The 72,089-nt window shown below is 37.3% G+C and overlaps 1 long non-coding RNA gene across 2 annotated transcripts; it reads left to right on the top strand.

The window, feature by feature from the left end:
• The first annotated feature begins 41,133 nt into the window (after window positions 1-41,133).
• On the top strand, window positions 41,134-62,320 carry LOC129499090 (uncharacterized). Of its 2 annotated transcripts, XR_008662299.1 has the most exons (5): window positions 41,142-41,221; window positions 45,089-45,140; window positions 49,631-49,704; window positions 52,821-53,028; window positions 62,066-62,320. It is a non-coding gene; the product is annotated as an uncharacterized LOC129499090 (long non-coding RNA). The 2 variants fall into 2 exon arrangements; XR_008662298.1 differs by lacking the exon at window positions 49,631-49,704 and having other exon boundaries at window positions 41,134-41,221.
• The last annotated feature ends 9,769 nt before the right edge of the window (window positions 62,321-72,089 follow it).

The raw sequence follows: 72,089 nt of genomic DNA, 5'->3' as shown, positions 1-72,089 counted from the left end.
AAATTACCTAGATAACCTTCAAATCATCCTGAAAATCTACGAATTCGGCCTGAGACGTAAAGAGAGACCAGCTGGAATGCTACAGTGAGAAGAGTTCGCGCTTCTATCCAGGTAGGAAGACGGGGGAAAAGAAATAAAGACACAAAAGGCCTCCGAGGGGGAGGGGCCCCGCGAGGAGCCAGGCTGAGGCCGGGGCGAGTGTCCCCAGGACAGGAGAGCCCCGTCCCGGAGGAGCAGGAGCTGCACCAACCTTCCCGGGCGGGCGGAAAGGGGCTCGCAGGGAGTTGGAGCAGGACCCAGGAGAGCGAGGATGCCCTCGGGCTCCCGGGGACACTAACAGACACCTGCGCCCCGGGGAGTGCTCCGAGCTCCCTAAGGGCTGCAGCGCGCACGGAGGGACCACCGGAGCAGCTCGGAGGGGCTCGGGAGCGGCTCCGCGGAGGGGGCTGCGGGGCGGGAGCGCGAATCCACCAGCGCAGGCCCCGGAGCACAGGGCGCCGGGACACAGCCCAGGATCCGGCCTCCCCCGGGACAGGCAGAGGCCGGGAGGGCCCAGGACAGCGAGGACGCTCCTGCCCCGAGCTGAGCAGATCAGCGGCCCCGCCCCGGAGCCTCCAGGCCCTGCGGACAGAGAACCGAGAGCCCCGAGCCCCGTAGTTCCTGCAGAGGCTGAATCCAGGCTTCCAGAGTTGCCATAGCAACTGCTGCTGTTCCTCCTGGGACCTCACGGGGTAAACAACCCCCACTGAGCCCGGCAGCAGGCAGGGGCAGAGCAGCTCCCCCAAGTGCTAACACCTGAAAATCAGCACAGCAGGCCCCTCCCCCAGAAGACCAGCTGGACGGACCAGTGATACTCCCCCGTGTTCCAATACAACTTGTTTTTGGCCACTCTGCACTGAGCAAAATGACTAGAAGGAAAACCTCACCTCAAAAGAAAGAATCAGAAACAGCCCTCTCTCCCACAGAGTTACAAAATCTGGATTACACTTCAATGTCAGAAAGCCAATTCAGAAGCACTATTCTACAGCTACTGGTGGCTCTAGAAAAAAGCATTAAGGCCTCACGAGACTTCATGACTGCAGAATTTAGATCCAATCAGGCAGAAATTAAAAATCAATTGAATGAGATGCAATCCAAACTAGAAGTCCTAACGACGAGGGTTAACGAGGTGGAAGAACGAGTGAGTGACATAGAAGACAAGTTAATGGCAAAGAGGGAAACTGAGGAAAAAAGAGACAGACAATTAAGGGACCATGAAGACAGATTAAGGCAAATAAATGACAGTCTGAGGAAGAAAAACCTACGTTTAATTGGGGTTCCCGAGGGCGCCGAAAGGGACAGAGGGCCAGAATATGTATTTGAACAAATCCTAGCTGAAAACTTTCCCAATCTGGGAAGGGAAACAGGCATTCAGATCCAGGAAATAGAGAGATCCCCCCCTAAAATCAATAAAAACCGTTCAACACCTCGACATCTAATAGTGAAGCTTGCAAATTCCAAAGATAAAGAGAAGATCCTTAAAGCAACAAGAGACAAGAAGTCCCTGACTTTCATGGGGAGGAATATTAGGGTAACAGCAGACCTCTCCACAGAGACCTGGCAGGCCAGAAAGGGCTGGCAGGATATATTCAGGGTCCTAAATGAGAAGAACATGCAACCAAGAATACTTTATCCAGCAAGGCTCTCATTCAAAATGGAAGGAGAGATAAAGAGCTTCCAAGACAGGCAGGAACTGAAAGAATATGTGACCTCCAAACCAGCTCTGCAAGAAATTTTAAGGGGGACTCTTAAAACTCCCCTTTAAGAAGAAGTTCAAGTAACTCTGAACGTGAATGGGCTTAATGACCCCATCAAAAGGCGCAGAGTTTCAGACTGGATAAAAAAACAGGACACATCTATTTGCTGTCTACAAGAGACTCATTTTAGACAGAAGGACACCTACAACCTGAAAATAAAAGGTTGGAGAACCATTTACCATTCAAATGGTTCTCAAAATATACCCTAAAAACTACAGAACACTTCTGAAAGAAATTGAGGAAGACACAAAGAGATGGAAAAATATTCCATGCTCATGGATTGGCAGAATTAATATTGTGAAAATGTCAATGTTACCCAGGGCAATTTACACGTATAATGCAATCCCTATCAAAATACCATGGACTTTCTTCAGAGACTTAGAACAAATTATTTTAAGATTTGTGTGGAATCAGAAAAGACCCCAAACAGCCAGGGGAATTTTAAAAAAAGAAAACCATATCTGGGGGCATCACAATGCCAGATTTCAGGTTGTACTACAAAGCTGTGTTCATCAAGACAGTGTGGTACTGGCACAAAAACAGACACATAGATCAATGGAACAGAACAGAGAACCCAGAAGTGGACCCTGAACTTTATGCTCAACTAATATACGATAAAGGAGGAAAGACGATCCACTGGAAGAAAGACAGTCTCTTCAATAAATGGTGCTGGGAAAATTGGACATCCACATGCAGAAGAATGAAACTGGACCACTCTCTTGCACCATACACAAAGATAAACTCAAAATAGATGAAATATCTAAATGTGAGACAAGATTCCATCAAAATCCCAGAGAAGAACCCAGGCAACACCCTTTTTGAACTTGGCCATAGTAACCGGAGAAGGACAAACAGTGTATGTTCTCATTCATTTGGGGAATATGAATAATAGCGAAAGGGAATATAAGGGAAGGGAGAAGAAATGTGTGAGAAATATCAGAAAGGGAGACAGAACATAAAGACTTCTAACTCTGGGAAATGAACTAGGGGTGGTGGAGGGGGAGGAGGGTGGGGGGTGGGGGTGAATGAGTGACGGGCACTGAGGGGTACACTTGACGGGATGAGCACTGGGTGTTATTCTGTATGTTGGTAAATTGAACACCAATAAAAATTAATTAATTAAAAAAAAATAAAAAGTCATCAACACACAAAAAAAAAAAAAAAAAAGAAGACCATATATATATATATATATATATATATATATATATATATATATATATAAAGAAGACCTTGTAAACTATTTGACCTTGAGACAGTTGTTCTACTTATATTTGATATTTTAAAGAACACTATATGAAGTGTGGCCTTAACTTCTTTGAGATATCTACATCTAGGTGTTTATTAGCAAAATAAAACAAATAAAAAATCACAAGCATTATGGAAAACCATGGAGCATTAATCTTAGAGACAGATAGAGGACTCACACATTTGTGAATGATCCTCAAGCTAATAACTGACTCCTGCATACCTTCTTTTTCTCGTTTTCCCACTTCCCGAATCCATCTGGACTGTATTCACAGGGGCATCTTTCCATGCACCTCAAATCTGACCTCTTCAACAGGGATAGAGTACCCATTGTCATTGCTTTGTTTTAGAACCTTCATTTCCATATTTCATCTTCCACACTTCATTTTTCCAATCAACTTCATTTTACATACTTCATCTAGAAATATTTCTGAAAAATTAATCCCCAGAAAACAAATCTCTATGTGGCAAATTTCATTTTAACACCGCTATTATCTCTCTGCTGCTTACTAGATAAAGTTCAAACATTTTAGTCGACACAAGAACTTCACACTGTTTCCAGGGTATATCTTGATACTTTCCAATCAAGCTGAGCTCAACACTGTTCCTAGCACATTCCAGGTTCTTCGTGATTCCTTAGTATATGATACCCTGTACCCAGAATGTTCTTTCTTCCCTTCTTTGAAAGGGAAACCCCATTCCCCCTTAACATCTACTTTAATTATATCATAGTCTTTTAAACACCTTTCTTCAGCATTCTGAGTCAAAGTTTGCTACTTTCTTTTTAATGCTCTTAAAGGTTTTTGTTCCTTTCTCTATAGGTTTACCAGGCAGCTTTTAAATTAATTTGTTTTTTTATGTTTTTCATCCTCACTAGACTGTAAACTTCTTGAAAGTAAGAACTCTTATTTATTTTACAGTCTTATTTTTAATAGGTGTTAATTAAATGTAGCAAAAATTAAGAGCATCCCAGATAAACACTTAGCTATAGCAGTTGCTCTGTTTTCTCTCTTATGTTCTCTCATTTTGAGGTGAGGCTTCATCATACTCTAAATCTCTTAGATTTTTGCATTTTTTCTTTCCAAGTTTAACAATTACTTCTTTGGGACTCCTGCCTCTAGTGTGACAGTCCATCATATCATTTCTCTGATCTTTCAGAGCCTCTTGAACCAGGCTTAAAATTTCTTACACAAGTGCTTATTATCTAAACCTTGTTTTTCATGTAAAGAATATTTTCCTTTTGAAAGGGATCCAAGCTATTTCCCAAAGAACTTGAAAGTCAGTGAATTGGGCACAGCTTCCCCACAGTAATGCATTTCTCCTTTGCTTATTTCAAAGATCCTTGTCAAGATAGCATAGCGTATGTTTAAGACCAGTGGTTCTCAAGGCTCTCGTCCCTGGAATAGCATCAGCAATGTCAGTTTGGAAATGAGATAAATGCAAATTTTCCAGCCCCATTTCTGAGCCACAGAATCAAAAGTTCTAGAAGTGGGGCTTTGTAAGCTATGTTTCAACAAGTTTCCAGATGAGTCTGATGCACAGCAACATTTGAGAACCTCTGCTGTAAGAGCTTGGGCTTTCAAGTCAGACTACCCAGATTCAAATCTTTATTCTGCCTCTGGACTTTGTGTTCCTTTTGTGTCTCATCTCACATCCTCTTGATTATTGTAACTCTTGTTGTTGCTATGATAACTATCTTAACCATACTTTTTCTATCATGCACTCATCTCTTGCTTTCTGCTGCCATTGTTACATGGGTCCTGTTCAACATTCTAATGCATGTGCAAACCTGAAAGTACAAGGGAGTTGACCACTCCACTTGTGGGCCAACATTTGATCAATGAGAGGATGGAAGTCATTATTAAATAGTTCCCTCTGTCCCTTGAGGACAGTTTTGTGGTTTCTTTTCTTCAGCAACTCAGAGTCCCAGATGGATTGAGGCCCAATTAGCCACTTAGTGACCATGTCAGCTATATAGCTTTGATTGGCTTTCTGTGTTTCCCTCTTTTACTTTTCCCAGTCTCATTCCTGTCCTTTGGGGTCACTTCCCAAAATAAACCACATGATAGACAAGCCCTTATTTCAGGCTCTACTTTTGGGGGATCCCTAACTATGACATCAGGCAAGTTTCTTCACTTCTCCAAACAAGCCTCACCTTCCTAACATGAATGAGCATAATTACGTTTACCCTCTAAGCTTTTTTCATAGTATGAAATGTGATAACACAGGGAAAGGGCTTAGAACAGCACCTAGAAACCAAAACCAAAGAAATACAAACAATTATAAGAACATATTATGAGCAGCTATATGCAACAAATTAGGCAATCTGGAAGAAATGGATGCATTCCTAGAGATGCATAAACTACCAAAACTGAAACAGGAAGAAATAGAAAACCTGAACAGACCCACAACCAGAAGGAAATTGAAGCAGTCATCAAAAATCTCCCAACAAACAAGAATACAGAAACAGATGGCTTCCCAGCCTCCCATTCTACCAAACATTTAAAGAAGAATTAACATCTAGTCCTCTGAAGCTGTTTCAAAAAATAGAAATGGAAAGAAAACTTCCCAGATCTTTCTATAAGGCCAGCATTACCTTGATCCCAAAGCCAAAGACTCCACCAAAAAGGAGAATTATAGACCAATATCCTTGATGAACATGGATGCCAAAATTGTCACCAAGATACTAGCAAATAGGATCCAACAGTACATTAAAAGGATTATTCACCACAACCATGTAGGATTTACTCTGGGCTTTAAGGGTGTTTCAACATCTGCAAATCAATCAGTGTTAGACATCACATTAATAAAAGAAAGGATAAGAACCATATGATCTTCTCAATAGATGCAGAAAATGCATTTGACAAAGTACAGCATCCTTTTGTGATTAAAACTGTTCACAGTGTAGGGATAGAGGGAACATACCACAATATCATAAAAACCATATATGAAAAGCCCATAGCAGATATAATTCTCAATGAGAAAAAACTGAAAGCTTTTCCCCGAAGGTCAGGAGTATGCTAGGGATATCTAGTCTCACCACTGTCCAACATAATACTAGAAGTCCTAGCCTCAGCAGACAACAACAAGAAATAAAAAGCATGCAAATCAGCAAAGAAGAGGTCAAACTCTCAGTCTTCACATATGATATGATACTGTATGTGGAAAACCCAAAAAACTTCACCCTAAAATTGTTAGAACTCACACAGGAATTCACTAAAGTGTCAAGATATAAAATCAATGCACAGAAATTAGTTGCATTTTTATACACTAACAATGAATGTCTCAGAAGAAAGAGAAATTAAGGAGTAGGTCTCATTTACAATTGCAAAAACCTAGATACCAAAGAGGCAAAGGTTAGATTTTCTATATTTTGTTTTCTGAAAAATATAGAACACTCATGAAAGAAATTGAGGAAGACACAAAGAAATAGAAAAATGCTCCATGCTCATGGAAGAAGAGAACAAACATTTTTAAATGTCTATGCTACCTAGAGCAATCTATAAATTCAGGGCAACACCTATCAAAATACCATCAACTTTTTTCACACCTGGGAAAAATAATCCTAAAACTTGTATGGAACCAGAAAAGATCCTGAATAGCCCAAGCAATGTTGAAAAAGAAAACCAAAGCTGGTGGCACCACAATTCTGGACTTCAAGCTCTCTTACAAAACTGTAATCATCAAGACAGTATGTTAATGGCACAAAAACAGACACATAGATCAGTGGAACAGAATAGAGAACCCAGAAATGGACCCTCAACTCTATGGTCAACTAATCTTCAACAAAGCAGAAAAGAATATCCAATGGAAAAAGACAGTCTCTTCAACAAATGGTGTTGGTAAAATTGGACAGCCACACGCAGAAGAATGCAACTGGACCAATTCCTCACAGCATACACAAAAATAGAACCAAATGGATGAAAGACCTAAATCTGAGACAGGAATCCAAAAAAAAATCCTTAAAAATCAATTAAAAAATCCATAAAGAAAAGGAGAACACAGGCAGCAGCCCTTCTGATCTCAGCTGCAGTAACTTCTTGCTAGAGACATCTCCAAATGCAAGGGAAACAAAGGCAAAAATGAACTATTGGGACTTCAGGGAGATAAAAAGCTTTTACAAAGCAAGGGAAGCAGTTAACAAAATGAAAGACAACTGACAGAATGAGAGAAGATATTTACAAATGTCTTGTCAGAAAAAAGGCTAGTATCCAAAATCTGTAAAGAACTCATCAAACTCAACACCCAAAAAACGAATAACCCAGTAAATAAATGGGCAGAAGATATGAACAGACATTTCTCCAAAGAAGACATACAAATGGCAAATATACACATGAAAAAATGCTCAACATCAGTTGTCATCAGGGAAATACAAACCAAAACCACAATGGGATACCACCTCACATTGGTCAAAATGGCTAAAATTAACAACTCAGGAAATGACAGATGTTGGTGAGGATGCAGAGAAAGGGGAACCTTCTTACATTGTTGATGGGAATGCAAGTTGGTGCAGCCACTCTGGAAAATAGTATGGAGGTACCACAAAAGTTGAAAATAGAGCTACTCCACAACCCAGCAATTGCACTACTAGGTGTCTACCCCAAAGATATAAATGTACTGATTCAAAGGGACCTTACACCCCAATGTTTATAGCAACAATGTCCACAATAGCCAAACTATGGAAAGAGCCTAGATGTCTATTGACAGATGAATGAATAAAGAAGATGTATTATATATATACAGTGGAATACTACTCAGCCATAAAAAAGAAGTCTTGCCATTTACAACAAAGTGAATGTAATTAGGAGGGAATTATGCTATGTGAAATAAGTTATTCAGAGAAGGGCAATTATCATATAATCTCACTCATATGTGGAATTTAAGAAAAAAAAACAAAGAGCATAGGGGAAGGGAAGGAAAAACAAAACAAGATGAAATAAAAGAGACAACTTATAAATTTTTTTTTATTTATGATAGTCACAGAGAGAGAGAGAGAGAGAGGCGCAGAGACACAGGCAGAGGGAGAAGCAGGCTCCATGCACCGGGAGCCGGATGTGGGATTCGATCCCCGGTCTCGAGGATCGCACCCTGGGCCAAGGGCAGGCGCCAAACCGCTGCGCCACCCAGGGATCCCAAAAGAGACAACTTATAAGAGACTTAATCATAAGACACAAACTGAGGGTTGCTGGAGGGGATGGGATGGGAGGATGGGGTAAGTGGGTGATGGACATTAACAGTGGCATGTGATGTAATGAGCATTGGTGTTATTATAAGACTGATGAATCACTGAACTCTACCTCTAAAACTAATAATACACTCTATGTTAATTAATTGAATTTAAATAAAAATAGTAAAAAATTAAAAAATAAAGCATATTTAAAAAACAGCACCTAGAATAAAATAAATATCAACAAAAGTTAGGGTTACTATTGTTCTCTTCTTCCTTTAATTTTTCATAACTATTTTGTCTCCATCTGTGACACCATTTTTATTACTTACAGATAAAAACCTAGTCTCCAGAAACCCCCTTTTTAAAAAATAGGACAAATATAACTTTGAGAATAAATCCCATCCTTTCTTTTTTATATTTCAGGTTATCTAAAGTTGAAATGAGAAGACTATATAGTTGCTTGAGTTGGAAAACATTGAATTCAAATCTTGGCTCTTCATATCAACTGAATGAATTTCTGAAAGGGTTACATCTTCTGCTTTATCTGTAGACCTGGGATAATCTTACCTACCTTTCAAGATTTTCATGAGCTGTAAATATGTTAGGTAATGCATGTAAAGGGTCAGGCACATGATAGGTGCTCAGTAAATGCCAGTTCCTTCCTCCACTTAACTATGTCTCTTTATAAGAAAAAAATGCCTCCTTGTTTCCAGGTTTATTGTCATCCTCCTCCTCCTCCAAGACCTTATCATCTTCTGCATCTCATCTCTTGCTAGACATTCACAACATCTTTTTGGTTTCTTATGTAATTTTTACAGCTTTAATCCATATTGTATACTCGTGTATTATTATGCATTATTGCGGTTTTTACAGACTTTGATAATTTAGTCCCAACCTACCTATGCAATCTTATTTTTATTATTTCAAATTCTATTTAACATACAGTGTCCATTTTTTATCACACTAGCTATCCCCATCTTGTATGTTCAGTCCTCCCCACCCATTCTCATAGTCCTTCCAGGCACTTTCATTTCAGATCATTCTTTCTTCAATCTTCCTCATCTGAATGTTCTTTCATTTTTCTCTCTTAAATTACAGTATTTTTATTTCCCAGTTGCCAGCATCCCCAAGTACTATTCTGGACTTTTCTTCCTCTGACTCTTCCTGCCTTAGTATTCAATGACATATAATTGGGGCCTAAAAGTCCATGCTTAACACCTGTTCTTTCAGAGCTCAGTGTAAGAGCATTGAGACAACACCATTTAGGTTACCTAAATGTGGAGAAGTTAGAATAACTTGTCTTCACTGTCATTTCAATTTTACACAGCCATTTAGTCTAACAGCAGGATTTGAAATAAGAAGTGATTTGTCACCAAACAAAAACATCCTAAAGAAAGCTGCCCAGGCTGAAGAACATTCCAGCTATTACTCTCATTTCACTCCTACTTGTCTCAGAAGCAGTTCTAAAAACTGCAAATGCCTGTATTTATTTAACTTGAGGAGAAACTAAAGCCACAGTTTCCTGCTTCCCTTTGCGGAGGGAAAAATGTTAAGATGCATGTTTTATGGCTTTCTCTCCAAGCTCATCCTAGGTCATTGGGTCTGAGTGCCACCCAAGGTACAAATGATTTGTTCACAGAGTAAAAGCTGCAGAAACTTGGTGTTTCTTGGACCTCCTTCACAGACACTTTGTTTTGGTGGTGAGTTGAACTCGTCTCAGGGACATAACTTATGATTGCTGAAATCTTAATGCCAAATATTTATAATTCATGACCATTTATTTATAATTTATAACCTTCCTTCTTCTGAAAGTAATTTCAAGTATCTTGCAATGAAAATGAATATATATTCCAACTTGGAGTTTAAATAAGAAAAGGATAGAAAACATTACATAGAAGAAGATTCTAAGTCTCCAAGGACTTCACTGAGAGAATAAAATGTTCTCTCATATGGAAGTCTGGATGATCATCCTAAAAAATGATTGTAACTTTTTGATCTTTGTGAACTTCCAGCCTCAACCAGATGATTGCCTCATAGATAACCCTCTTTTCACACAGGCCATCTGAAAAACTAGTGGGAATAAGATAAAGAAGTAGGGAATTAAACCAAGGATGAGCTATTGATGTTAATTAACTATTGTGTTAACTCCAAGCTCCTGACAGCCAAACCAAGAAAGAAAAAGAGTGCAGGAAATAAAATTAGATATAACTCATTCCAAAAAAAGGAAAGAAAATTACCTGATCTTCAGAAGAGATGATCTTATTTCTGATGTTAAGGTTTAGAGAAATTAATTATAAGAATAAATGTCATGAAGCCAAATCATGGGAAATGTCTTCAAATGCAGTTCTACAGAAGACCTTTTATGACGGCCATTTTTCATAAGAATGTACAACTTCCTAAAATGTAATATTAAATGGTAGTTCAGTAAAGGCATTTCTATGAAAAGATATCTAGTACAGATTCATTTTGTTTGCATATTCTAAGTTGTCCATTAGCATATAGAACATCAGGACTATAGGCTTTGAATAGTTTGTGAAGGAAGGACAGATTGGTAGGAACAGGATACATGACATTTATAATCTTATGGTCAGTGATAGAGGAAAGTATCTAAGTGTAGATGGAATTTATCTTTATGGATAAGAAAAAAAATTACACACAAACAAGCTCTAAAATTACTCAGGCTCAACACCAACACAAATCTACTTCCCAATAGAATTTTCTTCTTGAAATCTGCAAGATGCTTTTTTGAGTCAATTTTGCCTCTGGTTTCAATTTTATCTATATAAGAATGGAGGTGGAGGTTGAAGGTTGGTCATGTAGTGAACTTTTTACCCTGGATCCACAGCCTTGTGGAGATGATTCTGAGCTCTTAAAAGCTTAACTCACTGGATTCCCAAGGATCCATTGTGAACTTAAGAGTTTGGGTTTTACAGGCAAATCACCGTGCTAGAATTTTTTTTTTTGCAGGTTCCTACCCACTTTTAGAGGGTAAACAGTTTAGTTGAGACACTCTCACCCTGAGAATTGTCCAACATAGAGTACTAATTAATACTAGATACAACAGAGTACTAATACTAGTGTTAAGGAAAGCAGTATTGTGTAATGGAAAAAAAATAAGGTATTTGAGGTCAAAAGACATGTAGCAACTCTTTCTGTTATCCTAGTTAGTCATGTTACCTTTTTGTACTCTGTTTCCTCAACATTAATATAAAAGACTCGAATTATATAATTTGTAAGCCCTAGCTGTACTATGATTGTAAATTATGGATATGAGTGTGTTGTGTGCAAAGCTGTGGCTGAGGGTATGTTAGTGTATGATCATGTTGCTCCACTACTTAATATTCTTCAATGGCTTTTGGGATAAAATACAAACTATTTAAGCTCAGCTTATAAAACTCTTTGGATCATGGATTATGTTTCCATCTCATCTCTTGCCACTTACCTGTTACATACATTATATATATACATGCATATATATGTGTATATATAATTTATAATTATATATAGGCATATACATGTACACATATAGTAAATACTATAAATGCATGTGTATACTATGCATATATACTATATACATACTAAATGTCCAGTTCCCCCAAGATATGATGTTTCTTGCCTATAGTTCTTTACACCTGCTGTTCCTTTGTCTGACATGATCTCCATCCTTTTCCTGGCTCTCATCCACCCATCCTTCAAGTCCAAAATAATTATAAAAGCAAAAATAACAGTAGTAATAGTGTACTAGTAATAATAGTTTAAATAATAAAAATAATATTAACTATATATTTGCAGAGCTTACTATGTCCACAAACAAAACTTTACATGCATCATCTTATTCAATCTTCACCTCAAACTTATGAAAGTTTTATTATTCCCATTTTAAAATGAAGAAAAAAGAGGCCCCTGAAAGTGACTTATCCAAAGTTATTTCTTCCTAAAAGGCCTTCTGATCTGATCTCTCAAATTTAAATTGGCTGCCCATCCTATGGACTCCCATAGCACCAATAATAGCAAGTAACAGGGCAGCCTGGGTGGCTCAGTGGTTTAGCACCGCCTTCAGCCTAGGGCATGATCCTGGAGACTCAGGATCGAGTCCCACATTGGGATCCCTGCATGGAGCCTGCTTCTCCCTCTGCCTGTGTCTCTGCCTCTCTCTCTCTCTCTCTCTCTCTCTGTGTCTTTCATGAGTGAATAAATAAAATCTTAGAAGAACATATAGCAAGTAACATACTAGATTATGACACCCATAAACGCTCCATGAAGAAGTCTTGCTTACTATTATATTCTCAATCCTGGCATAGTACTTAGTTCATAGCATGTGCTTAATAAATATTTATTTAATGGATGAAAAAACTAATAAACTCAGAGAGATCCTTATCCTTACAGAAAAGTGACAATTAGGCCTAATTATACATCAGTGTGTCTCATTCCCTATTCTTTTGCCCCCCCCTTTGTTCTTCTGTTCCTCATAACTCAGTAGATATTTACCAGTTTTTGCTGCTCAACAAAACCCTCTTCAAGAATCAGTGGAAGGTAAGGTACTACCTCTCATGACAGAAGACAAAGACTTATAAAAATGTTTCTTTAACCGTGGCTGGACACTGGTTGTCATTGTAGATACAATATATGGAACTACTCCTGGCTCTACTGCTTTTTGAATAATAATAACCTATAAAATATTACCTCTGAGCTGTGGGTTGCAGTCACAGAGACTCATGTGGGAGACTTTCACATATTCCAGATTATTTAATTGTCTGCCCGACAATGAGTAGGACAACATGAAAACTTGAAGATTCTACTTGCCTCACCTCTGCAGTAATCTTGGGTGCTGGCCCACCAATCCTACTTGGCAGAAATGTCACATAAATGAATGTAAGTTATAAGATGGATATAATGAATTCCTCAGTAAAGGGAAAAAAAAAAACATGCCAAGGTTTGTCCTCATTTGAGGTACTCTTTCTGGCTAATTTCCTTTTTCTTGTATTTGGACTGCAGCCAGATCCTTATTTTTTCAAAACCCAGTGATCCCATGTCTTGATGGAATGATCTTCCTCATTAGTCATCAAAAGCTCCAATTAACTGTGGAGTCTGCCACAATCAAAAGAAAAGTTGGCAATCTCTGATGAAAGCTCAAACTTCACTTAAATATTTTCTCTTTTAGAGTGACAGGTGCAATAGAAAAGGGTATTCAAATCATACCTTCAGAATCCTTGGTTTATAAAGCATTGTTTTCTTGCATCCTTGGTTTATAAAGCATTTGTTTTCTTGCATATGTAGACTCATGCACTTAGGATTCCACCATAGCAGCTGGTTCATGTTATGGAATTTAAGTCAAAAAGGAATTTCATAAAAAGGTATAGTAAATAGGAACTTCTTGGTGGGATCTGAGGTTCTAGATATTGATCTTTATCATGTTGTGGATCTGTTTGTTCCTTAGGAATGTCCTGGCCCTCACTATTAGCATCTATTTCTAGATGAAATCAGGATAAGGGTCTAAGGCAATCCCTGAAAGACAAATTTTTTTTTCCCAATGTAGTCTGAAAAGGGTGGAAGGAGAAAAGTTGTTTGCATACTGTATTTTGGTGGTCATGGATGATAGGGCCTTCTAAGCAGTATCTGAAGTTCCTTACGGTCTGCATCTGTGGTCTGTAAGGAGAGACCTAATTTTCCATCCCTTGGGGTGGCTCTGAGTACAAGTTGACCTGAGATAGCGCTCTGGCAAGTTGTCTAAAGTATGAAAAACATTGCCTCTATGATATTAAACTTTCTAACTCAAATAGGATTAAAGAGCCCTGAATCCAGATGTATGGCCCACAGTGTGAAACAGTGAGATATTGGGAAACAGCTGTCTCTTGGATTGATGTGGCTCCTCTAATTTTTATCCAGATGTGTGCCAATACCAACATCCAGCTGGGAAGTCTTGTTGCAATTCCCCTTCTTCTTATAACTACTCTGCAAATGTTGGCAGCAAAGTGATGGGACTGGCAAGCCATAGCACTAATATGCTTTAAAACAGACAGAACACTGATCACCTCTGTTCTGCCACATGCTGCCTTGTAGGAGAGAAAAGGCCTGGAATGCCTAACTGCATTGAGCTTCCCCACCACAGGCTATTTGGGATGCATAATCTCAACCTCAAGGTTTCTGAGTTCTTGTTAAAAACACATATTTCTGGTTCCTGTCCTTAATGTATGGATCCAGAAATTCTGGGGAAGGAAGGTGTATTTTAAACAAGTTCTTGGTATGATTCTTATGTACTCCAAAGCTCAAGGAGTTCTTAATATTTAAGAATCCAGGCACTATGCTCCAAGCAATGTGAAGATACACTCATAAAGAAATATTTTTAAGTCAGAAAATAGCCCTCAAGTCATTATCCTAGTAGGCTCTCCATTCTGCTGACTCTTATTCCTAAATTCCACTTTGCTACTGCTAACTCTCACTTACATGTTATCCTTGGGTCTTGTCCAGCCTCTTTACCGTGTTTCCTAGATCTGCTTAGTTTGAACATAAAATCTTAGATGTCAGGGCTAGAAAGGACTTTAGAGATCATCTCTTTTGACATTCCCATTCCATGAAGATTTGGGCCTTGGCAGGGGAGTCCCACTATATTATTATATCTTCTCTCTCTTTTTAAAAATTTTATTTAGGGGCAGCCCTGGTGGCTCAGTGGTTTAGGGCTGCCTTCAGCCCAGGGCCTGATCCTGGAGTCCTGGGGTCAGGCTCCCTGCATGGAGCCTGCTTCTCCCTCTGCCTGTGTCACTGCCTCTCTCTGTATGTCTCTCATGAATAAATAAAATATTTTTAAAATTTATTTATTCATGAGAGACACGGGGAAAGAGTCAAGAGTCCTGCAGGGAGCCTGATGTGGGACTTGACCCCAGGACACTAGGATAATAACCTAAGCTGAAGGCAGATGCTCAACTACTGATCCACCCAGGTGCCCCTACTATACTTCTCTTAAGAGAAAATCCTACTTGGGGAAAATCAATATATCCTCAATCAAGCCCATGTTTCTCTAATTTGTCAAATAGATACTGAGAGTCCAGTGTTATTTCAAAGGTCACAGCTCTGAGAAGCCAGAGCCATATCAGTTTAAAGGCAATACCATCTAGGGGTTCCTTGGTGGCACAGTTCAATTGAGCATTTGACTTTTGCTTTTGGGTCAGGTTGTGATTCAGGGTCATGAGATTGAGCCTCCTGTTGGGCTCCATGCTCAGCTCAAAGTCTGCTTGGGACTCTCTCCCTCTGTCCTCCTGCCCCCAAAAATAAAATAAAATAATAAAATAAAATAATAGAATAAAATAAAAAAATAAAATAAACTAAATAAAATAAAATAAATCTTTAAAGGCAATACCATCTAGAGCAAGTCATTCATGTATTGTCCTCTTTTTACTGTTCTGTTCGTGACAATTTCTCCCTGAGTGCAGGTCTTATGTATTATCAACATTATATTCCTGTGTAATTCCTGCACATTATAGGCTCCTGGCAAATATGTGTTTAATGACGGAAAGAATAAAGAGGAAGAAAGGGAGGAATTGTTTTCTAAAACAAAATTTGGACGTGCTTTTGATTATGTGGACCTCGACTACCACCAATAGGCTTCATGTGGTTAAGATTGCTGGTGTTCATCAATATTCAGGTTCTTTTCTGCATGAGCATAGAATCACATTATTCAGTCTCCTTTCTGACTCATATAGCTGAGTTCTGGCCAAAGGAATATGAGTAGAAATGATACGTACCACTTCCACTGTTGACTTACGAAGATCTCCCACAGAAGATTCTTACTCTTTCCCTATCCACCAACTAAATTGAATTAAATATAAGTCCCAAGGAGAAGATGGATCAATAAGACTGAACGTCTTTGGTCTCTGACTATGTGGAACAAAAGCTCCACTGTCTTTTATTAGATTGTGATGTAGGCAAGAAAGAAACTTCTATTGTTTCTGTACCCACCAAAATTGTGCTACATTGTTTAGCACATTGAACTTGACAACAGTCATGTTTATTCTCAGTTTTTGCCACTTGTTAGGATATATTTCATTAGCTGGGTATCATTTAAATCTTTTGTTTCTCAGAGCCTTAAATCTCCTGGTTCCAGGGAGCCTGAGCTTAATATACCTACAGTCATTAGCCTAAGAGCCAATACCTTCCTGCGTTCTAAATTTCACTTAAGGATGAATAACGCAAGAGAGAATCTGGACTAAACAGAGGAAGATAATAACTTAGGTCAAGTTTTACCATTACCAAAGTGATCTATCATCAGAGCTAACTTCATGGGACTATGCGTGGTTTAATATTTGGCTATGCCACCTTGAAATTCTTTATACTTTTTAAACAAGAGGCCTTACCACTTCATTTAGCACTGGGCCCTGCAAATCATTTAGGCAGTCCTGCTTATCAGACTTAAGGGAAACAAGAGATTGCTCTTTCGTCCATTTTGGACCTTTATGTCCTGGATGACTGGCCCCAACTACATGAGTATGGGCCACAGAAGTATGGGCCCAAAGACAAGACCTGGCCAGTAGTTGCCCATGTACACAACTTCATTTCATATCTTCCCTGCAATATGACAGCTTTCTGAACTCTGATCTGCTTTACTCTTTGGAAGATGCCTCCATGATAGAGACGATGACATATTCCAATGCAATTACATAGCAAGAAAATGGAAGGCCTCCTTTATAAAAACTGACAAGATGGTATGCCACCATTTTATTTTATTTTATTTTTTTATTTTTTTATAAATTAATTTTTATTGGTGTTCAATTTACCAACATACAGAATAACACCCAGTGCTCATCCCGTCAAGTGTACCCCTCAGTGCCCGCCACCCATTCACCCCCACCCCCCACCCTCCTCCCCCTCCACCACCCCTAGTTCATTTCCCAGAGTTAGAAGTCTTTATGTTTTGTCTCCCTTTCTGATATTTCTCACACATTTCTTCTCCCTTCCCTTATATTCCCTTTCGCTATTATTCATATTCCCCAAATGAATGAGAACATACACTGTTTGTCCTTCTCCGGTTACTGTGGCCAAGTTCAAAAAGGGTGTTGCCTGAGTTCTCCTCTGGGATTTTGATGGAATCTTGTCTCACATTTAGATCTTTCATCTATTTTGAGTTTATCTTTGTGTATGGTGCAAGAGAGTGGTCCAGTTTCATTCTTCTGCATGTGGATGTCCAATTTTCCCAGCACCATTTATTGAAGAGACTGTCTTTCTTCTAGTGGATCGTCTTTCCTCCTTTATCGTATATTAGTTGAGCATAAAGTTCAGGGTCCACTTCTGGGTTCTCTGTTCTGTTCCATTGATCTATATGTCTGTTTTTGTGCCAGTACCACACTGTCTTGATGAACACAGCTTTGTAGTACAACCTGAAATCTGGCATTGTGATGCCCCCAGATATGGTTTTCTTTTTTTAAAATTCCCCTGGCTGTTTGGGGTCTTTTCTGATTCCACACAAATCTTAAAATAATTTGTTCTAAGTAAGTCTCTGAAGAAAGTCCATGGTATTTTGATAGGGATTGCATTATACGTGTAAATTGCCCTGGGTAACATTGACATTTTCACAATATTAATTCTGCCAATCCATGAGCATGGAATATTTTTCCATCTCTTTGTGTCTTCCTCAATTTCTTTCAGAAGTGTTCTGTAGTTTTTAGGGTATATTTTGAGAACCATTTGAATGGTAAATGGTTCTCCAACCTTTTATTTTCAGGTTGTAGGTGTCCTTCTGTCTAAAATGAGTCTCTTGTAGACAGCAAATAGATGGGTCCTGTTTTTTTTATCCAGTCTGAAACTCTGCGCCTTTTGATGGGGTCATTAAGCCCATTCACATTCAGAGTTACTTGAACTTCTTCTTAAAGGGGAGTTTTAAGAGTCCCCCTTAAAATTTCTTGCAGAGCTGGTTTGGAGGTCACATATTCTTTCAGTTCCTGCCTGTCTTGGAAGCTCTTTATCTCTCCTTCCATTTTGAATGAGAGCCTTGCTGGATAAAGTATTCTTGGTTGCATGTTCTTCTCATTTAGGACCCTGAATATATCCTGCCAGCCCTTTCTGGCCTGCCAGGTCTCTGTGGAGAGGTCTGCTGTTACCCTAATATTCCTCCCCATGAAAGTCAGGGACTTCTTGTCTCTTGCTGCTTTAAGGATCTTCTCTTTATCTTTGGAATTTGCAAGCTTCACTATTAGATGTCGAGGTGTTGAACGGTTTTTATTGATTTTAGGGGGGGATCTCTCTATTTCCTGGATCTGAATGCCTGTTTCCCTTCCCAGATTGGGAAAGTTTTCAGCTAGGATTTGTTCAAATACATATTCTGGCCCTCTGTCCCTTTCCGCGCCCTCGGGAACCCCAATTAAACGTAGGTTTTTCTTCCTTAGAGTGTCATTTATTTGCCTTAATCTGTCTTCATGGTTCTTTAATTGTTTATCTCTTTTTTCCTCAGTTTCCCTCTTTGCCATTAACTTGTCTTCTATGTCACTCACTCGTTCTTCCACCTCGTTAACCCTCGTCGTTAGGACTTCTAGTTTGGATTGCATCTCATTCAATTGATTTTTAATTTCTGCCTGATTGGATCTAAATTCTGCAGTCATGAAGTCTCGTGAGGCCTTAATGCTTTTTTCTAGAGCCACCAGTAGCTGTAGAATAGTGCTTCTGAATTGGCTTTCTGACATTGAAGTGTAATCCAGATTTTGTAACTCTGTGGGAGAGAGGGCTGTTTCTGATTCTTTCTTTTGAAGTGAGGTTTTCCTTCTAGTCATTTTGCTCAGTGCAGAGTGGCCAGAAACAAGTTGTATTGGAACACGGGGGAGTATCACTGGTCCGTCCAGCTGGTCTTCTGGGGGAGGGGCCTGTTGTGCTGATTTTCAGGTGTTAGCACTTGGGGGAGCTGCTCTGCCCCTGCCTGCTGCAGGGCTCAGCGGGGGTTGTTTACCCGGTGGGGCCCCAGGAGGAACAGTCGCAGTTGCTATGGCAACTCTGGAAGCCTGGATTCAGCCTCCGCAGGAACTACGGGGCTCGGGGCTCTCGGCTCTCCGTCTGCAGGGCCTGGAGGCTCCGGGGCGGGGCCGCTGATCTGCTCAGCTCCGGGCAGGAGCGTCCTTGCTGTCCTGGGCCCTCCCGGCCTCTGCCTGTCCTGGGGGAGGCCTGGTCCTGGGCTGTGTCCCGGCGCCCTGTGCTCCGGGGCCTGCGCTGTGGGATTCGCGCTCCCGCCCCGCAGCTCCCTCCCTGGAGCCGCTCCCGAGCCCCTCCGAGCTGCTCCGGTCGGTCCCCGGTCCCCGCCGTGCGCGCTGCAGCCCTTAGGGAGCTCGGAGCACTCTCCTGCGCTCGCAGGTGTCTGTTAGTGTCCCAGGGAGCCTGAGGGCATCCCCGCTCTCCTGGGTCCTGCTCCAACTCCCTGCGAGCCCCTTTCCGCCCGCCCGGGAAGGTTGGTGCAGCTCCTGCTCCTCCGGGACGGGGCTCTCCTGTCCTGGGGACACTCGCCCCGGCCTCAGCCCGGCTCCTCGCAGGGCCCCTCCCCCTTGGAGGCCTTTTGTTTCTTTATTTCTCTTTCCCCGTCTTCCTACCTTGATAGAAGCGCGAACTCTTCTCACTGTAGCATTCCAGCTGGTCTCTCTTTACATCTCAGGCCGAATTCGTAAATTTTCAGGATGGTTTGAAGGTTATCTAGGTAATTTGGTGGGGACAGGTGATTTGGGGACCCTGCTCTTCCGCCATCTTGCCCCTCCCCCCGTATGCCACCATTTTAGAAGGTTTGTTTCTTGATTTGCCTTGATAAAGCTTTCTCCCCATACTTGCTTGAATTATCTCCTATTCTTGTGTTGCTCTTGGTTTCTGATTCCTGGCCATCATGAATTCTCATCACTCATCAACCTCAACTACCTGCCACCTCAGATGTTTCAGATTCCCCTCTAAATGCCAATGTACTTATCCATCTGTAGCTAGCCCCTCATGGATGTCCCACTGAACCTTCCAATCTGCTTTCATCCAGGTCATAGAATTTTCCTTCTGGTTCTGGTTTGACTATCAGTTGTTGGTACAGGTTTTTTGGCTCAAGTCTCAATTCTACCATCACAATCAGAGTTATCCCCCCACCTTTTTTAAATGGCCTTATTCAGTAGTGGCAAGTAAATATTTTAGCAACCAGATATTTTCAGAGAAGGGGTATAAAAGCCTGACTGGTAGTATTTGATAATTTCTGTGGTGTAAATACTCCCACCACGACCAATTTCAATCTATCAAAGTGATGTTACTGAAGTCAGAACTAGGAAGAGATGTTTGTAATTGACTATCACAAGCCTGTGTGAAGCAGTTCTATCATACTTCTAGTTTAAAGTTTAGCTTGCTTCTTTCTGAAGAGCAATTGCACCACAAGTCACACTGTTGCCCAAATCAAAACGCTCCTGTTTTCCAAAGTTCTCTTGAGGATGAACAAGTCACTTTATATAAGAAAAAGTCAGGACTATCCAAAGAAATTAAACTTGATGGTGGGGGCTGTGTTTGACTTCTTTGCCTCCTCAGATCCTTATATTAATTGCTCACTAAATCAAATAGAACTTATTTCCTTAATAGTTGGTAAATTCAAACCATTTTCTCCTGACACTGCCATTTTTTGGTTACCGTATTTCTTTATTCTTTATTTGATACTTCTGTCTCCAGTCTTGCCCCTTTCTAATTCTCTCTATTACTTTCAAATACAATGTGATCATATTATAATCTTTAATAGTATCTCATTGCCTATAGCAAAAAATCATGCATGGTCTTTTGTGAACTGGTCCAACTTCACAACTTCAGCAGTCATCCTTCCATCTCTTTATTTTATGCTCCAGCTAGGCTGAGATACTTGAAGTTCCCCCACAATGCTGTATACCTTCTTGTTTGTGTCTGCATATGGTACTCCTCTGCCCAGATGATCTCTTCCTGCTTTTTCCACACTGCTCACTTTCATCAATGTGAACATTGATGAAACATATGACAGTCCCTTAGATAATTGTTCCTCCAAAAAGTCTCTCTGACATTCTTCGCAATGGTTTTGGTTTTGTTATTGTTGTTATTCCTCTGCTTTCATAGCACCTTCATATCCACACTAATAATAATACTTATATTTATCAGAGTCTCAGCAAGAAACAGATGGTCTACTTCAGCTGAGCAATTTGAGGAGAGTTTAATGAAACAAAAGTACAGGCAGAGTTTGGGGGAAGCAACCAGAGATAGTATAGTACCTTAGTGCTAGTAGCATCAGAAAGTTACCACCTGATGAAGGAAAGGGAAAAAGCTGTTACCATAACTCAGAGACAGTACTGTATGGAGGTACTTCATCTTATTGATTGATTGATTGATTGATTGATTTATGAGAGAGTGCATAAACAGGGTAGGGGCAGAGGGAAAGGGAGAGAATCTTAAGCAGACTCCACACTGAGTACAGAGGCTGACACAGGGCTCAATCATACAATCCTGAGATCATGACTTAAGCAAAAATCAAGAGTCAGACACTTAACTGACTGAGCCACTCAGGCACCCCAAGGTACTTCATCTTATGATGCCTATGGCCTTTGGTAGAAATAGCCACAGCAACTCCACATGGAGGGAGCCCAGGAAATATATACCAACCTCACATCCCTCATGCCTGACAATCTACTCCAAACTGCTAAATCCAATAAGAAGCCAAGTAGCAAATAGAGAAAGCTGTCATTTGTATATGTAATCTATAAAAGTCAGACTTTTATATCACAGAACACTGTTGAGAGAAGTAGAGGTTAGATCCAGAAGTACAAATACAAGTTACCAGCACATCCAATGCCTATTTATTGAACACTTACTTTACTTAACAAATGATATCCCTAGTTCATAAAAGTGCCATACATTATATACACAGTTATCCGTGTATATAATTTTTCAAATGATAAAACAGACTCAGCTAACTCTGCTGGCAAACAGGTAGCAGCGAAAAGATTCAAACTCAGGTATGCCTTCATCTGAAGGTTGGGTTCTGTCCACTTTTTCACATTGGTATTTTTGTTTTAATATGTGGTCTCATCCACCAAACTGTAGTTTATTTGAGTACACTTAGTATTTCACTTATCTTTGTATCACCAGTGCCTTGTGCAGTGGCTTGCCTACAGTAAAATAGATAATAGATATTTATGAAATTGATTGACAAAATTAATAGAATGATTTAGTAGTTTAATTTATGTGAGTGGGGACTGGGTAATAGGAACATGTCAGGGGATGTTAGCGAATTATATCTGGCACTAAAGGCACCTCTTTGCAATTGTCCTTTATAAATAATTGTCCTCTTAGCATCATAGGGAGAAAGAAAGCTTATCTGGTCTCTTAACCATAATGGAGTGTAACAAAAACTGACAATAAGTGGGTTCTCTGTATGCTGATCATCTTCCATCTTCCCCCTGACTTGGCTAAGAGCTAGGGGTAACAAACAATGGATCTTGCTTTTCCCAGTCCTTCCTCTATGACTTTTCTTCTGAGCTGTCATGCCCTTTGCTAATGGTTCATTTCTCTTTCCCTTTCACTTAACTTGGCTTTTATATATCTGTCCATCACTGACTCTCTAACTACTAGCTAGGATGGCCTGACTCTCTTTTAACTTTCAAAGGAAGCTGCCTGTTCTGAATGTGTGATGATAGAGAATAGGTTTGGTAAGTCCTTAAGAACAGTTGTTTGTGTTCTTTCAAAGGTAGCCAAGTAATAAATAGATGTTTGATAGTGAAGGGTAAAGTGGTATTTCATCACCCTGTTCTCTGCTGTTCTTGTGGTGGCTCAAATCATAAAACATTATGTTTCAACCTTCGTAGAAAGACCCCATCAGCCTGGGGTTACTGAGTGGGCAGAGACACTTGCTTCCCTACTCAGTACCCAGGGCACTACTCAATCCCTGCCCAGTTGGAACTCCGCTGGTTGAACCTTTGAAACTCTACAGCCGATTGAAGCTTCTGAACCAACAAAAGAGGCAAAGGGCCTTTGTACTTCAGCAAGGAAATGTTCCAGTTCTTTTGCACTTTACTAATGAAGACTGGCTCCACAGCCCTAGTATCCCTGGTGCACAGAGGGGGGTTGTAGAGAATAAAGGCAACTTTACTCTCTGAGGTCATTCCTCTCTTCCCAGGAACTTTTATGGATGACATTCCAGTATTGAGGGGTTTGCTACTCATTCAGATTTCATAGCTTTGGATCTGGGTAAGGAAATAAAAGAGAGAGAGAGGGAGATCTTGTATATTGCTGAATTGCATCAAGTATTCCAATGTGTGGACTCATAGGCATGTTTGTCTCCTTTACATTCAGCCCCACCTAGGTTTACTCATTTAGGGTACCTAATGAGCCTTTTAGAGATATCAGTTTGCTATCCTGAATTTAATTTATAAGTTACAGTGCTATGAAGATATAAATTACTTACCATTGTTTTTATTATTGGATCAAGTTAAAGCACTTCAAAGTAGAGTTTTGATATTCTTTCTAGTAATGTCTAATGCCTCTAGTAAGCTGAGGGGAATCTTTGCTCCTAATACAATTTTAGAAAATGTGAGATTTTTTAAAAGCCCAAGACCCAAATTCCAAATTGTGGCCTGTTGTGTTATATATCTGGATATGGAAATTGAAGCAAATAGAATTGCAAACAGCAGGCCTGAAAGGAGCTTCAGAATGTGATCCTCAATCTTCAACTTTATAAATAAGCTGTTTGGGACCTAGAGTGATTATTGGATGGGAGTTAGGGTGTAAAATGACAACAGTGTCCTACTGGTAATTGGACTAAAAATCTCCACATTTGCAGAACCCATTAAATGAATTGTGGCATAGCATCTAAGCTTACAATAAAAGAACACAATGTAAAAGATAGTTCTGATACCATTTAGACGCATCTGGCCCAAATCAGACTCCAATTTTAGAACTAGTCCTACCTAAAGCTTTCTATAATTTATTACATCAGAAGACTCAAAGGAGTTATTTTTATGCAGAGAAAATTGGACTCATGTAAAAGTTATTTTCATCACTTCATCTAATTACAAGCTGAGCACAGAACTATGACTATTCAAACATGTGGCAGATATAACAAAGAATGAATAGAAATGAAAGACAGTCTTGACTAGCTGCCAAGGTAAGCAGAGATAGGAGAAATGACTCCCATGATTGGAGGGAAAAATAAGAAAGCAATAATTTCTTTTTAGAATGTTTACACACTTAATTTAGTTAGGTATTCGAAGAGTGTGTGTTAACTATTGTATTGATTTTTTTCCTTAGTAGCATGTAGCTTATTCCAGCAATAATGTGTGTTTTTATTGCAACTGACTTTAAGGAATATGGTTTCCCACTGAGAAAAAGAGACAGACTTATGGATGGGCCAGGGAATGTGAATTTGAACAAACAGACGTGGAGTCTACATTTAGGCTACAGGTTCATGTCATTCTAGGTGATTTTTTCCTTCCTTTGGTATAAAACAAAACTACATTAGCATCAAAGAAGAAATTATTAGCATTGAGAAGAAAAAATTTGGCAAAAAAAATGTTTGTGGTTAAAAGTGAAGCAAAAGAAAATTTAGCATAAGGAGTCAATCAACTATTTTGAGTTCTTTAAAAAAGCAAAGAACTCCATTTGGTCCAGAGAAATATCTAACTTTTTCTCAACTCTCAATTACCTTTGGGGAGATTAAATAGATTTTAGCTTATCTAGTTTCCTTCTAATATATTGATGCTGAGAAGTAGTCTGCCTACAAGTTAGAGAAACACGGAATTAAATCCAAATTATGTAGTTACAGCCATGTCACCTTGAGCAAATCTCTATCTCTGTAAACTTCAACTTCCTCATCCAATTAAATAGTATAAATAATGACTATTTTTAGGGTTGGCACAAGGAGTAAGTACAAAAAGATAAATGTCAATAAATAGTAGTTTTAAATTTCTAATGAACAGATACATGTCTGAGACTCAGCATTATTAGGATATTTCCATTGTCTCTGGAAGTGACTGGAAGAGAAGATATTTTCTTATTCATTTAGTTGCTCTTGCTGCCCAAGGACCAAACAACTTAGAAACAAACGTATCTTGGGTTTGCACTCGTCTAAGATATATTACTTCCCAGAAAGTTGAAGAGGTTGGAAAGAAGTTGGAAATAGGTTGGGACAAGTGACTTTCAGGCTTCCATGAGGTGGGACCTTATTGTGCTTACAGTCTGTCAAGTTCTCATAATTTCAGACACAAGTGTATAAAATATGTTATTATGCAAACATAAATGCCAGTATGTGTGGTAGGGCTGAAAGCCCCTCATCACTCCATGAGCATAGACATTATTTTGCTTAAATTCTTCTTACTGAGCATCCACTATGTGTTCAACATTGTTTTAGGTGCTTTATATATGTCATTTTTGTTTCTCACCATTATCCTGTAGAAAAGATACTACCCTCATTTTGCACTTGAGATAACCAGAGAAATTAACCTGGATTCATGAGCAATGTCTATGATGTAAAGTAGGGGTAAGGAATCTAGTTAGGACTAGCAAAACTCTAGTTGAGAAACATTGTTGGTCTGTAGGAATGGAGAGAAGTAAGTCTCTTGGAAAGATTCTACAGTGTTTATATTTTTGCTCCAAATAGCACATTACAAAAATCAATTAATTCAGTTAAATTGCAACTGAATATGCAAACATGTTCACAGGAGTCTTTTGGATCACATATTATACTTTTCTTTTAATAAAAGTGATTTATAGGGGCAGCTGGGTGGTTCGGTTGTGTGTCTGACTTTGGCTCAGATCATGATCTCATGTCAAGCCTGGGGTCAGGACCATGTCAAGCCCTAAGGCAGGCTTCCGGCTCAGCAGGGAGTCTGCTTGTCCCTTTGCTCCTCCCCCACTCCCTGGTCATGCCTTCAGGGCGTGGGATCACCCTTCATGCCACCGTGGCGTGGGATCAGAGGCTCTCTCTCTCTCTCTCTCTCTCTCTCTCTCTCTCTCTCTCTCTCTCGTAAGGGTGGAATCCAGGGAAAGATGGGTTGGGGAAAGTTAGGGAGTTCCAAGAAGCAATGGGGCCTGTTGCAAGAGATGGTGAGTGTTGGAGTCAGTGCTCTCTCTTTCAAATAAATACATAAAATCTTTTTTATTTATTTTATTTATTCATAATAGTCACACAGAGAGAGACAGAGACACAGGCAGAGGGAGAAGCAGGCTCCATGCAGAGAACCCGACGTGGGATTTGATCCCGGGTCTCCAGGATCACGCCCCAGGCCAAAGGCAGGCGCCAAACCGCTGCACCACCCAGGGATCCCCATAAAATCTTTTTTTTTAAAGCTTTTTATAAACAAATAAAATACCCCTAAGTCTCTATTTTAAAGGTCTTAGATAGTAAGATTGAGAAATCTCCCTTGTGAAGTGTTCAGTAATTCTAACTCCTAGGACCTATTTTTGGATATCTGCCTGAGTCACTGATTAGAAAACTTTATGCTGGCCCTGAAGGGATTACTATTATATCAATAATTTACTTTTTTTCACAAAGCTATCAAATGAAAATAGCCAATACAATCTTGTTTAATTCGGTGTTCCTTTAATACTGCCTCTCCTTTTCCTATAATGAACCATATGTACACAGAACTATAAAGAAATACCTTTAAAAATATTTTTATGAACTTGGGATGCCTGGGTGGCTCAGCTGTTGAGTGTCTGCCTTTGGCTCAGAGTGTAATACTGGTCTGGGGATCAAGTCCCACATTGGGCTCCCTGTGGGGAACCTGCTTCTCCCTCTATCTATGTCTTTGCTTCTCTCTGTGTCTCTCAGGAATAAATAAATAAAATCTTTAAAAATATATTTTTATGAACTTCATTTTGAATAAATGCATGACTTATCTCTAACCAGAGTGAGCAGTTAAATATTGATGCCTAAAAAATTTCCTTCATTAACCTGATTCTATAGTCTTAAATTTTACCACCAGAGAGTCTCCCAGCATCAAAATTCTAATTACTCTAGATCAGGATTTCTCAGACTTGATGCTCCAACTGTCATTTTAGACCAGATAATTCTTTTTGTGATGGAGCTGCCCTGTGCATTGTAGGATGTTTAGCAGCATCTCAGGCCCCTACTCACTACATGCAAGTGACAGCTACACCCCACTTCCCAAATTATGATAATCAAAAATATCTAGACACTGCCAAATGATCCCTGAGGAAGAAAAATTGCCTCCAATTGAGAACCATAGCCCAGAGACAAGACTATGTTATTCCATTTTTAGTTACAGGTAAAATGATCTTATTTGTTTTTCCATATGGACAAAAATCTGTAAAAACAAGTCTCAACAGACAAGTTTTTCATTATCATTTTTATTGAAAGTAAATGTATCTTTGTTAAAATAAAGCAATATATGTTCATTGCAGATAAAAACAGAAAATGCAGGTAAAACTATCAGAAAAGAATAAACACTCTTATTCACATTTTTTTTAAGATTTTATTTATTCATGAGAGACACAGAGAGAGATAGGCAGAGACACAGGCAGAGGGAGAAGCAGGCCTCATGCAAGAAGCCCAATGTGGGACTTGATCCCAGGACTCCAGGATCATGCCCTGAGCTGAAGGCAGATGCTCAACCGCTGAATCACCCAGGTGTCCCTTATTCCCATTTTCCAGAGACAATCAGCATTACTATCTATTAATTTTGATCAAAATCTTCAAAATGAGATTATACTGTAAGTATTGCTTAGTAACTTGATTATACTTAATAACATATGACACATAATTATCTACCTACAGCATAATTTTAAATAGAATAGCACTCTACTCTACTGTATGTCTTTAACATTGGTGAGTCATTCATTCATTTAGTAAATAGAGTGAATGTCTGTCAGGCACTGTGCTAGGTGCCAGAGATAAAGCTGTGAAAAAGATAGATGGGCAAGAAACTGCACTTATGAAATTGGAGAGGCTAACAAAGCAAGTAAATAAAATAAAAACAGGCAATGGCTTAACACCCTTTAAGAAGACAGGTCTTGGCAGTCAGGGGTGGGCAGTGGATCAAGACAGCTGAGGATAGAAAAATGAAGAGTAGTCAGTACTGAAGACAAGCTGCTGTCCTACTGATCTATGCTTCCCTGATTTAATTATCATTATACTGCTTAATAAATGACTGAAGGATTTAGATTTGTATATAAACAAACATTCCCAATCATCCTTATCCCTGATTTGTTATCATTTTCACTACTCTTTCTCCTTTTCAATTCCCCAAGATGTACAGGTGAATATTCAACATCTTATAATTGTATTCTTAATAGGTCTGGATATAGGCAGCGACCCTCTGACTCTAATGGAAGTACCCAATTAATGAAAATTGTGATTTTTAAAAGGTAGTTGAACTCAAATCAATATAGTATTCTAGACTAAAGTCTTATTGTTTTATATTATTTCTTCTAAGTATAACTCTTCCTGATAGTGTCACTATACCTGCCTAGACGGTAATTCCATTTTTTTTTGTCAGCTGGTCCTTTGACAGGAGTCTTGGGAGAAAGACTTCAATGGGATTTTTTGCTATTTCCCCCATAAGCCACAGACCTCTCAGTGGGCTGGGGATGGTAAGCAAAGTTTCCTTGACTCGGTACCAGGAGTGATGGGAAACAGGCAACCAGGGCCATTCAAATTTCTACATTTTGGACCCATGTTTTTTTACCAATCAAAAACACAGCACTATTGATTTAGAGTGTAGACTAGATTCTGTGAGATGATACCGCATCCTTGTTGTGCATCATTTCCAAGCTGGCACCATAACAGATAGCTCAGTCACTCTTTCTGACCAGCAGCTCCAGAGTGATACAGTGGTACAGTATGAGACAGGACTGGTGGATCCCACTGTCTTGTGCCCATTTTTGTACCTCTTTTGCTTTAAAATAAGTTCCTTGGTCTGTGAAATGTCATATGATTAGTGGATCGGCCTGTAAACATACAGACAGTGGTATTGGCTGAGGATCTAAAGATAGGCAAGAAAAGAGAGACTCATACCAAAAATAAAAGCAGATTCTCATCAAAATGAAACTTTTTGACTACGCAACATTGTACTGTAGGTTCTGGCAAATGCAATATGGCAAGAAAAGGAAATAAACATTGAATATGATGTTAGCTATGGTTTTGTCATATATGGCCTTTATTATGTTAGGGAATGATTCCTCTAAACCCACTTTGTTGAGAATTTTTCTCATGAATGAATGTTGAATTTTTTCAAATGCTTTTTCTGCATCTATTGAAGTGATCATATGATTTTTATCTATTGTTGACATGGTGTATCACATTAATTGGTGAATATTGAACCATACTTGCATTGCCAGAATAAATCCCACTTGAATGTGGTGAATGATTCTTTTAATGAATTGTTAAATGTAGTTTGTTAATATTTTGTTGAGGATTTTTGCATCTATGTTCATCAGGAACATTAACGTGTAGTTTCCTTTTTAATAGTGTTTTTGTCTGGTGTTGGTATCAGGGTAAAGCCAGTCTTATGAGATGTATTTTGAAACTTTCCTTTCTCTTCTATTTTTTGAAATAGGAGGAGAATAAGTATCAATTCTTTAAACATTTGGTAGAATTCACCAGTGAATCCATCTGGTCCTGTAGTTTTTTTGGGAATTTTTTGATTACTGATTCAATTTTGTTCCTAGTAATTGGTATGTCCACATTTTCTATTTCTTCCTGATTCCATTTTGTAAGATTGCATATTTCTAGGAATTTTTCCATTTCTTCCAGGCTGTCCAATTAATTGGCATATAGTTTTTTATAATAGTGTCTTATAATCCTTTGAATTTCTGTTGTTTAGGCATTCAGATTAGGATTAAAGAAATAGAACTACCTGCAAATGACATGCTTATCTGTGTAGAAAATCCTAAAGAATCTACAAAAATTCTATGAGAACCAAATGGTAGTTTTAAAAGACCATGAAATGTATGTATATATATAGTCTCTCAGTTTATGGCTCCTATACAACAATGGGATAAAGATATATTTATTGATTAAATATAAGCAAAATATAAAATTCACAAAGTAGCAGGATCATTATAATATGACAGGTCTTTTTTCTTTGGTTTCACATGAATATGAGATCCACTATAATATCCTCTATTGTTTTTAGGTGAGCATGCCTGTGATTACATTATTCTTATAGGATAACTCAAATTCTTCCTCCACTCCTTCTCTACTATTTATATAGCCTTCTAAAATCAATTTGCATTTTATTTATTTATTTAGATTTTATTTATTTATTCAGGAGAGACACAGAGAGAGAGACAGAGAAAGAAGCAGGCTCCATGCAGGGAGCCTGATGTGGGACTTGATCCCGGGACTCCAGGGACCCTGGGCCAAAAGGCAGACACTTAACCACTGAGCTACCAGGGCGTCCCTCAATTTGCATTTTAATTGGCTTGAATGCTTCATGTATTGGTTAATTCTTGGTGAATAGGCACAGAAAAAATGATATGATTTGGACTCCACACAATCACAGTCACAACTACAAATGTACTCAGTTATGTTACCACCAAATAATCCAGAATATGATTATATTATTATAAAATAGATATGCATAACAGTGGATCAAAACATCCAATAGGGGCCTTTCATAATAAGGATATTTGTGGATCACACAAAAGTGCATGGATCCCAGTTTTGAAAAACACTGGTAAATACCACTCATTTGGCAATTAACCCTATAAAGCCTGGTAGTACTTCTTGTATTGTGTCATATACATTAGAGCTAAGGACTTTTCAAGCTCTCATGGAACAGAGAATATGCTCAGTGAAGATATATTTATTTCCTAATGCATATTGAGTTCTCATCTGATATATATGGATTAAATTATACCCAAATTCTTCTTCAATGGACAAATGTCTTTGATCTATATGAAATTTTAAGCTTCATAGTTTTCTCTCTGATTCAGTTTAAGGAGAGGCTCAAATTAATATTCCCTGAATAATAAACATTAAATGCTTTCACATACAACATGGGAATATAAGCTTTATCTCATTTGATCCTACCACAGACCTATGAAGGTAATATCATTATCCCCATGTATAGTGTTTAGGAAAGCACTAAAGCCATAAGGCTTAGGGAGGGCCAATAATTTGCCTAACATCACCTGGCTACCAAGCAGCAGTGCTGAGGTTTGAGCTCAGGCAGACCAACTTTAAACCAGAGACCCCCATATACTAGTGCCCAGTGTATCCTGGAAGCTTCATGGACATCTTTGATGACATTTGCCTCCTGAGTTCTATAGTTTGCCCTCCAGCTGCTTAAGTTGCTTGCAAGACCTGTTTCATAAATATAAGTGAGAAAACCTCATCTTTGTTTCATGAAATCCATAAGGAAGTAATCTCATTTCTCTATGGGGGTTTCATAGGTTTATTTGTAGTCTGGAATTTTGTGCTTCTTTTTTTTCTTTTTAATGATTTGATTTGGGCAGCTGTGGCATGCTACTAATGTGTTAGGAGCACTAATGTACTTATGTGAGGAGATTGACTTTTTATGGTAAGAAAGAGATAATTTGAATGTGATGGGAGTTTAGCATATTTCTGGCTTTAGGACAATTGGTATTTTACGGCAAGGTGTGGAATTGCTTTATACATTCTTCATTTATCCCAGATGTGAAAATGCCATAAAAATAAAAAAAAAATATAAAACATATAAAAAACAAAATAATAGTGATGTAGATCCCCCCTCTCCACCATAGCCTGAGGGAAGGGTTGGAGGCAAGGTTAGGGCGGGGTGTGGAGACATGTGGGGGATTTGATAATGGGGTTTGGTGTTGATGCGGGTTGTATGTGATACGGTGTGCGGGGTATATTGGATGGAGGCTGGGAGGGCGGCGGTGAGGGGATAGTTTAAGGAGATAGAGCAGGGAGGGGGGGGGATGTTGAATTGGTTTGGTGGTAAAGAGGACGGAAAGTAAGATGGAGGGGAGGATAAGCGATAGGAGGTGTGGTGAATGTGTGGTATGAGGGGGGTAGGGGAGATTTTTTATATGTTATTACTATGTTGCGATTGTGAGAGGAGGGGGTGGTGTATGGTAGGCTGTGGGGTTGAATGAGGGGGTTTTTTTTTCGGGTGGTAGGGGGTTACGAGCGATTTTGTGAATTCTTAGAGAGGATGAAATAATGGTGTGGGTCGGCTAGGGTGTTGCTCGTAATTGGTGGCGTGTGTGAAGTATAGCTGCAAATCCATCCTGCTAGCATGTGTTGCGAAGAGTGATGGATATATTGTAGTTGGGGAGAGCACTGGATGGCCATGCGAGGGCGTTCAGTCTTCATGTGTGTGGTGTTTGCTTGTATTCTTGCTGGGAGAGTGTGCCAGACTGGTTGGCATGTTAGGGGTTTCGTGTCTGGAGGGGGTGGCAAATGTTGGCTTAGATGCGTTTGTTGGCATGAGGGGGTTAAATGTGGGGTGTGAGTTTTCCAAATTCATGCGAGTTGGTCCCAAAAGATGTTTTTGTTGAACGGGGTAGCGGGGTTGGAGCAGAGGGGGGGGGAACGGGGCTAGGGCTTACACAAGCGGAGCTATGTGACGGTATTCAGGCCTGAGCGGTCGGTCTTTTTGACAATAGCAGTGTGCAGTTCCCTGATTTGGGCCCCAGTTTAGAAATGTAGTGACTCTGCACAGAGTTTGCTCTTATAAAGATGTTCATAGCCTCCCTCATTTCATGACCAAACAATTAGAAACTTGGGACATGGAGTATGTTCTTGGAAATATGTCAACTGTTCATTAGGCAGCTCACAGTAGGAGGAGTGAAAAGATTCTGTTATTTCCACTGATGTTCGATTCTCAGCAGTAGACTTGCTCCTTTGGGAAGTCAAAGGAAGGTAAACAGACACGAAATGAAAAACAAGCAAACAAAAAACCAGCACATGAGGACTGAACCTAGAAGTATTAAGGATTTTTTCCCCCAAACCCACTGTTCCAGGAGGTTTAGTCTGATTTAGTAGCTGGAAAACATATTTTCATTAGTTGTCTCCTCTAGTATCAAACTTTAATTTTATATTTTTCTAATTTCAAATATGATTGCAAAGATGTTATGTGGCTTCTGTAGAAAATATTGTATCTATTGATAAATAAAAGAGGTAAAATGGGAAAAAAAGCAATCAATTTGGACAACCCATGGGATTAGTCATCATTCTTGCTGAATTTACCTCACTGGATCAATTAAGATACATTCAGATAAGTGAAATGTTAGTTTTTCAAAAGGGTCTGTTTTAAAACAGAACAATAAGAGCTACCCATCACTGAAAGCTTACTGTGTGTCAGACAATTTCTGACCACTGTGCAAGTGTCCTCCCTACAAATCCAGATAGGTAATATTATTCCCATTATAGAGATAACAAATCTAAGGCATAGAGATGTTTAGTAACTCACCCAGGGTCAACCAAATAATATGAGGCAGAACCTGAATTTGACCACAGCGACTGACCCAGAGCCCACACCCTAAGCCAGCACTTCGTAAATTATAGTCTGAATGCCAAATTTGGCCCTGCCACTTGTTTTTGTAAATAAATTTTTGTTTACACACACACACACGTCAATCAAAATTTTAAAACTCAGGGATAACCTTGTTGATAATTGGTGGGTATTCCAAGCTTTTCCAATTTTTTTTTTGAGGGAAAGGAAGGAGATGATAATGTCTAAGAATAGGGCATTTGTTAAACTTAATATTTATAATGAGTCTGGAAAACAATCACTCAAAAGATTTATAAGAAGGATGTGTTCTTCATTACCTCAAGGAGAACAGAATATTCATTAAACTCTTTGTATTTATCTAATTAGATAAGGCTACACCCTCAGATTTTGATAATGTTATCTTCGATAAGCAGGGCTGGCTGTGTTGTTGTCATAGTTCAAGACTCAATTAAATACTGCTATAAAGTACATTGATCTAAAGTAAAACCCTGAAACTGCTGCTAAGTTTGGGATCCGGCTTGAAAATCAAGAACTGTGTGATGTAAACACATTTTTGAAACATAAATACCAGTTATTCTTGGGAATCCCTGGGTATCTCAGTGGTTTAGCGCCTACCTTCGGCCAGGAGTGTGATACTGGAGTCCCAGGATCGAGTCCCATGTCGGGCTCCCGGCATGGAGCCTGCTTCTCCCTCTGCCTGTGTCTCTGCCTCTCTCTCTGTGTGTGTGTCTCTCATGAATAAATAAATAAAATCATTTAAAAATAAATAAATAAATACCAGTTATTCTTGAAAACAAAACAAAAACAAAATTCTAAAGGCCAGGGATTAGTCAACATCAAAATGTGTTTATTAAGCACCATTTTGAGGACTATAGATATTAGAAAGATAATATCTCTATTTTTTAGAAGCATACAACCTTGCTGTAAAAAAGGAAAGTTTATTCCTTAATGAACAGGACTCTTTGTTAGTATATTTGCTTTGTTTAAAGCACATTCTTCCAGGTTATTCCATTCCATGGGGACTATTAATCTTTCATTGCTTTTGAACTATTTTACTGTAAGTTGAAGGTAACTGATAGCAGTACAAAAGAATTCTTGTCTATAGACAGGCAAATAAATTCTGTCTAGTGGAAGTTCAAAGACTTCGCTCCACTGTGGAAGCAGCCAGTTTTGTGTCCATTTGCAAATTCATTTCAACATTGCTGATCTATAATCATGTCTGTTCTTTGGACACTCTTTGAGCTGGTTATAACATCTTACCACTTCTCTCATTTATTTAATGAGTTAAATGAAATCTTTGACATGTGTTTACTTTCTATTTGTTTAAAAATTATCCTTTAATGTGAGCTTAGGCTCTAGTGTCAGTTATAGGTACTGATCCTTTGGGCTGTTTACCAGCTGTGTAACATTAGGCAAAGCTTAACCACTTATTAGAAATACCTGCCTCATTGTATTGTTGTGGAATTATGTCATATGTTACTTCTATTCTGAAACTTAAGTGTACTCAATTTTTTTAAAGGATTATTAGAACCAGTGTATGGAGTGACTACCATGTGAGAGCAATAAAGTAGACCTAGTCAATCAACATGCAGGGGGATCCCTGGGTGGCGCAGCGGTTTGGCACCTGCCTTTGGCCCAGGGCGCGATCCTGGAGATCCGGGATCGAATCCCACGTCGGGCTCCCGGTGCATAGAGCCTGCTTCTCCCTCTGCCTGTGTCTCTGCCTCTCTCCCTCTCTCTCTCTGTGTGTGTGACTATCATAAATAAATAAAAATTTAAAAAAATCAACATGCAGGAAATATAACAAAGGTTATGCATTTTTTTACACCTCTAAAGTTCCTGCCTTAAGGCTTTTGGCTCAGCTCCCTAAACAGGTCAAAATGTTTTCCAAAGCCATATAAATGAAACAGTCTCATGACTTTCAAATTCCAGTTAGGCATATTTAATATGCAAAGGTTAATCAGTGAGAAATCTTTGCAATCAAGTTTGTATGGGAAGACACCTATAATAGTCAATTCCATGCATTTCCTCTTTAAATAAGTTTTCCCTAAATTCTTCCTCTAAAATTTGATTCTCATCTAGTGCACATTAACTACGAGTTCTTTTTCAGTGAATTAAGAACAAAGGCTATCCTCAAAAGATTAGTGATCCTTAGCCTTGATTCTAACTCAAATCATGAATATAATGAATTCCTCCTACAATTATACTTTGCCTTTTACATTTAGAAATATTGAAACAAATCCTCCTTTTTTTTCAAAACTGGAAAATATTATTAAATACTTTTTTAAGTGGTGAAAATCAGTTGATGAAATTGAACATATCACTGTGTGGTATTACATGCCATTTATGTAAACAGCTATTAATTCCAATCTGAGGTCCCTTTCAAAATCCTTCAGAGATTAGAAGATCTGGATTTTAGCAGATTTATTACCAATCTTCTTAACTTCTGGAACAAAATTATTTCACCTGCCCCACTTTTACATTCCCCATCCCTCTAGTCTATACTATACTTACGTAGTATATATAGCAGCATTTCCTTGATAAGAAACATGACAGTCTCAATAAGCTCTGTGTAAAAGTAACTTTGTAACACTGTATATAATATCCCTCTTGGAGATTCACAGATCATTAGATTATTGAAGAGTTGAGAAGGCCTGTACAAAGAAATCTATTTAACTTTGTTAAATCCAGTGTTTCCCAAATCCCAGACCTCATCTCACACTATGTTTCTCTTTGCTACCTTCTTCCATCTACATCTGCCTTCTTTTAGTCCCATATATGTACTACCACAGAGTCTATATAAATGCATTTTCCCAGTCCACTACACTGGATATCAACTCTGGTTCACATTAGATTCCCAATCTCCAGCCTAAAGTGTATCAAGGGTCATGTTCAGCTAGCATTTAGAACCACTGTCCATGGCTCTAAGCTCCATGGAAGCAGAGCTTGCCATTTTGTTTACCATTACAGTTTACATAATAAACAATAAAAGAAAATTCGTCAAATCAAGGGATAAATAAATGAATTAACACATTTGTCAGATAAAGAATGAGTGAATTAAATGACTTTGTCAAAAGGATAAGTGAATATGAAAAGCAAATAGTTCTCCTTGGAAAACACTGCCTTAGGGAAACATTTGCTGAACAACCATATGGCTCAATACACATTTGTAGGTGGGGAAAGTAGGTTCAGTTTGGCATTGCATGAAGAGTTCAACCCTTTTAGAAGATCTTCCTACTGAATAGTTCTAGATTAAACTACTCAGATTTCAATTCAAAGTCCAGGGCAAGTCATAATCCTGGTTATACTCTGGGACTGATATTTGCTGTCAGAGAATGCAGGTGTTTTCTACTGCCACTGATAATCTCATTTCTTCAGGGGCTTCTGAACCATGGATTCATGTGATGAACTCATGCCCAGACTCCTTAATTTCATTTAAAATTCCTCCAGGGCCAGCGGAGATCTCACTGCCACTGTGACTACTTTCTCTGCTCATCACATCTCACACTACTCTCTAGATCCTCTGAACAACCGTTGCCCTTATTTTTTTTATCATCACAAAGCAGTGGCTCTGAGGACCAATGGTGTAGACTTTGGAATCAGATTGGTTTATAATCCTTTTGTTACCATGTTCTAGCTGTCTAACTCTGTGCAATTTACTCAGCTTTTTCACATCTTGGTTTCTATATCCATAAAATGAGGATAATAAAAAATGTTCTCACTTCATAAAGTTGTGAGGTTTAAATGAGATCATAAGTGCAAATATTTGGCACTATGCTTGGCACATGGTCAGCATGCAATTATTAGTAGCCATTACTATTTCTCTCTACATAGTTGTGACTTTTTATTTTGTTTTCTAGGTTTCATAGGTTTATATCTTAATGTGCCTTCTTGAATTATAAACTCATTGAAAGAAATGTTTGATATTGTATGTTGCATACAGTTGATTTTTAAAATATAATTACTGGTTTCTACAGATGGCTTCCTGGCAGGGAACATATTTGGTTTAGTATTCTCTTCTAACCCTCACAACCCTAAATGGATGGAACTTCTAGTTTGTGAAGAAGAGTTACCTAGATCTTTACAACTGGGCTCAAGGCAGAGACTCCCTATTTGCCTCTGAAGTCCTATTCCAAGAGGACTGTCTCCCACCAAAAAATACCTGTAACAAAGACTTGGGGTTTAAATGTGCAAGGTAAGTGTCATTCCTTAAGGCCTGCACTACCTGAAACATCCAAGACATCTAAGATGTCTCAGTGTCTTGAGAGGTCAATGAGGTGTCAGAAAACTTGTAAGATTGTCAAATAATCAGAACTGATGTGAAGCCAATTCAACTTCTGTACCTTCTAATTCAATATAAAACAACAACAACAACCAGATTCTCTCTTCTTGCCATTCACCACAATTCTTTCTCCACACAATTTTACAGAACTTCTCTTAAAGGAGGGCATGCAGAAATGGCAGACAAGAATCACCTGCAGGACATTTAGAAAATACAAATGCCCAGATTTTATCCAAGACCAGTTAAATTTGAATTTTCAAAATTGGAGTGAGACATCAGTATTTTACAAAACATTCCCTGGTGAATTTATCTGCAGATAGGTTTGACAATCACTAACTAGGAGATGCTCCTCTTAATAGGATTAACAGGCAGTGAACAAACTGTCAGAACATGATAGTGTGCTATGTACTATAGAGGATACAAAAAACAACCAAAACTTTTCTCTGTCTTCAAGGAGCTTTCAGCTACTCGTAGGAGAAAATTTCCACCCAGAAACTGATAAACAGCCAAAAGGTTACAAGTGGTGGGTATATGACAGAGTCAGAAACTAAATGCTAAAATAAAATTTAGAGGTGAAAAGTAAATGAATATTGGATTGGCCAAAGGTTTCATGATAGAGGAGGTAGGTACCTGAAGATTTAGAGGAATATGAAATTTAGAAAGATCATCCTTGACTTTTTCACATCAACTTTGGGTCATGTTTTCAGGACTGTAGGGAGCTACTTGAAATACTCATATGTATGCAGCTTAAATTTCCAAGGCACCACAAAACCTTTGTAAATATAATTTATTATTTCTGTAAAGTTTCAGCTCTCAGAACAGTTCTTGAAGGGAATGCTATTGTTATTTTCAGCTAAGAAACTGACACCTTACAGAGGTAAGTGACAGCTTTAAGGAAGTATAGGCAGGCGCATATTAGACCTGAGGGAACAAGCAGGTAACCTCTGAGGAACTCATATTCAGGCCAGTTGTCAATGTTTTTCAGGAAATCAGTGCTCTTTTTGCCTTTCTGGTCTCTTTTCTAGGTCATACAGTAAGGACAAATTTCCCCATAAGTAGCTGGGCAAAGCTCTGGTGGCATGATCCATGTCTAGTGGCCTAAAGCCTCCTTTGCATGTGACATTGAAATCAGTTCTTGACTACTTCTGTTCTCCTCTCTATAAGAACTAATAATCTCATTTTCATTCATTTCAACACAGTTTCTTTGCTATTGGACTTAAGTTTTATACAGAGAAAAAAAGCCATGAAATGAATATACATTTTGCTTCCTTTCAAGAGTATCTTTTTTACACATGAAGTTTGAGGTATCTGGATTTTCATTTCTGAGAATCACACCTTTGTAACACTTTAGTCAAAAGAAACTCATTAACTTTCTTTAATAGAAAAGCTAGAAGCATCACATGCTTATTTGAAGCCGAAGTTTTATTCTAGCAGAAGACACTGCATACTGCATACTAGTTGGCTTAGATCTTCTTTTTGGGGATCTGACTGAACATTGACCCCAATTACTGGCAATTTTTTGTGCTTCAGTGCTGCTGTTTCAGAACAAAAACTAATAACCCAACCCTATAGAGAAGCTTTATACACTTCCCCAGTGATTCTGTAGCTCATTTCTCCTTTTCTCATGGTCATTGAATTGATTTTTCCTTGTTGCTTGCACATGGTGCTCAATTATAGTGAAATTCCTGAATCAGAAGACAATCAGCTATCCAAGAAAGTATAGAACTTGAGAGGAAAATAAAAAATATTAGCCTTAGCCTTTCCTAGCCTAGCCTTTTGCTTTCTCATCTGGAGAGTTTATCAGTATTTTTAGGTTGCTCTATTAGGTAGTTTTGATTTTGTGTTTTGTGAGAATATATCAGTTGCCACTATTAAGGGTAATGTGTAAATTGGTTTAATTTTCTATTTTGGGATATTTCTAAAATACAAATGGAGTAGGTTTTTTTCAGGGGGCTTTTTGGAGTTGATCTTAAAACCTGGCCATTAAAAATGAATTAGCCTCCACCAAAAGAAAAAAATAAGGCTAAAAAAAATTAGTCGTGGGTTTACAGAATCCAATACAGGGGAATGGCAAAGAATAAGAGCTGTGAAGTTTCCCTTCCAGGAAATAAGTTCAAACTGAAGTAGGAGGCCAAAAATTATGCTAGGAGAAAAGTTTCTAGAAAAAATGGAAATGAAAAATTATCTGACAAGTTATATTTGTGAGCAATTCTGAAATGCTAGTTGCCAGGGATGTAGAAAGACCTACGTGTAAGTACAGAGAAAACCAAGTGAATTATTTTAAAAAGATGCAGTGAATAACTCCAGGAAAAATAAAAAATTAAGTTTAGGGAAGGAAATAAAATTATGTGCATAATGGCCCACTAGTGAATTATATTTATATAGTGAAATGAAGTTAATTTTTAAAAACATGGAGATAAATATCAGAAGAAACAGATATTTGTATGTAATTGCCTTTGGAGAGCAGGGTTGATGTTGCTTGTCTTGGGAGAGCAATTTCTAGTGTAAACTACATAGGACTATTTGACTTTTAAAACTTTATACCAATATGATTTTCATGAAAAATTAAACATTTAAAAATACAATTTGTATTTCTAACCCCCTCTACCATAAATACAAGGCTGGCATGCTTTCCCCAATGTTTTGTGGAACAGTGCTAAAGAGGGGTTGGCTTTTTAAGTATACGATTAGGAAGATTTCAGTGGATTTGGTGGACTGGAGGAAGTCTTAGGACTGGAGTTTGGTCTGGAAGGCTCTGGTCAAATGTTGTTAATAACTTCTATTGGCATTGATCCAGCACTGATAAATAAGGAGATAGACTCTCATATACTGCCTCGGATTGAGTTTTGTGTGTTCACTGAAATGATGATTTTCTCTTTAACCATTATTGACTACAGGCACAAGTGTAATTCTCACTTTCCTCTGGGTTGTCTGGGTGTGCATTGGGCCTATGTTTAAATCCTGGGTGTTTCAGAGCATCTTGCTGGATCTAAAGCACTCAAATGAATGTGAATGCAAGAGGCTGAGGGACTAGAACATATGTCAAAAAATGTATAAGGATTTATCTTGAACTCTTGTCTATACACAGAAATACTTTATATCTTCCTATTTAAAGTAGTTTTTCTCAGTTTACAAAATAGTACCCAAGGCGGGGTGGTAAGTTTGGGTTAATGATTACATTTTTTACTTGAATAAGTTTTAAAATCTTATGTCAGCTGACTTTTGTAAGAGGACTAATCATATGCATGCATCAATATTCTGTTGTGCCTTAGTGATTCAAACATAGCAAAAATGTGTCTGAGGCTGGTAACCGGTCATTTGAGTTGAGGTATGTGAGTTTTCATGATCTTAAATATGTGGAGTTGTTTACACTTAGGTTAATAATTAAGAGAGAGACACATTGTAGATTAGGCTCAGATTGAATAGAATATGTGGTTGGGTAAAGAAACTAATATTATTTAAATTTCTACTATGTATCAGGCACTTTACATATATTACTTCATTTTTTTAAAGCTGAGATACAGAGTGGTCGTGTGACTTCTCTAAGGACTTCTGGTTAGTGAGTTGTGGAACTGAAATTTTAACCAAAGTTTTACTAGCAACAAAAAAAGGTGAGAAGTTGAGCAATTTTTATCAGTACAAATTTGCTTACAGCAAAATCACTTGCAAAATTTTTAATAAGTGGAAATTGGGCTCTACTCCTAACCTACTAAACCAGAATTTCTGGGAGAAGTGCCAGGGAATTCTCTGTGACTTTTATGCACCCCCAAATTTGAGAACCACTGCTATGTCATAATTGTTATTATGCTCCAGTTATTTTTTTAGGATACAATGTGTTACCCTACAATTAAATTACTTTGAAGATTAGCCTTGTTTTATCACCTACTGTTTCTCAATCCCTCCGAATATGGTCAGATTTCTGGAAACTCTATATACAAAAAATGTCAGAAGATTATATTTTAGATTCAAATTGGGCCACAAAGAATTAGCATTTTCTCCTTAGATGGAATTTGTGGAATAGTCACACAAAACAATGGTGGAGTAGAAAAAAAACCAGAGCTGAGAAGTTTTCTGTGTGTTTGTTCATGGCAAAAACCATGAATGAGATGCATCTGTTTCTTAATGACCGATACTAGTTTTCCCTTAGTTTCCATGCATAAATTTCCACCCCTCCACTTGTTCTAATGGATGAATGGTGGTGCTAGTCCTTTATTCCCTTTCTCTTCCTCTTTTAGCGGTTTTTAATGCATAGTTTGAGCCTTTAACAGCTTAGAATTCGAGAAGACTAATGTTCCCCAGAACTCCTAGAAATATTACCAGAAATTTAATAAAAAGATAAAAATATAGACAAAAATTAAGTACAGTACAAAATTAAGAAATCATAGATAAGGGGGAAGATGACAGAGTTTGTATTGGCCCATGTTTTCATAAATCCTCACAAACGGGCCATTCCCTAAATATAACAGAAGAGAAATGAGAGGATGAAGAGATGAGGGCAGTTTATATTCTTCCTATGTGTCCCTTTCCAAAAACGGAAACTTGTTAATGTAGGAAGATGGGGGGTATAGATATTTGCACAAAAATGTGTTTTTTCTTTTATAATAATTCAGTATATTTTAAAAGAGAAGAATATAAGGTCACCAGCTCAATCTGGGATATTCATTGCGAGTTGAACAAATATATATTGAATGGGCTTTATATCAAAGTCCTCTGAGTTTGAAATACTGAAATCCTACCTAGAGAGTCAGGAAACACAAGTTCTGGTCTCAGCCGTGTGACTTCAAGCTGGCCACTCATTTCCCTTGACTTTCAATCTCTTTCTTTGTAAAAGCAAGCCAGATATTTCCGAGGTCCTTTCAGGTACTATGAATCTATGTCTGCATTTACAATTGTGCCGCAGGAAAGTCTGAAATTTTTCTTTGGTGAATTAAAAGGTTTTAAGTGAGGTTATTATAAGTTTGTTTAAATTGATGAAAAATTACAGTTGTACAGAAAGATACTTAAAACCAACACGACAGCCTTTATCTTTGGGTAATATATTCAGTTAATATGTGTCCAATTAAGGTCTCTAGTCAGCATCTGCCTGTTTCTGAGACAGTTATCAAGTTAGTTATTCTGCTGATAAAACAAAATGCTAATTTTTAAGGTGTAAGGTGGAGAGGAAAAAGTGGTAAACATTTGCATCCGGATCACCCTGAGGTGATATGTTCTCTGCATACTTTGCATTCCAGTTATTTTTGAACAGCTTTATTGAGGTATAATTGATGTACAATAAATGCACGTTTTTAAAGTATACCATCTTGTAAGTTTTGACAAGACATATGTCCACATGTCCAATATGATATATGAATTCATCACCACAATAAATATAGTGAACATGTAAACACTCTCAAAAGAAACCCTGTGTCCCTTTGTCATCTCTCTCTTCCATTTCTACCCACAACACTCCCTCTTTTTCATTTGCCTGGGAACCAATGGTCTGCTTTCTGTCACTATACATCAGTTGGCATTGCCTAGAATTTTATATAAATAGATTATATAGTGTGTATTCTGTTTTTCAAGAATGTTTCAAGATGTTTTTCAAGCTGAGCCATTATTTTGAGATTCATCCACATTGTTGCACGCATCAAGACTTCATTCTTTTTGTTGTTAAATACTATTCCATTGTATTCCATTGTATGGATAAAATATATCTTGTTTATCCATTCATCTATTGATCCACATTTGGGTTGATTTCAGTTTGGGGTTGTTACAAGTACAGCTATTTTGTACATCTTTATACCAGTCTTTATATGGACATATGCTCTTGGGTAAATAAATACCAAGGAGTAAAATGGCTGGGTCATAGGGCAAGTTTATGTTTAACTTTATAAAGAATTTCCAAATTGTTTTCCAAAGGCATGGTTCCATTTAACCTTTTTACCAGCAATATGTGATCCCTTTATCATTATGAAATGATAATGTTAGCATGGTATATCTTTTCAAATACTTTAACTTATTTGTGTCTTTATATTTGAAGTCGTAGGTTTTTGTAGGCATCATATACTTGGTCAGTAATTTTTTTTATTTAACATAATAGGTAGTCTCTGCCTTTTAACTTGGTTATTTAGATTTACACATCATATGATTACTAATATGACAAGATTTGATTTCTCTATATGATCTTTGTTCATTCCCCTTTTCCTGCCTTATTTTGGATCAACTTTTTTTTTGGTGCCATTTTGTCTCCTTTGTTAGCTTATTACCTGTAATTGTTTCTTCTGTTATTTTAGAAGATGCTTTAGGATTTACCGTATATACCTTTAACTTATCACAGTCTATCTTCAAGTGGTAACATATCATATTATATCATATCATATTATAAGGACTTTATAACAGTTTACTCTCACTTTTACCTTATTGATATTGATGCTATTACTGTCATACATTTTACTTCTATATATAAACCCCATATTTGATTCTTATTTTTACTTGCACAATTAGCTTTTAAAGGTATTTAAATAATAAAAGCCAAATGTTTATTGCCTTTGTGTAGATTCAACTTTCCAACTAGTATCATATTCCTTTTACCTGAAAGAATTCTTAAAGCATTTCTTATACTACAAGACCACTGGTAGTAAATTCTTTCAGCTTTGGATTTCAGAAAAAATCTCCATATCACTTTTTTTGGAAAGGTATTTTCACTGGGTGTAGAATTCTAGATGGACAGAGTGTTTTGACCTTTCATAATTTAAAAAATGTTGGTTCTCTGTGTTTCCATTTGCATTGTTTTTGACAAGATATCTGTTGTCCTTACCTTTGCTCCTCTGTATATAATTTAAAATCTTTCTCTGGCTGCTTAAAATTTTTCTCATTATCTCTAGTTTTGGGCAATGTGGTTATAGTGTACCTTGTAGTATTCCTTACATTTCTTATTTTTTAGTTTTTGAGCTTCATTGAAGTTTATAATTTTTATGAATTTGAAAAATTTTTGGCCACCATGTGTTCAACTATCTTTATTTGGTTCCCACCTTAAAGAAGGTTTACACATACATTAAAGAACTCTAATTACACATACATTAAGTCACTTGAAGTTGTACCACAGTTTACTGATTTTTTTTGTCTTTTTTACTTTCTAGTATTTTTTTTCTGTTTCATTTTCTTTTTCTGTTTTTTTATTCCAGTGTGTTAACACATTCATTTATATCCATTTCAGGTGTACAATATAGCAATTCAACAATTCCATATATTATTCAGTGCTCCTCAAGGTAAGTGTACTCTTAATCTCCTTTACCTATTCACTAATCCCCCAACTCCCCTTCCCTCTATTTACTACCTATTTGTTCTGTATAATTAAGAATCTTGTTTTTGGTTTGTCTCTCTCTTTTTGTTCCTTTATTCATTTGTCTTGTTTCTTAAGTTCCACTTAAAAAATGAAATCATGGTATTTGTCTTTTTCTGACTGGCTTATTTCACTTAGATTATACTTTAATTATATAATTATACTTGCAATCATATCCATGTTGTTGCAAATGGCAAGATTTCATTTTTTATGGCTGAATAATATTCCATATATATATATATATGCCATATCTTCATTTATTCATCTATCAATGGACACTTGGGCTGTTTCCATAACTTGACTATTGTAAATCATGCTGCAATAAACATAGAGGTGCATGTATCTCTTTGAATTAGTGGTTTGTGTTCTTTGGGTAAAAACTTGCAAACTTACTGAATTCTTTAATCAGTTCGAGTCATTTTTTGGTAGAGTGCTTTGGGTTTTATGTATATAGTATCATGTCATCTGCAAATAGCGAAATGTTTACTTCTTCCTTACTGATTTGGATGCCTTTACTCCTTTCTCTTGCCTAGTTGCTGTAACTAGGACTTCCAGTACTATGTTGAATAAAATTGATGAGAGTGGACTTTCTTGTCTGTTTCTGACCTTAGGGAAAAAGCTTTCAACTGTTCCCCATTGAGTATGATGTTTGCCATGGGTTTTTTATATAGTCTTCATTATGTTGAGGTACATTCCCTCTAAACCAACTTTTTAAAGGATTTTTATCATGAGTGGATGTTGTACTTTGTCAAATGATTTTTCTACATATTTTGAAATGATCATCTGGTTTTTATCCTTTTACCTATTGATGTGATATATTATGGTGATTGATTTGCAAATATCGAACCACCCTTGTATCCCAAGAATAAGTCCCACTTGGTAGTGGTGAATGATATTTTAAATATACTGTTGGATTTGGTTTGCTGATATATTTTTTTTAATTTTTATTTATTTATGATAGTCACAGAGAGAGAGAGAGAGAGAGAAAGAGAGAGAGAGGCAGAGACATAGGCAGAGGGAGAAGCAGGCTCCATGCACTGGGAGCCCGACGTGGGGCTTGATACCGGGTCTCCAGGATCGCGCCCTGGGCCAAAGGCAAGCGCCAAACCGCTGCGCCACCCAGGGATCCCTGGTTTGCTGATATTTTATTGAGGATTTTTGCATATAGGTTTGTCAGAGATCATTGCCTATCTCTTTTTGTGGTGTCTTTTTTTTTTTAAGATTTTATTTATTTATTCATGAGAGATACAGAGAGGCAGAGACATAGGCAAAGGGAGAAGCAGGCTCCCTGCAGGGAGCCCAGTGTGAGACTATTCTGTGACTCCAGGACCATGTCCTGAGCAGAAAGCAGACTCTCAACCACGGAGCCACCCAGGTGCCCCTTTTATTTATGGTATCTTTATGTGGTTTTGGTATCCGGGTGATATTGGGCTCAGAATGAATTTGTACATTTTCCTTTCACTTCCTCCTTCCTCTTCCTATTTTTTGGAATAGTTTAAGAAGAATAGGTTTTAGGTCTTCTTTATATGTTTGATAGAGTTCACCTGTGAATCTGTCTGGTCCTGGACTTTTGTTTGTTGTGAGTATTTTAATTACTGATTCAATTCCATTGCTGGTAATTGGTCTGTTCAAGTTTTCTATTTCTTACTGCTTCAGATTTGTTATTTTTATGTTTCTAGGATTTTATCCATTTTTTCCTAGGTTGTCCAATGTATTGACCCATAATTTTTCATATTCTCTTGCAATCCTTTGTATTTCTGTGATGTTGGTTGTTATTTTTCTTCTTTCATTTCTGATTTTGTTTACTTGAGTACTTTCTGTCTCTGTCTTTCTCTATTTGGTAAACCTGCCTAGAAGTTTATCAATCCTGTTGATCTTTTAAAAAATCAGCTCCTGGTTTCATTGATCTGTTCTATTGTTTTTAAAATCTCTTTATCATTTATTTCTGCTCTAATCTTTACTATTTCCAACATTCTGCTATATTTGAGTTTTGTTTATTCTTCTTTTTCTAACTCCTTTAGGTGTAAGGTTAGTTTGTTTATGTGCGATTTTTCCTGGTTTTTGAGGCAGGCCGTTAGCTATAAACTTCTCTCTAAAAACTGCCTTTGCCTGATCCCAAGGATTTCGGATCATTGATTATGTTTTCGAATTTGTCTCCATGTTTTTTTTTTTTATTTCCTCTTTGATTTCTTGGTTGACCCATTCATTGTATAGTGGCGTATTATTTAACCTCCATGTATTTGTGTTCATTCCACATTTTTTCTTGTAGTTGATTTCTAGTTTCATTGTGCTGTGGTCAGAAAAGGTACATAGTATAACATTGATCATTTTGAAATTGTTGAGACTTGTTTTATGACCTAATATGTGATCTATTCTGGAGAATATTCCATATACAATTGAAAATTTGTGTATTCTAAGATGGAGTGTTCTGAATATATATATTAAATCCTTCTAGTGCAGTGTGTTATTCAAACCACTGTTTCCTTGTTTATTTTCTATTTAGATGGTCTTTCCATTGATGTAAGTGGGATGTTAAAGTTCCCTACTATTCTTTTATTACTGTCAAGTAGTTCCTTTATGTCTGTTATTAAGTGTTTTTATGTTTTGTGTGCTCTCATGTTAGGTGCATAAATATTTACAATTGTTACGTCTTGTTGGATTGTCTCCTTAATGATTATATAGTATCCTTCTTTGTCATTTGTTACTCTTTGTTTTAAAGTCAATTTTTTTTTTCTGAAATAGCTATTGCTACCCCCATTTTCTTTTGACATCTATTTGCTTAATAAATGTTTATCTATCCCCTCACTTCCAATCTGCAATTGTCTTTAGATCTGAAGCCTGTAGGATTTTGTTTGTTTTTTAACCTATTCTGTCACCCTGTGTCTTTTGATTGGAACATTTAGTTCATTTACATTCAAAATAATATTGATAGGTATGTATACATTGTCATTTTACTATTTGTTTTGTATTTCATTTTTGTAGATCTTCTCTGTTCCTTTGTTCCCTTGCTGTCTTCTCTTTCCATAAGTTGGCTTTTTTTAGTGATATACTTAGATTCCTTTATTTTTTTGTATATCTATTACAGGTTTTTGATTTGTGGTTACCATTAGGTTTGTATATAACATCTTATGCATATAGCAGTTTATATTAAGTTGATGGTCACTTCAGTTTGAACCCATTCTTTACTCTTTTCCTCTCCATGTTTTAAGTATATGGTGTCATACTTTACATCCGTTTATTTTGTGAATCTCTTGACCAATTTTTTACAGGTATACTTATTTTCACTGCTTTTGTGCTTCCCTTTTTTTTTTTTAACTCTTATTTATGGTATTTTCTAGAGTCCCCTTTCACGTTTCATTTAGGGTTGGTTTAGTGGTCATGAACTCCTTTAACTTTTGTTTGTCTGGGAAATTTTTTGTTTCCCTTTCTGTTCTGAATAACTTTGCTGGATTCTTGGCTGCAGATTTTTCCCTTCCAGAAAGTGAAAGATTCTGTTGAGAAATCTGTAGCTAGCTTTATGGGGTTTCCCTCATATGTAACTGTTTTCTTTTCTCTTGATGCATTTAAAATTGTCTCTTTATCATGGCTCTTTTCTTTTTTGCCATTTTAATTGTTATGTGCCTTAATGTGGATCTCTTTAAGTTGGTTTTGTTGGGGGATCTCTGTGCCTCCTGGATCTGGATATATGTTTCCTTTCCCTAGATTAAGAATGTTCCAGCTATTATTTCTTCAAACAAGTTTTCTTTCCCCTTTTCTCTCTTTTCTTCTGCAATGCTTATGATGAGAATGTTATTACACTTAATGGCATCACTGACTTCCCTAAGTCTACTCTCATTTTGCTCAGTCTACTCTAATTTTTTTTTTTCTGTAACCTGTCCAGGTTGATTACTTTCCATTATTCTGTCCTCTAGGTCACTGATTTGTTCTGCTTCTTCTAGCCTGCTATTTATTCCATCTAGTGTATTTTTAAATTTCATTTATTGTGCTCTTCATCACTGATGATTGGTTCTTTCTTATCTCTGTGTTGAGTCTCACTGATATGATCACTGTTTTCTTAAGTCTAGTGGGTATCTTTATGATCATTACCTTAAATTCTCTATCAGGCATATTACTTATCTCCATTTTGCTTGGGTCTCTTGCTGTGATTTTGTCCTGTTTGTTCTCTCATTTGAGACATATTCCTCTGTCTCCTCATTTTGTCTAACTTTCTGTGTCTGTTTCTCTGTGTTAGGAAAGTCAGCTATGTCTCTTGCTCTTGAAAGCCCAGGTGGAATGTGTGCTTTTAACAAGTTGCACTGGTCCTCTTCCACAGGGAGATGTGCAGCTGTCACAGAGACTAAGGTAGGCCTGAGCCACTCTGCAAAGCATGTGTGGATGGGGCATGCAGTTTTAACAAGGTGCTTGTGTTTTCTGCAGAAGGTGACCAGCCCCCACTGCCACTGGGACCAAGACCCTAAAAGCAAAGAGTCAGCAGATGAGGTCTTTGCAAGGTTTGGCAAGTTTTGCACTGGTCTTCTGGGTGAGGGGATCTGCAGCACTGGAACTGAGGCACACCCAGCTGGAGGGAGCAGGGCATAAGGCAAACAAGTTAGGTAGTAAATGCTGGTACCATTGTTGATGCCCACAAGTTGCTATGTGTTTATCCTGGGGGCTGGGAGAGGGAAATGGCACCTGCCAACTCCTTTGTCTCTGGATAGTCTTTCAACAAATTCTGAGATTCTCCTTCCTGTATGCCCCCAGAATTTTTCAAACCATTCCTTCTATGCTGTATCTCCCCAGGCTGTTTGTTGTACTGTCTCTTTATGTGCAGGGACAGAGTTTCCTTTTTTTTTTTTTTAAAGATTTTTATTTATTTAGTCATGAAAGACACAGAGAGAGACAGAGGGAGAGGGAGAAACAGGCTCGCTGAGGGGAGCCCCATGTGGGACTTGATCCCAAGACCTTGGGATCATGCCCTGAGCTGAAGGCAGATGCTCAACCACTGAGTCACCCAGGCATCCCAAGGACAGAGTCTTATTACCCTTCTGGTCCTCCTAGAGCCAAGTCTTTTGATTTTTAAAGTTTCAGACTTTAATTCTTGCTGGACAAGAACTCATGAAGTTCAGCCTCTCTGGTTTTCAAAGCTGAATGCTATGGGCTGTGCAGGCTCCCCTGTGTGGTAGTCTGTTTCTCTCCCCTCTCCACATCTTCAGCTTCTTCTTCCCTTCAGTGGCCAGACCCATGGGGATTAGTTTCCCACGACATCTCTTCTCTTCTTACCCTCTTTGATGTGGCCTCTTCTCTATATTTGGATCTGGAGTTTGTTCTGCCAGTCTTCAGGTCATGTTCTGGGTTATTGACACTGCTGTGAGTGTTATCTGGTTGTATCCCATAGGATACAGTAAGCTTATGGTCCTACTCTTCTGTCTTCTCTGGAAGTTTCTGAGTTTCATTTTGGATAGTATCAATTATTGTCTTCAATTTCATTAAACTTTGACAATATTTCATCTGTCATTAATCTCATTAATGTCTTTTTCTTCTAGGTTTTATTTCCAGGATTTATCTTCTGGTTTTCGCCTCTGAAGTTTATATGGTCTTTAAAAATATATCTTTATATTTAGTATATTTAATTTCTTCTTCAGTTCTTTGAACATAAAAGTATAGCATAATAGTTTTCCAATGTTTTTGTCAGCTATTTTTAACATCTCTGTCAGTTTTGTCTGATTGATTTTTCTCTTCATTATAGGCGGCATTTTTCTGATTGCTTGCATGCTTGACAATTTTTGATTAGATGTAAGATATTGTGTTTTACCTTGTTGAGTGCTGGATACTTTTGTATTTCTATAACTATTGTTGGGTTTTGTTCTGGGACACAGTTATTTAGAAATACTTTGATTTTTTTCTGCCATTGCTTTTATACCTGAACTGTATTTTGTCTGGGTTTAATTATTCTTCACTGCTGAAACAAGACTCTTTTGGATACTCTATCCAATGGTTCATGAATTATGAGTTTTTCTTCTCTGGCAGGGAATTGTTCTAGTCCTGTACCCTAACTGAGCCCAGTAACCGTGGCCCCATGTGGGATCTGAGTGCTGTTGTTTCATCTTTTTGAAAATTTCTTTCCCTAGCCACAGGTGGTTTCTGCACATGTATGCCTTGATCATTACTTAACTGAATACTTGAGGAAGACTAAGGATATATTATTAACAAGCATGCCAATATCATTATTTTTGCATGGTATTCTCAATGCAAAATATAAGAAGGAAAATGTCATTCCAGTTATAAAACTCTGTATATTTTTAGAGCGTGTGACTATTTAGCCCAACTTGCTGTGCTGATCCATTTACTATGCATTGAGTAACTTGCATCTAAGGGAACTGTAGATGGTAATGAGGTTTTGAATGCCTTTACATGAGACCCAAGTCTCATCTTTGAAGGATGACGCAAGTGATCATTACTGCTGATGAATTTTAAATAGAACAATCATCCTGATTGCTCTGCTTAAGTCTGACTCAGTAAGCCAGCTAAAGCATTTCCCCCATCATGCAGACTCCTCAACAAATTTCAAGATTTTACCAGGCATTTTCATGAGAAAATTTGAAAAATGTTCAGGCTTCACATACTACTATCAGGCCAGTGTGACTCCTTTTTATTTTGCCACAACCTATGGAAATGAAATAGAAAGGGGAAATAATATGGAATAAAGTTAGAGAAATTAAAATCAAACCTTGAATTTCATAATTGACTCTTATGCTGATTCTCTTTTATATTTTACTCTTATTTTCCCTTCCCTTCTGTGAATTCACTTTTTAGCTTTTGAAAATTATTTATGATTCTTCGAATTCTTTAAGAAAGGAATGAGTCATAATATATTTCGTACATGCTAATAGTCTTCTATTAGGTTACAGCAGGTGGCTAACCTACTTGAAGGGCAGATACGTCACATCTTCAGCAAGTAAAGAATTAATCATCACCTGATGTGATGCAAAAATTGAAAGACCTTAGTGATTTTTGCAGCCTAAGATTGGCAAGATTCTGACATGATGGCCCTCATTTTTCTGTCCCGTGTTTATGGCTAATTTATCACAAAACACTCTTCCAATTCATCAAGATCTCCACTGCCTTAAGTCAGTACCCTAGGCAGCTACTACCAATCACTCAAAGTATGGCTATAAAATCAATCCTATCTGCAATTCAGAAGTTAGTCCATTCTTTTAATTTTATAGGTCCAAGAATTGGGACTTCCAATGAGCTATAGAGCTTAAATTGGGACTAGGTCCCCAACTCTAAGCATAGTCATTCCACAATGTCTCCATAGTCCTAGAAGGCCAAATACTTTTGTGTGTGTGTGTGTGTGTGTGTGTGTGTGTGTGAACATACAGTGACAAAGCAGACATATAGACACAAGATGACAGACAAAAATGAAAAGATTTTCATCCTTTCCTGTTATTGCCAGACTGAACCTACTTCTGAAATGGAAAATTTTATCAAAAGAAAAAAAATATTTTCAGCTGACTTAGAAACTTACCCTGCTTGTCAAGCAACCAAAAAGAAAAGATTAGTGTGAGATTTTTTTTTGCTGTTGTTCACTTTTGTTTTTGTTTTGTTCTGTTTTTTTCCTATCCAGCTTTGTGCAGAGCCAAAGAAGAAGAATATCCACAGAAGAATATTTCAAGGTCATTGAAAATCTCCACCAACTTCAAAACCCTCTCCCATTTTCAGTTTCTGATACATGAAGTTCCTTTAGTAGATATATAGCTTATGAGCACCAAAAGAATTATAATGCTGAAAAATAAATTCCTATGGAGAGAAGGATATTATTGATTAGGATGTCAGTAAGTATCAACAGATTCTTTTCTAAGAGAAGTTTGTGATAAGGGGTGGGGGGAGAGTACATAGCAAGAGAGAAAATGGGGGAAAAGGAAGCTGGGATAATACAAATTCCAGGGTGTTTTTTATGCAATATTGAGGATAAGAGCAGATTGAGTGAGTTGCCCAAGCTCTTTCAGGTGAAATTGAATTTTAAATCCTAAATTCCTGGATCTGATTCACATTATACTCTACTGAATTGTACCTGACCATTCCTCAGACCTCTCCATGAGCAAAAATTATCTACCATGAAGAGTTTCAGATAATCACTATTATTAAGTAAACACAATGTTCCAAGCTATATCTTTATTGCTTTTCCTATGTATTACCTTACTTAGTACTCATAGAAAACTTACAACGTACATTCTTTTATTATCTCCACTTCACAGATAAGAAAAGTGAATCTTAGAGAAAAGTTAAATAATTTGTCTAGGGATTTCTGGCTAGAAAGTGATAGTGGAAATTTGAAGTACAATCCAACTGTTGCAAGCCAAACTTCTAGTCACTATACTAATCTGCTTCCTATCTTATCAGAACCAGATAAAAGAATCCAAATAAAAGCCTTGTTTTGTATGTTCCTTAGAAGAAAAATGAAATTATGAGACAATAATTCTAAGGAATTTATACTTTCTCTTTTGTTAAAAATCAACCAAAAAAATGTAAAATGATATCTGATGTAAGATTTAGAGATGCTTAATTGCAGAAATCAACCACCAGATCAAGTCCTTTGATTAAAGTTGGACTTTCTATACTTAAAAAAAATCCCTGCTTAATTATACAGTTGAATGTTAAATATTATAATACATTTGTTATAAACCTCATCCTTATATCTGTTTACACATACACATATTTACATGCACAAATATGATGCCAAAAATATATAACAAATCTTCACAGTTCAAGGGCCTTCTCACAGAATTATGTAGGAGCCTCTTTCTGGCTGGTTGACTGAGCAGAGTTCAGCCTGGGAGCTTTTTAAAGGCTGAGGACAACATGCATCTACATGTTTGTTTTGTTGAGGTTAAAATCTGTGAGTTTTGGTGGTGATTTTTTCTAATTGTAAATTCTTGATAGGTCTGTAGTTAGAATTGTAAATTCTTGATAGGTCTGTAGTTAGAAGCCAGAGGAAGTTGAAGGGGACTCTGGATGGAATGAAGAACAATGTTTGGAAATGAAGAGCTAGAACCTGGAGCTCAACTTTGAGAAGAATTAGTGGTATTTTCACTTGTTGATGGAAAGGTCAACAATTTTGAAGATGGAGCAAGTATCCATAAAGAAAAGCTTTTGAAAACTGTGTCTAGATCTTTATCCAGAAAATCCTTTTTGGGAGAAAAATTAGAAACTTGCTAATAAACATTAAAATTATCTCTATTGAATCCACACAAGCAGATTCATTTACCTCAGAAAACTTGAAGCCTAATAATACCTCTGCATATTATAAAGTTTTGGGATAATTATTTTAATTTGGTGCAACAAAAACAAACAAAACAACAAAACAAAAGCCTTCTGCTATGTACCTATATAATACATATATAAGTATAATATAAAATGCTTGCCTTGCAAAAGTATAAAATACATGTGTATGAGTATACATATAAAAGGATAAAAATAATAAAGATAGTATCTGCTAAGTGCCAAATGTCTAAACCAACTAATAATGGCTACTGAGAGTTCCAAGGAAGAATCAGAGACTGATAAGAGGGAAATGGACCAAGAAACCTAACCCATGGTTTTATCCAAAAGGAAATAAGACTCAGAAAAAATTTTTTCCTGAAGTTTAAACAGCTATAGAAATCTCTCACTGAGTGTAAATCTTCTGATTTCCTGGTCTAAAACATCTGCCATCACATCAGGCTATCAGGGAAAGACTCACGAAACAGAAAGAATTAAGCTAACCCTTGCAGGAAGAGTAGGTAGGGCACTTTAACATTTCATTGTTCTCGGGTGTTTGTTTACTTGAGGTATGCTAAATATTAAGTTAATGGCTACCTCCAACAGTTGATTGAAAATGATATGTTTGGCCAACTAATATTTGTTCTTGAACTTAGATGGACCCAAAATGAGTCACAGATACTTCAATTCGTTAAAGTCATTCAAACAAAATTATTTGAAAATTTACTGAATTCTGGAAATTATGCTGAGTTTTGAGGATTCAAAGGTAAAAAGATGTGATCACTGAATTCCAGGGGTTCAGAGCTTCCTGAAGTGATAGACTGTGCCATAAGTAATTACATCCCTAAGAGTAATTTTTATAGTGGAAATAATTACACATTGCAGTTTAAGAGTCAGAAGAGGGTTCCCTGCCTTAGTCTATCAGGGCTCTATAACAGAATACTGTAGGTTGAGTGGCTTATACACAGCAGAAAGTGATTTCTCACAGTTCTGGATGCTGGAAAATCCAAGATCAAGGCACCAGCATATTAGGGATCTCTGGTAACAACCCACTTCTTGATTCATGGATAGCCATCTTCTCACTGTGTCCTGATATGGCAGAGGGGAGCAGGGACCTCTACAGAGGCTCTTTCATTCACACTATTCTCATTCATGAAGGCTCTGCCTTTATTATCTAATAACCTCCCAAAGAGACATCCAAATACTGTCATGTCAAGGATTAGGATTTCAACATATGAGTTCGGTGGGGGCAGTTGGTGTGCGGTGGAGCACAGCATTCAGTCCAGAGCAGTTTCTAAGACTTCTAGCACAGTCTGGAATGGCAAAAAGAATGTACTTTAGGCAGAGGACGTATCTCTGTCTCTCTGTTCTAAGCAGCACTCCAAGGAGAAAGAAATCATGTGAAATAGTGGGTAAAGTTACCACCTGGGAAAAGGAATTACTGAGTAACTCTGGAAGTTGTAAGAGCTATTCTTATCTATGGAGGAAATATTAAAACCCTAAATCCCTACTGGCAATTTAAATGTGTAAGTTGAATCATCCTAGGTTTCTCTCTGAGAATTCATACAAAATCAGTTATTAATATCTTTACCATTTTCCCCAAGGTGCTGCTAATGTAAGACCTCTGGTTCCTTGCAGGATTCTTCCAAAAGGTGATGGAAGTATGTGGAATGAAATAGTGATGGTGATTGCACAATCTTATGAATATACTAAAAACTCTAAGTGTACATTTCAAAATTATTAAAATGGTGAATTTCATATTATGCGAATTTTACCTCAAGAAAAAAAAAGTCTCCCAAAATATTTTTGAAACTCCTCAAAGGATATGTTACAAATGCTTACAGAACCAATCCAAGGCTCCTACTTACTTCTGGCCTCTACTACATGCCACTGCTATTTAAATTTTTAGAAATCTATATACTAAAATATTTCAAACATACAGAAAAATGCAGAGTATCCACTATCCAAAATCATATCACCAACCAGAATCAATAAATATTAACATTTTGCCACATTAAGCTTTTCACTTCAGAAAAGCTTAATTTTTATAAAAAATGAAATGTAATATACACTTGAAGACTTTTTTCATTTCCTTCTCTCCTTGCCCCAAAGACAGTCAGTTTTCTGAAGCTGTTATGTTTCCTTTCTATGACATTTCTCTATTTAAAAATATTCACCACTTATATATTTTTCAAAGTTGAATACAATATTATTTTGTAAATTTATGTTTGATAAATAAATGCTATCTAACGACACGCAATTTTTTAAAAGATTTATTTCAGAGAGAGAGAGAGAGAGAGAGAGAGAGAGAGAAGCAGACTCCCTGCTGAGCATGGAATCTGACTCTGGACTCAAACTGAAGACCTTGAGATCACAACATGAGCCCAAATCACAAGTTGGACCCTTAACCAACTGAGCCATCCAGGCATCCCTAACCACACACAAATTTTTATTCCATATTATGTTTTCAAGATTTTTGTTGAGATATGTAAATGTGTTTAATTCACTTTACTTCTTTATACTATGGCATCATTATATATGTAGTACAATTATTTATTCATTCATTCCTTGTTGATAGGCAGGATTGATTTGTCTATTGATTTCCAAATATTTGCTATTACAAACAAAATCATACTGATCACCCTTTTGCATGTCACCATGTGCACATTCCTTTTTTTTTTTAAGATTTTATTTATTTATTTATGAGAAACACAGAAAGCGGCAAAGACAAAGGCAGAGGGAGAAGCAGGCTCCATGCAGGAAGCCCAATGTGGGATTTGATCCCGGAACCCCGGGATCATGCCCCAAGTCAAAGGCAGATGTTCAACTGCTGAGCCACCCAGGCATCCCACCATGTGCACATTCCTATGCGTTTCTCAGGGATGTGTATAAGAAATAAAATTTACAAGATATTACCAAATTCCTGTCCAAAGAGGTTGCTGTATTTTCCCATATCTTCAGCCACATTTGTTACATCTGTATTCTTTATTTATTTTCATTTTCCTTATGGGTAAGAAATAGCATCTCCTTATTTATAATTCATTACTGATTAGTGAATTTGACCATCCTTTCTTAAGATTTTGGCCATTTGTGTTTCTTCCTCTGCAAATTTTCAGTTCATATCTTTTGCCAGTTTTCTTTTAAAAATAAGATTTTATTTATTTATTCATGAGAGGCACAGAGAGAGAGAGAAGCAGAGACATAGGCAGAGGGAGAAGCAGGCTCTATGCAGGGAGCCCAATGTAGGACTCGATCCTGGATCCCAGGATCACGCCCTGAGCCAAAGGCAGATGCTCAACGACTGAGCCACCCAGGTGTCCCTTTTGCCAGTTTTCTACCTCTTACTGCTTTGTGGAGTTCTTTGTATAGTCTGAGTACCATTCCTTTGTTGATTATACATCTCCAAGCCTGAGATTGCCTGCAAAACTTTTAAATTTAAATATAATCAAGCTTATCCACCTCTTCTTTATGGTTTCCACCTTTGCCTCTTGTTTAAGAAGTTCTTTCCTATCCTGTCACAAAGACACTAACTTACATTTTATTAATAACTTTACTTCTTCACTTTTTACATTTGGGTATTTGTTCCTCACTGAACTTTTTTCAAAATAAACCTAATATTTTTTCTATCTGAATAGACACTTGTCAGAGCGATAGTTACCAAATAGAGCCTTTTCCCCCAACTTAATATAATGTCACCTTTCACCTATACTACTTTGTTTCTGTACTTTTTTGGATTTATTTATTTATTTATGACACTACTTAAGTATCATAGCTTCGTAATAAATATGTTTTGATAGCTGAAAGAGAAAGTCTTTAGTCGCAGGTTGGATTCCCAGGAGAGGAAAACACTGAGAAAGACATTAGCATGCAGAAGATTTATTATGAATTTCTCCTGGGATTAAAACATGTGGAAGGGAAAGGAAAGATGTGAATTGGACAGAAAGAGAAGCTGAGCTGTAATGCAGTCCCAATAAAATCCTCTGCAAACTACACAGGGAATTCTGGAGTTGGGATAGCCTTTCAAACTTATCCCAAGCTGGGACCAAAGGACTTGACCTTTATACCCCAGCACTGATCAGTAAATTGCCTTGAACAAGAGCCATGACCTTGGGGTCTTTTCAACTGATGCAATACTCAAAGTCAGCTGCCAACTAATGAGTGTCTGTCAGCAGCACTCTCAGTATTTGGGGTATTAATTCTTTCTTGCCTAAAGAGAGATCTGTGTAATACATCACATCCTTCCTGTTTTTCTTATTCAAAATTACTTCAACTATTCCTGGCTTTTGACTGTTGATATGAATCTTACAATCAATTCATAAAATTCCATAGAAACAAAACAACACCTGTTGGTATAATTGGAATTTAAAATGCGTAAATTATTTGTGAGGAGATGACATTTATGATACAGATTTCCTCATTCATTGACCATGATTTTTATGTTTATTTAAGTCTTCTTAGGTCTTGCAATAATATTTATAATATTTTTCATAATTGTCTCACACAATTTTTATTTAAATTCCAGTTAGTTAATCTAAGTGTAATCCTAGTTTCAGGTGTACAATTTAGTGATTCAATACTTACATACAATACCCGATGCTCATCACAAATGACTTCCTTAATCCCCATCACCTATTTCACCCATCTCCTCGTCTATCTCCCCTCTGGTAAACTTCAGTTTGTTCTCTATAATTAAGAGTCTGTTTCTTGGTTTGCCTCTCTCTTTTATCCCATATGATCATTTGTTTTGTTTCTTAAATTCCATTTACGAGTGAAATCATATGGTATTTGTCTTTCTCTGACTAACATTTTGCTTAGCATAATATTCTCTAGCTCCATCTGTGTCATTGCAAATGGCAAGATTTCATTTATTTTTATGGCTGAATAATATTCCACATATATATATTTTTCTTTTCATCTTTTTTATTTTGCACTATAAAAAACAACAACACCCAGTAACATACTGCTGTTCTTCACATTCATATGGATTTTAGGAAATTATTGCCTTTTCCCCAGGAGATAGAAACTACAGACAAAAAAAGAAGTACCACATTACAAATCTGCAAACCCCAGAAGTCCACATCCTGCAGACAATCCCCAGGGGTAGGGAAGAAAACATGTGTCACAAGAGATGAGACAAGCACACATTAAGGACAGCAAGCTGGGGAAACGACCAGTTCAATGCCAGTGACCCTGATGCAGTGGGTCCCTTTTACTCTTGGCAGCATAGCCATCCCCTCAAAGGGGTGATTTTTGGTCTAAGGTCTGAAGAGCTCTTTTCGAATGACACAAGAGATACTTTGAGGAGGGGGTGACGAGAAAGGTTCAAGTATGAATAAGAATCATGTGAAGTCCAAAGTCAGGGAAGAACCTCCAATGGGAAGGAAGCCCAGACAGGTCAACATCTTGCTACTTCAACCACCTGCCTTCACACGGGACCCAAGAGGAAGTCTCAAAACCATGTGAGGGTTCAAATAAGCATTTTGATCTCGTCCCTCCACACCCTGGAGGTGTTACTTTCCTGACTGGGTGGTGATCAGCCAATATAATATATATATATATATTATATATATATACCACATCTTTTTATACATTCATCAGTCAATGGATATTTGGGCTCTTTCCATAACTTGGCTATGGTAGATAATATTGCTATAAATATTGGGGTTTGTGTATCCCTTTGAATTAGTATTTTTGTATTCTCTGGTTAAACACTCGTTAGTGTCATTGCTGGGTCGTAAGGTAGTTATATTTGTAACTTTTTGAGGAAAATTCATACTGTGCTGTTTTCCAGGGTGGCTGCACCAATTTGCATTCCCACCAACAGTGTAAGAGTTTTCTCCTTTTTCCACATCCTTGCCAACACCTATTGTTTTTTGCATTGCTGATTTTAGCTATTCTGATAGGTTTGAGGTGATATCTTATTGTAGTTTTGACTTATATTTCCCTGATGATAATGTTCAGCAACTTTTTGTGTGGTGGCCATTTGTATGTCTTCTTTAGAAAAATGTGTATTCATGTCTTCTGCTCAATTTTTAATTGGATTATTTGAGCTTTGGGTATTGAGTTGTATAAACTCTTTATAGACTTTGGATACTAACCTTTTATGAGCTATGTCACTTGTAAATATCTTCCCCCATTCCATAGTTTGCCTTTTAGTTTTGCTGATTGTTTCCTTGGCTGTGAAGAAGCTTTTTATTTTGAATAGGTCCCAATAGTTTATTTTTGCTTTTGTTTCTCTTGCCTCTGGCAACATATCTACTAAGAAGTTGATACTGCCAATGTCAAAGAAGTTACTGCCAGTTAATGGTTTCTTGTCTCACATATGGTCTTTAATCCATTTTGAATTTATTTTTGCATATAGTGTAAGAACGTGGTCTAGTTTCAGCCTTTTGCATGTTGGTGTCCAGTGTTCCCAAGGCCATTTGTTGAAAAATGTTTTTTCCCATTGATTATTCTTTCCTGCTTTGTCAAAGATTAATTGACCATAGAGTTGTGGGTTTGGCATTATTCTATTCTTGACATTAAAGAGAATGCTAAGCAACCTTAATCAGATTAAGAACATTCCCTTCAAATCCTAAATTTTTTTCCAAAGGGTTTTTTAAATCAATATACTAAACATTTTTGAGGTAGGATATTAATAAGGTAAATTAATGAAGTAGGCACTATTATTATCTACATTTTACAGATGAGAAAGTTGGAGGAAGTAACTTGTCCAAGATCACACAGCTAATAAATGATAGAGTTGGGATTTGAACACAGGAAATCTGTCTTCACTGTACATGTTCTTAATTGTGACACTGATTGACTCCTAAGCTCTCTAGGAAAGCCATCCAACTTCCTTGATATTATTTCCTAATATTTTATTTCTACCTTATTTGTTTTTCTACCTTATTTTTATTTTGTCCCCCAGTTTTCGTTTTTACCTGAAGCCCCAGACTAATGAAAAGATTCTTGCCACTTCCAAACTCAATTTTACAGAGCATTCAACTCTTTAGGTATCTTAGCTTTGAGATTTGTGCAAGAATCTCAGTTCCAGGGTGACATTTCTGATCCTTGCTTGGGTACTAAAATCTAAATTTCTGGCCATTAGGATTATATTTGGGAACAATACCTTATAAGTCAGTTGTCATGGCATTAGTTTATATGCTTACTATCCTGTTTTCTTTTTTCCTTTTTATTTTTGACATCTTATATTTTTCTTTTTCATTTCATTTCACTATATCTTTTTGTTATGTTTTTATCCAGCATTTCTGTGTTTGGAAACATGGAGGTGAGAAGAAAAGGGGTGTCCCTCAGTGTCATTGCAGTTCCAGTGTTGGTGGAATTTTGGCTTCTTATTATGTCCCTTCTAAACTCTTATTAATATTTTCCTGTCCTTGTCTCCATTCACTTTTTTAGCCTGGCTCAACCACTCTAAATTTCTTAGTGATGCACAATTTTGCAGGTTGCAAAGCTAGAGGGACAAGGCACTCTCCTCCATGTGAGAAACAATTGGTAGAGGAACAAACACAGTTACTTTGGCCTAAAGATGGCTCTTTCAGTCCTCCCCATTGAGGTAGGTTTCAGTCACTAACTCTGAATACTTACCCACTTCTCTTCTCCTACTCTCAGGCCCTGCTGCTGAATCTCACGGAACCAGATTTTTCTAATCTAATAATGAATTTGATTTCAGTGGCTCTGTCATCTCTTCCAGCTCCATTTGTGCTGGCACCCATCCTCCCCCTCCCCCACCCCAGTCAGCACTTCTGCCAATTTTCAGAAGACTCAGCAAACACAAGTAAGTACTTGAAGAGGGACAAAGATGGGGTAAAGAGGGATGCCACCTCACTTTGCATTGTGGACTTACCTAGTCAGCTCTGGCCCACCAAGCCCCACTGCTGGCACTAAAAAGAAAACAAATCAAACGTGATATGAATTTTATTTTTTAAAAGATTTTATTTATTCATTCATGAAAGACACACACACACACACAGAGGCAGAGACATAGGCAGAGGGAGAAGCAGGCTCTATGCAGGAAGCCCAGTGTGGGACTCGAACCTGGATCCTGGGATCACGACCTGAGCTGAAGGCAGATGCTCAACTGCTGAGCCACCCAGGTGTCCCTGAATTTCGTTTTAAAAGAATAAATTAAAACTTTTCTTTCAAATAGAGATGTTTTGTTTTGTTTTGGGCAATAATAAGATTTCCCACCAGTTCTCCATTCATAGAAGAGATGTAGGATGATTACAGAAGACCTAAATTTGGGTCCACCTTTTCAAAGCATTAAATCAGCATTTCAAGATAGAATGGTCAGTCTAGATAAGATGTGAACATCTATAATTAAGGAGCTAATCTGGATGGGGACCACTTCTACCTGTTTGGTAAAGACAAACTTTTTCAACATTTATTTGTTTGTTTATAATTTGCATACATTAAAATTCATCTATTTTTGAGGAGTATATAGTATTATGACTTTTACCTATGCCTAGGTTATATAACCATGATCACAATCAAAAGAGACAGTTCCATCACTCTCAACATTCCCTTGTACTGTCTCTCATGTCTAAATCCTGGAAGCCACTGATTTGTTTTCCATCACTATCATTTTGCCTTTTCCAGAAAAACAATTATATAGTATGTAATTTTTTGAGATAGTTTGCTTCACTTAGCAGAATGCATCTGAAATTCATGCATGTTGTTAGCATCAATAGTTTATCCTTGCTTAATGCTGAGTAATATTCCACTGTATGAATTTACTATAGTTTGTTTAGCCATTTACCTGTTAAAGGAAGTTTGGGTTGTTTTCAGTTTGGGGTGATTATAAATAATTCTGCTTAAATATTTTTATAGTTTTTTTGTGTAAAAAGAAGCGTTCATTTCTCTAAGGTAAATACCTAGGACTGGGACTGTATGGAAAGTTTATGTTTAATTTTATAAGAAATTACCAAACCATTTTCTGGAATTGTTATGCCTTAAGTCACATGTATCAAAGTCCTGTGGCTCTACATCTTTGTCAAAACTTGATGGGCCAATTGTGTGTGTGTGTGGGGGGGGGTTGTTATTATTTTGTAATTTAGACATTCTATAATAGATGCTTAGCAGTATGGATAGCAAATTAGCACACAAAAAGATGCTGGACATCATTATCCATGAAGAAAATGAAAATCAAATTTTCCAAAACTCTTATGAAAAGGGTATTATGCTTCACACTAAAGAAATGAAGATTTCTTTCCAGGAGGTAAATAGTGCAGCAATGTTGGAAGTAGGACTCTCAATTAAATATGGTCTGTGGATAGAGGAAGAATAAAGAGAAGAAATAATAAAGATTCTGGAAGAATGCCTGGTCCAAAAATAAGAAAATACACTCCATAGTGTCCTGAAGGTCATGTGCTGAGTATCTCTAATCTGTTGTTGGAAGTCAAGTGTAGAATTGATTTTCTAATAATGGATTTTTGACAATTGTTGAAAAAAGGAAAGGTATTACATTTGCAATTGAAAAGTGTAAGCTTTCTGTGCTGTCTGAAAATTCAATGGTCTCTTCACTACAGGAAACAATGTGTTACATATAGATAAATAGAAGGAAACTGAATTGCTGGGCATCAGTCCCTCCGAAGGGTTCCATAAAATTGAGAGATCTTCAATGGTTTGTATAAGTTCCAGAAATTTGAGGTGAAATTATAGTCCTAGACTTAAAATCCTGCCAGAAGATCTTGCCCCCTACATGTTATCCTCCCCAACAAGTTTCAAGAGCCTCTGTTCCTTTGGCCTTCTCCAGTTTCCCTTTGGTGCTTTAGAATTATAAATTTTTCCTCCTAATTTGAAAGATCCAGGCCTCTTGTCTGGTTTTCTTTTATATCTCATCCTGCCTCCAACTCTCTCTAGACCTCAGCCCCAGGCTTCTGGCCAGGGATATTTCCCACTCTTTCAGCCAGGAAGGCTTTCTATGGTTGGAGGGAATATCTGTCTCTGTGTGGCCTCTGAAGCTTCCCATAGAGCTCCTCCAATTTTGTCTTCCTACTCCAATGATTTCTTCTTCACTTTTTTATCAGCTTTAAGGACATATTTTTTTTTTTTTACTTTAAGCATTGGCAATACTATTAGCTAAACTCTAAACTCCTATTCAAGTTTTGCTTGAGTTATTTTTCGTTTCCTCTGGATTGCAGTAAGTTTTCAATTAGTTTCTTCCTGACTTAATTCACACCTTCTCTGCTTTCTTTGACCACTTTCATGCTGATAAACACTATAAATTATTTATTTAAAGTCATATAAATCCAATCCTAAATTGAGGGCTCCACTGTTCCATGATTGATTAACACAATAATGTTTTCAGTTTGCTTCATTATACGGCCATTTCTATGGTACATTGCATCAAGAGGGTACTTTGGAGTCAATTATTTTGATCTATTCATTCTGGAAATAAGAGATAATATTCTTTGAAAGAAATGATGGCCTGAGATAATTTATGACAAGAGCTTGATACTTCAGGCACAGAGTGATTTGAGTCCTCTTGTGTTGTTGACTCATGATTAGACCTCAAAAAAGTCATTTAGACATATGCTTGTCTGTTAAGCAAGTATAAACTGCCTCTCGGGTTTCAGATGAGAAATAAATTGCTAAATCACTTTCCTAACACATTGTCTTCTGCAGCTCATCCGTTGTCAGGGACCTGAGCCAAGAAGTGGGGAAATAGTTCTCTGGATATCATCACATATCCCTCATAGGTGAGTCACTTCTTTTAGGCAATAGAACTCATACAAGGAACCTAGAAAAAAAAATTTTTAACCTAAGTCACAAATAAGTCAATTCTTTTAAGCAGTGGAACTTACACATAGAAATCTAAAAAAAAAAAAAAAAAAAAAAAAAAAAATACGTAAACTGTGTTAGCCTTAACTTGTTTAGCATAATTTATGATGTTGCAAAGTTCAGTCAATCAGCCTGGAGCTCACAAGCCAAGAAAGCTTAAGGGTTATTCTCCTTATACCACTGAATAGCACTGTAATTAATGAGCCAATGAATTAATACTTATCTTGCTAATAGATTGTAAGCTCCATCAAAGCGGAGTTGCTGTCCTATTATGCTCAATATATATCTGTTAAATAAATTAAAAAATGCATAAATGACTTTATAATTGAACAGTCAAAATATGGCTTAAAAGTGAGGCTGGTGTCAGGATTTTGTAGTGTCAGATTCCAAGTTACTCAGGAGTTGTACATTCAATTCTACTTGTCATGTGTTACTGGCATAGCTGACAATTACTGTTTGGTGTATGCAAGTAGGCATGGATTTTTAGAGGAAGTTGGTCTAATTTTTAGTGATAAAGAAGGTTCCTTTTTCTTTTTCTTTCTTCCTTTCTTTTTTTGCAGAGGGGTTTTAAGTCTTCTAAATGAAACTTAGTTACAGGCCTACAAATATTGAACTTGGGATATAAAAACATAAAACTCTACTTATGTGGGCAAACCAGATTGGAGGTCTAAATTGGATTAGGTCCACAACTTAATCATCATTAAAATATATCTACTGCCATCGATTTGGCCTCTGATCAGTCCTGTATATGGAAGCATCTAATTTTTCCAATGCGTACTTAGGTATATGTAATAAAACTAGTCTGTGCCTATTTCCTGACTTCTGTTGTTTTGTGCCACCAGAATGACACAGGATTTCAATTGTAGCTATTGAGCTCCCTTTAAACATAGCTGAGGCTGTTGGAGGTAGATCATCAAGCCCAAAGATCAGAGCTAGACATTTTTTAATCTCATTACTATAGTAGTCACTGACTTAGTAGCTCAGGAAATAACCTCTTTTGTGGCAATCCGGAATGGTAATCCCAAAACAGAACCTCACCTTGTGGTTTACTGATTTCCAGCACTCTTTCACCTTCCTCAAATGCCTTCCGTGGGTAGCTCAGTTTTTTCCTCTTATAGCCATCATCCTTTTCATCTTTATAGTCAGTTTTGATAAATTCCAACTCTCTACTCTGAATCATCTAAACTGTAATCCTCAATTTAAAGATCAAAATTACTAAAAAATTCTTCATATCCTGAACCTCAAACTCTAGTTACTTGAAGTGTTATTCATGTTGACATGGAAAGAATGAATAAAATCAGAGAGGCATAAGGAAGAAAGATGGAGAGGAGTCCACATGTCTAAAGGAACAACAATGATTGAAAGAGAGCCAAGATCTTTTAAGGAGCTAAAAGACATTCAACATGGCAGCATAATGATGAGGAAGTAGAATGTTTATTGGGGTGGGTGATGCAGGCCATTGGGGGTCTTGGAAGCCATACTAAGGAGTTTGGACTTTATCTTAAAGCTATTGAAATTTTTTTTTAAAAAAGATTTTATTTATTCATGAGAGACAGAGAGAGAGAGAGAGAGAGAGAGAGAGAGAGAAAGGCAGAGACTCAGGCCAAGGGAGAAGCAGACTCCCTGCAAGGAGCCCTATGTAGGATTCAATCCCAGATCCTGGAATCACACCGGGAGCCAAAGGCAGATGGTCAACCACTGAGCCACCCAGGTGCCACGATATTGAAGATTTTCTAGCAGGATTGTTACAAGGTAGAACATATGATTTTGGAAAGATCAACCTGGTTTATGTATAGAGTAGGGATTTAAGGGAGATAAGACAGTGGTCTAGAGACCTATAGGAAGATGTTGTAGAAATCTGGGAAAGACGTGATGTTGGGCTGAACTTGAGAATGGCAATAGAAATGGAGACAAATTAATGAATTAAAGAGAATTTTAGGACAATTAGCAAGCTTTGCTGATCAATAGAATCAAAGGGTAAAAGAAGGAGACTCGCTAAGATTGACTCTCAGATATGTAAGAAGGTGGTTGATTTGATTTTAGAGAGGTTTGGGGCACCTGTAAGAAATCCAAGTAGAAATATTCATAAAACATTTAAATAACTATATCTGGTTATTATAGAAAAAAAGCTTTGAGTTAAAGATGTAGATCAAGAATTTGTCTGTATATAGATGGTAACTGAAAACCAGGCGACTGGATGAGATTGCTAATAGAACCAACAGAATAAAGAGAGAAAAAGAATAATGTTTATGTCTTGGCCTTAGTTCTCAGAAAGTAGAACCTTAGGCAGAAGCTTCTGCACTACTACTTTGTTAGAGCATATACAATCAAATGGAAGCAGGAGATGAAAAAGGGAAATGAGTCAAAGAAGAAAAAAGAACTGATAGGCATTTGTTTTACCCAGCTGGTTACTGCTTAAAATCATATGGGACTATTTTTAAGAGGCTTAAACTCAGCACTGTATGGGAGAGGAGTCAAAATGAAAGAATATATCAACCCCAAATCATGGCTCCCATCTACCATTGGTCAAAGGTTTGCCCCAGTGATGTTAACTTTCCACTTTCTCCACCCTCCAATATAGACATCTCCACTTCAGGGTTGTTCCTTGCATAGGTGAAGAGGTGATATATTACCAGTCATTGGTCATAGGGAAGCCCCAGAATGGGGGGCAAGAGTACTTATAATACCTTTCCTTCTGGGCTATTTCTATATATGTTGTAAACTCTTGGTTATTTCTCCCAATTCTGTACCAGTTATATAGGCCCTAGGGATACTTGTTGATTGTAAATTATTTGAAGGATGAAATAATCAGTGAAAAACTGTGCCTGGAGGTTAAATTATCTAGCTCATATTTCAAAGGACTAAATTCCAAAATGACAATTCCCTGAAGCTCAGACGCTATGTAACTAGTAAGCCATCCAGGTTGAGATGTCAGAATGAACTGAGTTTTTCTCCCTTCATCTTCCTCTGTCTCACTTTCTGTCTGTCTCCTTTTACCGCCTGTCTACTCTTTCTGCACATACATACACATCCCTCATTGTTTTCTTTCTTCATTCTTCATAGCTCTCTCTCATTTTCTTCTCACTTCCTTTTCAACCCACCTGTCCTTTCTCCTTCCTCTTTTCTCTTCCCACATTTTAACCTTTCATTAAGCACTTATTATGTATAAGTCCTTAAAAAGAATAAAAGTACTGACCTCAAGGACATGAAAATCTAAGTGAATGGAACACACACCTTAATACAATCTTTCAGTAAGTGTCTGGAACCCGACTCTCTATTCCCACTATTTCTATTTTCTCTTCTCACCTTGCTACCCTTATTCTTGCCTCCAATTTTCAACAACTCACTTTCCACTGGTCATCAAAGTGTGCTATAGCTTTGGGTATGCAACTTTGGACTTCAACCACAAGGCGAAGGTCAGCTGTACCACCAGCCAGCAGAGTAATTTTGGAAAAATGAGAATAATAGCGTTTATTTTCCAGGACTATGCTAGATTTAAAGATAATGTTTGTAAAGCATGTACCTGGTTCAGAAGTACTACTCAATACAAACAACTGTGATAATACAATCAGCATAATACATCTAGTATTATTGAGTCACATTCTACATTTTATGTTTAAAAGCCAGATTTGAGATTAACCCTTTATAGTTATTAAAAGTAATTAGCAATTAAATGAAGCTCCTTATGCATCACATGGCTTCTAATAGGGGTAGAGATGGGGAGGGGAGTTATCTCATTCTGTGGGAACCAACATAGGGACATTTTGCCTGAAAATGAATGGTTGAGAAGCAATATCTCACCCTTTATCCACCTAACCTCCTGCCCTTCCCCTTCCAATGACTAGGTAAAGTATATTTTCTCATTAAAGGAGTCTGCTTTCTTTATGTTTAAATTTAGTTCCATGCTATAAATTTCTAACTTTACCCACAACATGGGCTGCTTTCTATTAAGAAGATCTCATGAAAAAGTCAAGCTAATTTTTTTCCCCAGAATTGTGGTTTTGGTATGCTGTTGGCACTGACAGTCCCTATGGTTACACATTCTGTTAGCCAGAGCACTTCAAGCAAGCAGAGAAGTAGAAACCAGAAGGGAGAATGTGGCAGGCAGTGCCAAGCAAGCAGTCTGGTCAAGGAAAAGTAATGTGGTAGGATTGATAGATGAAAGAATGACTTGTGAAACAAAGACAAGCAAAGGCAGGAGGAATAATAACCCAACTGAAAAGGACTCTGGAGATAAAGGAAAAAAAGAAAGAATTTACCACAAAAGAACATATAATAAAAATATAATACTTATTAATACAAAGCTAGATAAAAATGAAATTTGTTTTAACTTCCTAAATTATTATATGGGGAAGATAGAATATTTATTTTGTGAATGTAAGGCATTTGGAGTTATTTTATGTCTCCAAATAGTCCTTGCATTAAAACGTAGAAGTCAAATCTATCTATTGATATGGATTCTTTCATACCCCTAGATTGGATGTTTCTTTAGCTTTTTGGAGCCATGAGGTACTTTTAAAAATCTGATGAGAGTTGTAGACCCTCCAGCCTAGAAAAAAAATACACTTATAAACAAAATATTATGCACATAATTTTATTCATTTGTGGTAATGCTAATGGCTCTTACTGGATTCCAAAATTCTCTGATAAAAAAACTGGAATAAAATATTTCAATTTCATTAACTGATACTTAACTAAAGAAAAGCATTTTCATAAATGAATCATAATATCCTTAAATTAAACATTGAGAAGGATGTAGAGTTATTATTTGGTCCCAAATTCTAAGAAAAGATTAAAATATTCACTTGTTTATTTTATAGTACAAATTAAATATAACATTAACAAGACTGTCAGATTGACTTGACAACTTCTGCTTATGTGTTTTCTCTAAGGGTTTGAATTATGAAAAATTATGTACATTTCAGCCGATCCACTTTAGGTAGATCGCTTGTCTGATCAAAGGCAAAGAATCTTCAGAGAGAGGAGGCAGGGTAAAGAGAAAAGGAACTAGAGAAGAACTATGATCAGAGAGAGGTTTGCAAATCTACTTTAAGATGGTAAATAAATGATGAACACAAGAAGTTTGGAGAACTAACACCAGGAAATGGCCAAAGCACACAATTGATTTGGTATAAGAACTCTGTAATGCATAAATCTTAAGAATCAAAAGTGAATTTTAAAGACCCATGAATTGCTAAGTGCAATGTGGGAAGCTGGGTTGAATCCTGGAACAGAAATAGTCCATCAGTGGAAAAGCTAGAGAAATCTGAATAAAGTCTATTGTTTAGTGACTAGTATCGATGTTAATTTCTTGATTTTCAAAATACCACAGTTTTGTAAGATGATGGCATGGGGAGAAGTTGAGTACTATTCTGCAACTCTTCTGTAAATCCAAAAGTATTTCAAACTAAAGGCTAAAACCTTTTTAAAAGAACCTTGAATGGAGGAACTAAAATGGATCTTGAAAAAATATATATATCAGATCATCTAATCTGATTTCAGAAAACTGTGTATATATCCCACTTTGAAACAAAGAATCCACCTGCTTCCTCAGTAAATCTACTCTCCTATTTCATCCCCCTCATTAAATAGCTCTACTGTATACTTAACATGGATCCTCTGACCAGATTTCTTTTCATTCAGGAAGAAAAGAAAATGCCTGGTTGACCATGGTGTAGCCTTTTAAATTCCTGAATTAGATCTTCTGTTTCCTGGAGCAAAAAGATTCCTCTTTAACCTTTCTCATAGATGAAATTAATCCAGCAATTAATCATTTCCATTCTGTTTAAACTTGCTTCTAAATTTAAGTTCCTCCTAAAATCCTATCTATGCATACTCAGTTTAAAAATATCTAGTGTGTACATCTAGATGTATGTCCTTAGTGTGTGAGCAGTAGGGGAAGAAAATTATTTTTTAAAAAAATATTTTATTTTTATATTCATGAGAGACACAGAGAGGTAGAGACATAGACAGAGGAGGAAGCAGGCTCGCTGTGGGGAGCCCGATGCGAGACTCAATACCAGAAAGCCAGGATCACGTCCTGAACCGAAGGTGGATGTTCAACCACTGAGCCACCCAGGCGGCCCTAGGGAAAGAGAATTCTGCTCTTCCAGTGTTTAAAAGCAATTATATTGGCTGGATTAATAAAAACAGATCTACTGAACATTTTTGTGTAATTCAATAAAACAAATGTTAACTGAAAACCTTTTATAAGCCATGTCCTGTGCTAAATGATGGGAAAATAAGACTAAGATGAAATCCTTGACTTCAAGGAGATTCCATTTTAGGGAATACACAGAAAAGGAAAGAGGCCATTTCAGTATATTAAATTCTTTCAGATAATATGCATAGGGTCTCAAGGAATTGTACAAGAAAGGCACTGGGACTCTGGCCAAATGCATATTTAATTATTATTTTGCCCAATATTAAGCACCTATAAAACAGACTAAAATGGCATCTTTCCCATGGCTTCTTTTTTTTTTTTTTTTTTTTTTTCAGGCAGATGCTTTCCTCCTACACAAAAAGGATCTCTTTAAATTGTTTTACTCTAGGGGATCCCTGGGTGGCGCAGGGGTTTGGCGCCTGCCTTTGGCCCAGGGTGCGATTCTGGGGACCCGGAATCGAATCCCACGTCGGGCTCCCTGCATGGAGCCTGCTTCTCCCTCTGCCTGTGTCTCTGCCTCTCTGTCTCTCTCTCTGTGACTATCATGAATAAATAGAATCTTAAAAAATATATAAATAAATAAATAAATAAATTGTTTTACTCTAGAAACAATGCATCTATGACATGCCATTTTCTGTGAAACACATTGTTGCATTTTGGTCTAACACATTATTTTTCCAATGACTATTT

Source organism: Nyctereutes procyonoides, unplaced genomic scaffold (genome assembly GCF_905146905.1).
Source record: "Nyctereutes procyonoides isolate TBG_1078 unplaced genomic scaffold, NYPRO_anot_genome, whole genome shotgun sequence".
In the NCBI taxonomy this organism is placed as follows: domain Eukaryota; kingdom Metazoa; phylum Chordata; class Mammalia; order Carnivora; family Canidae; genus Nyctereutes; species Nyctereutes procyonoides.
The sequence above is the reverse complement of the archived record's forward strand: the minus strand, read 5'-3'. Positions and strand labels throughout refer to the sequence as shown.